The sequence below is a fragment of the Choloepus didactylus genome, chromosome 2 (genome assembly GCF_015220235.1).
Source record: "Choloepus didactylus isolate mChoDid1 chromosome 2, mChoDid1.pri, whole genome shotgun sequence".
Taxonomy (NCBI): domain Eukaryota; kingdom Metazoa; phylum Chordata; class Mammalia; order Pilosa; family Megalonychidae; genus Choloepus; species Choloepus didactylus.
In genome coordinates, this window is record NC_051308.1 from 75,273,525 (window position 1) to 75,345,613 (window position 72,089).

The window sequence follows — 72,089 nt, forward strand, 5'->3', positions numbered from 1 at the left end:
CTGGGCCAAAAGATCCAGCTTAGGAAGCCACATATAGAGGAGCTTAAGAGAGATTTACCAGAAATTTGGCTTTTAAAGCTCTTTATAATGGGTAACACAAATGCCATTTTAGGATGGAGTATATAGACTTCTGACAGCAATAGCAGAAGTGCCCTCTGGCTAATTGGCTACTTAGAAAGCAGAGGTCACATATGTCGATCAGGATAGCAGACATTTTGGAAATATACCAGGGAGCAACATAAGTTTAAAAGTAAGACTGAAAGAATCATTAAATACTTTCCATAGTTTTCTTTCTTAAAAATAATAGTAGAAATCTAATCTGAGGGTTATCATCTACTAGTTATTTTTTTCTGATTAATTCTAAAGATTTAACTTCTTTCCTATAAATTCTCACCAATTCAAGAAAAGTAATCAAGTGTTGTATGTCTCTGCTTTATTCCTAAAGGTTTTATAATAAAATAAATTTAGAATATCCCATCCAATGTAAATGTCTGAGAATGCCTGCTTTTTTGGGTAGTAATATACACTGCAGCTTGAAAGCCAATGAAATTTTGGGTGTCTCATATATGAATACTACATAGATGACTGAAATTAAAAAGATAAAGTTCATTTAAGGATATATTTTTAAGACTTGCCTTCTTATTATTATTATTTCTCCTCCTCCTCCTCCACCTCCTTCTCTCTCTCTCTCCCTCCCCTCCTCCCTCCCTCTCACTTGGCTTATCTTGGATTATTTTGGATTGCTTTTAAGTGAGACTGACCTGCACACACACACACACACACACACACAAATATCAACATAACCAGAAGAAAGTACTCTGAATGTAAACAAAAGCATCAGCTGTCAGCAAAAGCCTAAAGTTGCTGTGACGAGGTATGCAGTAAAGTTCCAGACTTTATAAGGTGAGTATAGACAATCCCTATGTTAACTGTGTCATGTGAATGAAGATTTCTAAATTAACCCCAATAACACATTTTGAGGAATAAGGGAATTAGCTTTAAAAGGCATACTATAAAAATTGGGAATAAAGGAGTAACCAACAATTTAAAGAAGACCTTTGGGCACCTCCCATTGTATTATGTCATATAGAAAACTAAGTACAAATCTTTTTAAATGGGGTTTGGGTTTTTTCCCTCCTTCAAGAAGTTTTTTAGGCAATAAAGAGAACAGGGTGGCCTAGTTTAGTAGGAATCACATGAAAAAGCTAAAATTATTTTTTAAATTTCTTTGCCAGAATGCCATATCATGTTCTGGGAGCCATTATTACTTTTTTTCTAAACTTGCAGGTATTGGTTCATATAAAACATAAAATAAATGCAGATTTTTTGAAAAAATTTATGTCCCATCCCCTTTCCCCCTCATTAATTAGAAGAGATGGAAGGGAGATGACAACAGACAAGCAAATTTCACAATGATGAGCAGTAAAAGGGGAGGAAAAGTACATAAAAAGGAGGAGAGAGACCCTTTGATGAAAAGAGCAGATTATTTAACCCATAAATCTTTTATGGAATTTTCATAAATACTTGTTATTGAAAATTAATAGCATGAACCTAGACTGACCCAAAAGATAAAGATGTGAAACCAAAGAGAGAATTTGCAAGTATGTCTTTCCTAAAGATTATCTTCTTTTTGTAGAAATGGTATGTGAAAACCTACTGCTGTCTAGACATAAAGATTCAAATTGTTATTTTGTGAGATCTCCTTAACCTCCCCAGCAATTATGTTCAAGATAGAATAAAAAGAAAGGAATGATGTGTCTGAATTTCTCTCCTTTCTTCTATAAAAGGGAAAGTGAGGCTTTCATTATTTTGGTACAGAAGAGTAATTTTTGCTTATGACATTAGAGGAAACTGCCTAACAGTATGAGTCGCTCATTTAATCTCTCTCTCTCTCTCTCTCTCAACACAGATGCTCCATCCCCCACACACATACAAAGGCACAAAATGCACAGTAATAAAGCATGAATAGCTTGAATAGAATTAATTCATTACTTCAATAATCACTTTCTTCCATTCTTTTCTTCAATCATAAACAATATGCCTGTGCCTATTAAATAGTAGGAGAAGCTGAACTAAGAACTGGAATATAGCAGTGAGCCAAGTATTGCTATTACATCTCAAGATTTCCTAGTCTCTTTGTTAGAAAGATGTAGTGTGTCTGGACATATATATTTATGCTCTCCTTGGGTATGTAGGTTAATTTCTTGCTCTTCAATAACTACTAGTGAATGAACAATTAAGTCTTAAGGTTATATTTATAGATAGTTCAATGTATAGATTAATGACTATAAAATAAAATACATAGAAGACATTCTTATCATTAGTAAAATTCCTTGAAATTAAAGTTTACACTTTAGATTATTTCTTATTCATTTAGTAAATATGAATTGAGACTCTGTTTTGTGCTAAGCTCTTAGACTTGAAGACTATGATGAAGACAAATGCAAGCATACACACAAATACAGACACAGCACATAGTTCCTGTCTTCATGGACATGGTAATGTGCTTGATGATTTTCTTCCCTGAATACAGACAAAAAATAATATAATATAAAGCAGTGATGGGTAATCCAGTCAGAAGTTCCAAAGAAAAATGATGGAACATACTTAGGTATTTTAAGCAGTTGCCAAATACTAGAAAATTTACACAGCAATTGATGGATGGCATTATGAAAACAAAAACAAATGAACAAAACCTAAAGTTATAGTAACTAAAAAAGGTTATTGCACCCTTGATATTACTCATCCACAGTCAACCTCCTAACTTGTAATTATTGTGTGGTTGCATTTAGTATTAGTCATTATTTTTTTACTTATTTTCCAACTGAGAAGTTAATATTGAATTAGGACATATACTGATCTCAACACATACATTTAATATCCTTTTTCTCTTGTTTTTAAACAAAACTTAACACCAGAAACAAACTACCAAACCCCAGACTCTTTGCAGAAATGGAAAAACCAATCTCAAACTCATATGGAACTGCAAGGGGCCCCAAAATGCCAAAACAATTTTAAAAAAGAACAAAGTTAGAGAACTCATACAACCTGATTTTAAATTATACCACAAAGGTACAGTAATCAAAACAGTGTGGTACTGGCATAAAGATACAGAAATTGACAAATGGAATGGACTGAAAGCCCAGAAATGGACCCATACACCTATGACCAATAGATTTTCAACAAGGATGCTAAGTGCATAAAATGGGGAAAGAATAGTTTCTTTAACAAGTGGTATTGGGAAAATTAGATATCCACATGCCAAAGAATGAACTTAGACTGCTACCTCACACCATATACAAAAATCAACTTAAGATGTATCAAAGAACTAAATATAAGAGATAAAACTACAAAGTTCTCACAAGATAACATAGCTGCAGATCTTCGTGACCTGGAATTCAGCAATGGATTCTTAGATGTGACACCAAAAGCATGAGCATCAAAAGAAAGAACGGATAAATTTGACTTCATCAGAATTAAAACTTTTTTTGCATCAAAGGACATTATGAAGAAAGTAAAAAGATAATCAATCTACAGAATGGGAGAAAATGCTACAAACCATATATTTGATAAGGATTTAATATACAGCATATATGAAGAATTTTACAATGCAACAACAAAAAGACAACCCAATTAAAAAATGTCTTACATAGACAATTATCCGAAGAAGATATATTAATGGTTGATAAGCATATTGTTGGAGATTCAATCGTGTCTCTCACAAAAGGAATGCTTGGGTCCCAACCCCTGATCCAGTGTGCATGAACCCATTTGTAAATAGGAAATTTGAAGACGTTATTAGTTAAGGTGTGCTCAAACTGAATGAGGGTGGGCCTTAATCCAATGTGGCTGAAGTTCTATAAGCAAAGGAAATTGGACACAGGGAGGAAGCTACAGGGAGCAGCCAGAAGGTGGCAGTCAACAGAACCCAGAGGAGAAAGGAGAAGATAACACCATGTTGGCCATCCATCCAGAAGATACTGACCCCTTGAGGAAGCTAGCCTTCTAGCTTCTGAAACTGTGAGCCAATAAATTCCAGTTGTTAAGCCAACCCATTGTACGTATTTGTTTTGCAGCTGGGAAGCTAAAACACATATGAAAAAGTATTCAACATCATTAGCCATTAGGAAAATGCAAATCAAAACCACAATGAGATACGATGCCCCCCAAGAATGACTATTATTTAAAAAACAGAAAATAACAAGTGTTGGTGTAGATGTAGATAAATTCGATCTTCATTGCATTGTTGGTGGGAATATAAAATGGTGCCGCTACTGTGGAAAGCAATATGGCAGATCCTCAAAAAGTTAAATATTGAATTGCCATGTGACCTGGTGGCTATTCTACTTCTAGGTATATACCCAGTGAGAGTAAAAACAAGATCTCAAACATACTTTTTTACCAACCTTTTTAAAAGCATTATTCACAATAGTCAAAAGGTGGAAACAACCCAAGTATCCATCAACAAATGAGTGGATAAAACAAATGCGGTACAATCACATGATGGGGTATTATTACACTATAGGAAAAACATGCTGCAATATTGAAGAACCTTGAAAATATTATACTCAGTGAAATAAGCAAAGCACATAAGGACAAATACTGTATGATATCATTTGTAAGAAGTAACTAGTAGACTAGAGGTTACCAGGGAAGAGGGGAGGGGAAGGGGGTAGTGTTTTGGAAAAATAACTTAAAAATAAAATAATTTTTTTTAAAAAAGAAGAAAAAAAATATTCAAGACCATTATCTTTCCTCCCTCAAAATCTGGGATTCTAGAGTGCATGGTCGAAGGGGAGTTATCCCCTACAAAAGTAATATAAACATATATATAGTTTGTGTTCACAATGCACAGCCACATAAAAAACTGTATTTATCCAAGCTGCTAATGGAGGCAGGTTTATCTCAAGAGCAACTGCATTTAAAGGTGAAAGATTTATGCAATCTGAAGAGAAGCCAGAGTATGAAGAGCAATTGCATTTAGAAATAGATTTCTTGGCTTTTTCCAGTGACAGAGAGAATCCTTTGAGGCCTGAGTTCATGCTGAGTGGTTTCCAATTAACCCATTTCAGTAAATGAATGTTTTTCCCTTGTTCATGCTAGAGCTGAGCCCTTCATGTCACATTTGCTTTTCACAAGCTTCCTGTTATTTTAGTCCCTTTGTAGTCATCTTCCTAACTTTCAATATCTCTACATGCATTATATATATTGCCATAGATGTTGAAAAGCCAATTGGCATTTGTTAATAAATAAGTTCAGAAGTTATAAAATGCAAATTATAAAATTAGGTCAATTAAACAAAATTAACAGAAAGCTACTAAAGTTGAAAAAATATTTTTAACATATGTTACAAATTGTTGAAATCTTTTTGGCCGGTAAATTGTTCTTATATAAATAATATAAGCACCAAGGTCCATTAGAAAAATAATAAGGAAAGGATGAGAGTAGACAATTCATAGAAGAGGAAACAAATGTTGCTAATCAATTGAAAATCTGTTCATTTTCAATAATAATCAGTGCATGCATTTTTAAAATAAGGCAGCAACATATTTTACACTGCCTATGTGTTAAAAACAAACTCAAATTCTAGTAGCTTAAACCACAATGATTAATTTCTTGTTCATGCTGCACGTCATTCACGGTCAAGTGAAGGCTCCACTCAGCACTGTCAGTTCCTTCAGACCAGATCTATGGTGGCACAGAAATTATAAACTTTACTAGTCACAGCAAAAAGAGAAACAGAGATGTCTACTAGGGCCTTCCCTGGCTTTGAAATGCGCTAGCTCAGAGAAGACACAGTCACTTTGACTAAAAGCTTATTGGATGTAACTAACTGGTCAAAAGGCCTCAGCTAAGCACAGGCTACCATGATTAGTTAGAAGTCTAAGAGCAGCTAGTATTTGATGAACACCAGTAATGATTAGTGCACTTCCTTCCCCATCCCTTCACCTTTTCAGATTTATTTTTCTCCAGAGTGTGGTACTACTTCTAAGTTATGATATTATTAATTTACTTATTCTATACATGGTTTATTACTGTCCCCCCAACTCTCTTCCTCACTCAAAAGGTAAAGTTCATGAAGGCTTGAGGATGAAGACTTCATCCATCTTATTCACCACTGTATCCTCAACACCTAGAACAATTTCTGGTGCATAGTAGTTTCTCATTAAGCAGTTGTAAGAAGAATAAATAATGCATTTTGTTTATCTGTTAAGTTCATTTTTTTAAAAAGTCTAATCATAATCCCAAATTCTAGTAAGGGTAACAGGTGTTTGTATATACTACTAGGGAATCAGTAATTCACATTTTCTGGAAATCAATTTGGCAATACACAACAGGAGTCTTAATAAAGAGTTCTGACACTTTATTAAAGTGATTTATCTTGTGGGAATCTATCCTAAAGGAATACTCATAAATGTGAGCAATCGTTTCGGGAAAAAAAGTAAATTTTAGAACTATTTAAATAGTAAAAATTTTAAAATAATCTAATTTTCCAATGACAGCATTATATTAAATATATTTGGCATGTCTATTCAAATATTTGTGATTCTATCATTGAAAATTAACATTATGATGAAAATACACACAATTTAATATACAGACAGCATAAGTTACCATGTCAAACATATACACTAGCTGAAGATAAAAATTTAGGGAGAAATTCCCTAACCAGATGGCAGAAAAAACTTATGTACCCACCTTGCCTTTCTATTGCTTAGAACAGACAGATAAATTAATAAATCTACAATAGCAATGGAAAAATAAGGAAACATAACATTATTAAGGTATAAATTTTGAGTAAACTTAAAGAGGGAAAGCAGACCTATCTTAATGGCAAAAAGAAGCATAGCCCAAAATATGCACAGAGACGAGCTGTTACAAGAGATGGGTATCCTCAAAGTGCAGATGTAGCCTTATAAAGAGCAATCATGGTCTGGGACCCAGTCTGGGTTATTAGGGAAGAAGTGAAGAATGGCTTCTCCCTCTCTTCCTTCTGGTTATCAAACAATAAACAACAGAATTGTTTGATCACAGACTATAGCAGTGTGTGCTGAAAAAGTCAAGTTCATTAAGATAGGGCGGGAGTCAACACCCTTCCCCTTTTAGCTCTTTGGCAGGGGCACTAATCTTTACCGTTCCCCTAGGCATGTGGTTTTGCTTTGGCAGTACCGTTTTGGTCAGGGCATAGTGGGGAGGGAGTTCCAGAGGCTTCCTTTTCTAAGTATTATGCCCTTTCATATCATACTAACTCTCATCCAATAAATATACTAAGTATATTTATTCTCACCATAAATTCTTGGACTTGAGAAATAACCAAATAACCATATAGTGTGTCCTACTGACCCATTATGACATCCCTCTATCACCTGACTTTCATAAGCCCTGCTTTTAAGTGTGTGCCAGAGTGGCATTTTTGTCAGTTCAGTGTTGGTATCTAGTAACTCCCCCAAAGTCTGGACGTTTTCATATCCCTTGCTCACAGTTACTCTGCTAAATTGTTGCATGTCCCTTTGGTAAAGTATTGGAGGAAGATTTACTTGTGGTGATGTTTCAGGGACTTTCCTGAAAAGGTTCTGGTCTCTCTGTCAATCAAGAGGCTTTGAGAACTAGGTAAAAGGCAGTAAATCCCTACTGCAGTTACTTAAATCAACTTTCTGCCCAGCATACCTAGAATTTTACAATTTCTATTGGATCAGGCAGCATCTTAGTGTGCTGTCTGTTTCATTCCTGAGGACCCTATGGTGAATTTACCACCACATCAGATGCTGGCGGCCAGAACGCTTTGCTAACCACTTATCCCTGTGGCTCATTATGGTAGTTGAACCACTTTTATCTCTGATGGGTCTAAACTGCCACCTGGCCTTCACCACTTTGTGTCTCATTATTCTTGCAAAACATGGGAACCTAATTCCACTGTGGTGTTTTCCATTGTTATCAAATGACAACTGTGAACAACCAGCAGAGAGTTTTTAAGGATGCCGTGCCCCCTAATCTATGTGTTTCTTATGCTGTGGTGAAGAGATGGCCTCTGGCAGTGCCTGAGCAGTTTGAAAAGACTAGATCCATTGCAAGAGAGCTTTCAGCATCTTTCCCAGATTGCTAAAACTGAATCCAACTATTAATGCCATGCCCAGGATCTGGAGACAACATGTATAATCCCTATTTCTATGTGAATGTACTTATGTTGATAAATTCAGCCTGATCCAACCTTATCTTTCACCTACTTCTGCCTAACAACATTAGAATCTATTTGCATATATGTATCTCAGACTTCTGCCAATAAAAATTGCAATTTCTTTGAGATATAGATCTCTTCTCTCCAGGAAGGCCCATCTAGGCAATTTTGTGATCCAACTCACTCTATGGAGCTGGAGATAGTAAGTTATCCTCTTAGAGGTAAAGCCCCAGGTGAGTCATCAAAGGTTTAATCAAACAAAGACTGATTCTTTGAGAAGGATGTGAGGAGGAGCTTTCCCCACTTGCAAGATCATTGCAGAGATATTTGGGAGTTCAAAATCTCTTACTGCATTTGCTCAAATGTCTCCATTCCACATCTCTGAGTCATAAATCTTCTCCTACCTTAGAAGGTGGGACTTGGCATAGATGAGATTTTATTGGTATTACAATCAGGTCTTGGGATCATTGTCAGCCATGGCTACAGAAGATACGAAATCATCTAACAATTCCCTTGGGGCCTTTAATTCTCCACCAATGCATTATGAATATTTAAAACTGTTGTTTTGGCTTTTACTTAGTGTAAAGTCATACAGAGAAGTCAGAAGAAGCTAGCTCAGCCCACCGGAATCACCATGGTCACCATAAACATCAAGAGCCACAGTCATTTGCTCTCCCAACTAGTTTCCTTCCTTCTTGAATTCATTCAGTGATAGTGATAATAGGAATAAAAGGGATGTCGCTGCATATAGGACATTGATTTCTCATTTTCCCCAGCAAATAGTTTATCCATGTCCCCATCAATATGTGAAAAACCTTTTTCCAGAATCCCATGGTGAGGGTCAGTCTCCACAGATATTATTACTTTCCTTATTTTATGGTTGTAAACACTGAGGCCCACAGAATTTGAGTGGTTTTTCCCTAGACCACACACTTCCTAACTGGCAGATTGGATTTAGGGGCCCGGGGAATCTGGATCTACACATTAACAAGTCATGTTTATCGTATTTAAAAAATCACAAAATACAGCTTCATTCTCAGCTTGGCAGCTATGAATTTAAAATAGAATATTATGAAGGTATCTCTTTTCTAAGGCAAAATAGACACACATTTTGTCTCATACTTTAGATAATATCTTCCAGATTAAAAAATGCATTTACATTTTTCTTTACATTTCAAAATGTTGCATATCTGGTTTGAGGGCCTATGTAATCTGTGTATTCCATGTACACTTTTCTTTTTGTCAATATTTTTAAGTTATTTTCCTGTAGTTGTTTTTCCTCAAATCATGTTGTCCTCATATTTCATTTTTAATATAGTATTTCCTGATTTTACTTTACCCTGAGTCTTTCACATTTTAGTGCCTAATTTAAAATATTTTGGAAATTTATGAATGAATCTGACTCTTTATTATTTTAAAATATCTTTGCATTGTCAAATTTGAAATCTGTTTGTATACAGTAACTCATCACGCTGCAGTTTTAATTTATTTGGTCAGGAATCATCTATTAAGATCATCCAGGGATCCTTTAATGTCAGGCGACAACAGCAGTAGCGGTTCCCTGAAAGATCTGGAAGTTAATCCACACAAATACTTAGAACTGGTTTAACAGAACTTATTCCCACCCCCAAAATAAAAACAAGGCAACGTACAAGGGGTGATATGCGTCATCCAAATGCTTGATGTGGGTGAGCAAGTGCATTGTATGAACCAAATAGTGACAGAAAAAGTGTACACCCACAGGGCTTATAACAAAACAAAGATAAAAGTTCCAGGTCTTTCTACCTAGCCAACAATGAGATTTTCTTCTTTTTCTTTTCTGTAAAGCTACTTCAAAACTTTTAACAGAGGAATATAAAGGACATTCCCTCCTTAACCTTTTCTTTGGATACATATGAGATATAATGTCTTCTTTTCAGATTAAAGACACACATATGGATTTCGGCAGCCAGATATGTTCTCTTTGTTGTTCTGATTCAAATCTTCAGCAAAAATGTGTCATTCGGCAGAGACCAGACTTCCAGCAAGGAGGTCCATGGGGTGTGGGACATCTGAAGTGTAAAGGACAATCATGGCCTTTTCTGTGGATACTTTCCTTGAGTTTCTCCCTTCCAGCTTATATTTGATTTCTTCTGTCAATTTATAACTTACTAACTTGTATTTCCAGCATTTTGATTACTTTGCTTGCAACCCAAAACTTCATTGAAACTTTCTCTTGTAATTCTTTACTGTAAAATCACATACAACCTCTCACATTAGGCCACTTCACAGTGTAGAAAGGACCCAAGCTGGTGCCCCACCTATCATCTCTGCACTGATTTTTCTGCATAGTAACATAGTTATCCTTACTTCAAAATGCTCATGCAATGTTTTACTTAATATTCATTGATATTTTCATGAGTTATTTAGAACAGATATTTTTACTGTACTCTTAAATTCCAACCTGAAATCCTTTGTAAAGTCCTTTCAGGAGATGCAGTCCAAAGGACTCACCAAATGCCTACCTGGGCTATAAAGGTAGAGAATCATTCCTCAGTATATTTGTAACATTTTGTATTTGCCTCTGTTGATCTACTTAGAGCAGTAGTCAGACAGTAGACAAGTGCTATTTTGGTCTATAGATGGATGAACAAAGCAGACAAGATCCCTAGTCCAGGAAGCTTTCAGACAAAAGGGAAAAACAGATAGTAACCATATAATTTCATTTTAAATTAAAGTTTATAAAGTGTGCTGCATGTTAGAAGCAGAAGACACTATGAATGTATAAGGGGGTATATTCTTAATCTATTTTTGAAGCTAAGGGAAACTTTCCTAAGAAATGTTAAGCTGAAATAGTCAGCAGACAGGAAAGATTAATAAAAATTTGCAAAGCCCTAGCAAGACTGATGAAGAAATAAAGAGAACATAAATTACCAAATCAAAAGTGAAAAAGAAGACATCAGAATAAAAAGTCATTAAAAAGAGGAAAATATGAACAAATTTACCAATTTAGACAAACTGAACAAATTCTTGGACACAAACAACTTAACAAAATGGACACAAGAAGAGCTAAAAAATTTGAATAGTCATATTAATTACACAAATTGAATCCATAAGAAAAGAAAATTTGAGGCTCAGCTGGCTTCACTGGTGATTTTGTCCAAAGAAAGGAAAATTACAGACTGATCCTTCTTGTAAACATGAATGAAAAGACACTTAAAAAATAAATCAAATAGTATCTTATACTGTATGAAAAAATAAATTACCAACAATTAAAGTTAATTCCAATGGTACAGGAATGACATTACACTACACATTAATCAATTTAATTCACCACAAGTATAGAATAAAGGATAAAAATCATAAAAGATATTTGATAAAGGAAACATTGATTCACAAAAGTTCTTGACAAACTTGAAAATAAAGTGAATGTCCTTAATCTGTTAAAAAGTATATTCAAATGACCTACAGCAAATATTGTACTTAATGATGAATTCTTAAACACTTTATCCCTGAAATTGGGACAAGACAAAATGTCTTCTCTCATCACTTCTATTTAACGTTGTACTGAAAATACTCATCAGTACAATAAGAAAAGAAGAAAAAATAAAAGACATAAGGATTAGAAAGGATGAAATAAAACTTTCATAATTTATGGATGCCATATTTTTGAAAGTAGGAAATTCACATGATTCTATAAATTGTTAGAATTGATTAGTGATTTTTATATTGACAAAAGTTCAGTATATAAAAATGATTTTATTTATACATGTCAGAAAAAGAAAATTAAAAATTATAAAGATTATTTACTGTAGCCTTCAAAAGCAATAAATACTTAGGTTATATAAATGAATAAATATACAATGCTTATTGTATATTGTATATTGAAGATGCAATAGTATAAAGGTACTATTTTTATATATCAGCAGAAAAAATCAGGAAAATTAAACATTAAATACACACACACACACAGCCATGGACGTGGCTTGGTTTATAGCCCTGAGCTCCCCACAGTCAAGCCTGGTCCCAGATCCCACCCAGCAAGGAGGCCATGTGCCCTGGTCCCTTTCTAGCAGCTCCCAGGGCTGCAGGGAGCTCTGTTCTGAAAAATATAGTAGCATATGTTGAAGTGTGGTCATCCAATGGAACAGAAATTTATTCAAAGATATTTACAAACCAACTTACAGATATGGGGGCATATTTTCAAAAACTTGTAACAAGAGAGTAACATGCTGTATTCAAGGATGGATAGCAGAGCACTTAGGACAAAGCACAGAAGAAGAAATGGGTAAAGCTTGTTACAGTGCTCTGGATTGAAAAATGCAGGACAGCTGAAGTACATGATGAATCATAAAGCCCTGCAGCAAATACTAATGAACAATAAACATGACTAATTTTAAGTGTATGCAACCCAAAGATTGTATTCCCCAAAGACCAGAGAATGATAAAAGACTTCAAAAGAAATTTGAGAAAATGGCTAAAGAGCTACAAAGACCAAAAAAAAAAAAAAAAAAAATTTAGATAATGATATACCTGCTCTCTTATTTGAATCTAATGGTTCATTAAACTTATAGTCCTACAAGTGAAACAAATAGTGCTCATCACAGGGCAATGGAGAAGAGATTACAGGAGATGAAGGAGAAGAGGGAAAATCTTTCTCCTACATATTTCCAAATGATTAAAAGGATTCATGATAATCCAGCTAACTCTCCATATGAAGCACCTTTGAACATTTGACATTTCTTGTTCAGATGAATCCTTTGCTGGTTTTTTTTTTACACCCATTTTTGATGATCTTTGTGAAAACACAGGATGTAGAAATCAGGGAATGAAACTGGGAGGATTCATTAAAGAAATTAAAAATTGTATGTGAGGGGGTGGGGCAAGATGGCAGAATGGTGAGGTGTATGTTTTAGTTACTCCTTCAGGGAAGAAGGTAGAAAGCCAGAAACTGTGTAGACTGGACACTGCAGAGCAATTGGACTTTGGGCATACTTCATACAACACCCATGAATGCGTGGAACAGCTGAGATCAGCGAAATCTGTAAGTTTTTGAGGCCAGGGGACCCATGGCCTTCCCTCCCAGGCTCAGTCCCATGAGAGGAGGGGCCATCAGTGCTGGGAAAGAGGAGGTAGAACTGCAGTTGTGGCTCTTATCAGAAACTCATTCCATTGATCCAAACTCCAATCATAGATAGACTGAGACCAGACACCAGAGAATCCGGAAGCAGCCGGCCCGGTGGAGAGGAGCTAGGGATAGCAAAAACAGCAAGGAAAATCCAAAAATAAAAGCAGACACTTTTTGGAGTTCTGGTGAACATAGAATGGGAACAGGCAGAGGTCAGGCAGAGTCAGGCTCATATGCAAATCCAGAAGACGAGTTTCTTTTTCTGAAAAAATGGTTTCTCTGCTCCCTGGATCATTCCTTAATGGCCCTAATCTCCTTGTCTCTTAGAATTTCAATAGCCCATTAGATCTGCAAGGAGTGCCCTCCCTTTTTTTTTTTTTTTAATCTTTTTCTCTTTCTCTAAAACAATTAGTCTAAGAAGCCCATTACAGAAAGCCTCAGACTTGCTATTTGGACCCAGACAAGAGCAGAGCTCTGAGAGCTCTGAGACACAAGGCAATAAGTCCAGTGGCTGAGAAAATTCACTAAACACCACAACTTCCCAAGAAAAGGGGTGCATTGTCTCACAGCAATCTTCCCATTGGCAGGGAACACTCCTGCCAGGTGCCAGCTCCACAGCCCAGAGCTGCCCCAGGCAACCCAGTGTGATGGGAAGTGTTTCCAACAACACACGCACACAGCACAAAATCAGGCATGGACATTAGGCTTTCCTGCACCCTCAGCTGGTTGTCGCAGAGTTGTGAATGCAGAGCTGTGTGAATTAGCATGCCCCGTTCAGCCATCCTTTCAGCAGATTGGGAATGCCCCTACACAGCCCTGTAGCCCAGAACCACCCTGGGGGGATGGCACTAACCTGTGACATAGCACAGTCATCCCTCAACAGAGGACCTGGGGGTACACGGCTTGGAAGAGGGACCCACTCGCAAGACCCAGGGACCATATGTCAATACCAAGGACTTGTGGGTCAGCAGCAGAGACAAACTGGTGGGACTGAATTGAAGGATTAGACTATTGCAGCAGCTTTAAATCTCCAGGAACACTAGGGAGATTTGATTGTTAGAGCCACCGCCCCCAACCCCTCAGACACAGGTCCCATATACAGGGTGGGCAACACCAACTGCACACACAAGCTTGGTGCCCAATTGGACCCCATAAAACTCACACCCCCACTCACCACAAAGACAAAGTGGGGGAGAACTGGCTTGAGGGGGATAGGTGGCTCACGGATGCCACCTGCTGGTTAAAGTGTTCTCCACAAAGCTGTAGATATGACAAATTAGAGATAAGGTTTAATTGGTTTACAAATCCTAAGGAAACCTATCAAGTTAAGCAATGCCAAGAGGCCAAAAACAACAGAAAATTTTAAAGCATATGAAAAAAACAGATGATATGGATAACCCAAGCCCAAGCACCCAAATCAGAAAATCAGAGGAGACACTGTACTTGGAGCAATTAATCAAAGAACTAAAGACAAACAATGACAGTATGGCACAGGATATAAAGGACATGAAGACCCTAGAAGAGCATAAAGAAGAAATTGCAAGAGTAAATAAAAAAATAGATGATCTTATGGAAATTAAAGAAACTGTTGACCAAATTAAAAAGATTCTGGACATTCATAGTACAAGACTAGAGGAAGCTGAACAGTGAATCAGTGACCTGAAGGATGACAGAAGGGAAAATGAAAGAACAAAAGAAAGAATGGGGAAAAAATCAAAAAAAAAATCGAAACAGACCTCAGGGATATGACAGGTAATATAAAACTTCCAAATATAAGACTCATTGGTGTTACAGAAGAGGAAGAGAAGCGTAAAGGTCTAGAAAGAGTATTCAAAGAAATTGTTGGGGAAAACTTCCCAAATCTTCTAAACACCATAAATACACAAATCATAAATACTCAGCGAACTACAAATAGAATAAATCCAAATGAACCCACTCAAAGACATATTCTGATCAGACTGTCAAATACTTAAGAGAAGGAGCAAGTTCTGAAAGCAGCAAGAGAAAAGCAATTCACCACATACAAATGAAACAGCATAAGACAAAAGTGGTAACTACTCAGCAGCCACCATGGAGGTGAGAAGGCAGTGGCATAACATATTTAAAATTCTGAGAGAGAAAAATTTCCAACCAAGAATTCTTTATCCAGCAAAGCTCTTCTTCAAATTTGAGGGAGAGCTTAAATTTTTCACAGACAAACAAATGCTGAGAGAATTTGCTAACAAGAGACCTGCCCTACTTGAAGTACTAAAGGGAACCCTACTGACAGAGAAACAAAGAAAGGAGAGAGAGAGATGGATAAAGGTTCAGTACTAAAGAGATTCAGTATGGGTACATTAAGGGACATTAAGAGAGAGGGAAAAAATATATATGACAAACATAAACCAAAGGATAAGATGGCTGATTCAAGAAATGCCTTCAGAGTATTAACGTTGAATGTAAATGGATTAAACTCACCAATTAAAAGATATAGATTCGCAGAATGGATCAAAAGAAAAAAAGAACCATCAATATGTTGCATACAAGAGACTATCTTAGACACAGGGACACAAAGAAATTGAAAGTGAAAGGATGGAAAAAATATTTCATGCAAGCTATAGCCAAAAGAAAGCAGGAGTAGCAATATTAATCTCAGATAAAATAGACTTTAAATGCAAGGATGTATGAGAGACAAAGAAGGCCACTACATACTTATAAAAGGGGCAATTCAACAAGAAGAAATAACAATCATAAATGTTTATGCACCTAAACAAGATGGCACAAAATACATGAGACAAACACTGGCAAAACTAAAGGAAGCAATAGATGTTTCCACAATAATTGTGGGAGACTTCAACACATCACTCTTTCCTATAGGTAGATCAACCAGACAGAAGACTAATAAGGAAATTGAAAACCTAAACAATCTGATAAATGAATTAGATTTAACAGACATATACAGAACATTACATCCCAAATCACTAGGATACACATACTTTTCTAGTGCTCATGGAACTTTTTCCAGAATAGATCATATGCTGGGACATAAAACAAGCCTCAATAAATTTAAAAAGCTTGAAATTATTCAAAGCACATTCTCTGACCACAATGGAATACAATTAGAAGTCAATAACCATCAGAGACTTAGAAAATTCACAAATACCTGGAGGTTAAACAACACACTCCTAAACAATCAGTGGATAAAAGAAGAAATAGCAAGAGAAATTGTTAAATATATAAAGACGAATGAAAATGAGAACACAACATACCAAAACCTATGGAATGCAGCAAAAGCAGTACTGAGGGGGAAATTTATACCACTAAATGCATACATTAAAAAGGAAGAAAGAGCCAAAATCAAAGAACTAATGGATCAACTGAAGAAGCTAGAAAATGAACAGCAAACAAATCCTAAACCAAGTAGAAGAGAAGAAATAACAAGGATTAAAGCAGTAATAAATGACATAGAGAACAAAAAAAAAAAAAAAAATAGAGAGGATAAATAATACCAAAAGTTGGTTCTTTGAGAAGATCAACAAGATTGACAAGCCCCTAGCTAGACTGACAAAATCAAAAAGAGAGAAGACCCATATAAACAAAATAATGAATGAGAAAGGAGACATTACTGTGAATCCTGAAGAAATTTAAAAAACCATAAAAGGATACTATGAACAACTGTATGGCAACAAACTGGATAATGCAGAGGAAATGGACAATTTCCTGGAAACATATGCACAACCTAGACTGACCAGAGAAGAAGCAGAAGACCTCAACCAACCAATCACAAGCAAAGAGATCCAATCAGTCATCAAAAAGCTTCCCACAAATTAATGCCCAGGGCCAGATGGCTTCACAGGGGAATTCTACCAAACTTTCCAAAAAGAACTGACACCAATCTTACTTAAAGTCTTTCAAAACATTGAAAAAAAATGGAACACTACCTAACTCATTTTATGAAGCTAACATCAATCTAATACCAAAACCAGGCAAAGATACTACGAAAAAGGAAAAGTATAGACCTATCTCCCTAATGAATATACATGCAAAAATTCTCAACAAAATACTTGCAAATCAAATCCAAAGACACATTAAAAAAATCATACACCATGACCAAGTGGGGTTCATTCCAGGCATGCAAGGATATAAGGAAATCAATGTATTACAACACATTAACAAATCGAAAGAAAAAATCAAATGATCATCTCAATAGATGCTGAAAAAGCATTTGGCAAAATCCAACATCCCTTTTTGATAAAAACACTTCAAAAGGTAGGAATTGAAGGAAACTTCCTCAATATGATAAAGAGCATATATGAAAAACCCACAGCCAACATAGTACTCAATGGTGAAAGACTGAAAGCCTTCCCTCTAAGATCAGGAACAAGACAAGGATGCCCACTGTCACGACTGTTATTCAACATTGTGCTGGAAGTGCTAGCCAGGGCAATCCAGCAAGACAAAGAAATAAAAGACATCCAAATTGGAAAGGAAGAAGTAAAACTGTCATTGTTTGTAGATGATATGACCTTATATCTGGAAAACCCTGAGAAATCGATTATACGGCTACTAGAGCTAATAAAGAAATTTAGCAAAGTAGCGGGATACAAGATAAATGCACATAAGTCAGTAATGTTTCTATATGCTAGAAATGAACAAGTTGAAGAAACACTCAAGAAAAAGATACCATTTTCAATAGCAACTAAAAAAATCAAGTACCTAGGAATAAACTTAACCAAAGACGTAAAAGACCTATACAAAGAAAACTACATAACTCTACCAAAAGAAATAGAAGGGTACCTTAAGAAATGGAAAAATATTCCATGTACATTGATAGGAAGGCTAAATGTCATTAAGATATCAATTCTACCCAAACTCATCTACAGATTCAATGCAATCCCAATCAAAATTCCAACAACCTACTTTGCAGACTTGGAAAAGCTAGTGATCAAATTTATTTGGAAAGAGAAGATGCTTTGAATTGCTAAAGACACTTTAACAGAAGAAAAATGAAGTGGGATGACTGACACTTCCCAACTTTGAAGCTTATTATAAAGCCACGGTTGTCAAAACAGCATGGTACTGGCACAAAGACAGACATATTGATCAATGGAATTGAATTTAGAATTCAGAGATAAACCCCCAGATCTATGGCCAACTGATCTTTGCTAAGACCCCCAAAGCCAGTGAACTGGGACATAACAGTCTGTTCAACAAATGGGACTGGGAGAGCTGGATACCCATAACCAAGAGCATGAAAGAGGACCCCTACCTCACACCCTACACAAAAATTAACTCAAAGTGGATCAAAGATCTCAGTATAATACACAGTACCATAAAACTCCTAGAAGATAACATAGGGAAACATCTTCAAGACCTTGTATTAGGCGGCCACTTCCTAAACCTTACACCGAAAGCACAAGCAACAAAAGAAAAAATAGATAAATGGGAACTCCTCAGGCTTAGAAGTTTCTGTACCTCAAAGGAATTTGCCAAAAAGATGAAGAAGCAGCCAACTCAATGGGAAAAAATTTTTGGAAACCATGTATCTGACAAAAGACTGATATCTTGCATATATAAAGAAATCCTACAACTCAATGAGAAGAGTACAGACAGCCCAATTATAAAATGGGCAAAAGATACAAAAAGACAGTTCTTTGAAGAGGAAATACAAATGGCTAAGAAACACATGAAAAAATGTTCAGCTTCACTAGCTATTAGAGAGATGCAATTTAAGACCACAATGAGATATCATCTCACACCAATTAGAATGGCTGCCATTAAACAAACAGGAAACTACAAATGCTGGAGAGGATGTGAAGAAATTGGAGCTCTTGTTCATTGTTGGTGGGACTGTATAATGGTTCAGCCACTCTGGAAGTCAGTCTGGCAGTTCCTTAGAAAACTAGATATATAGTTACCCTTTGATCCAGCGATTGCACTTCTTGTTATATACCTGGAAGATCTGAAAGCAGTGATACAAACAGATACCTGCATGCCAATGTTCATAGCAGCATTATTCACAATTGCCAAGAGATGGAAACAACCCAAATGTCCTTCAACAGATAAGTGGATAAATAGAATGTGGTATATACACATGATAGAATACTACGCAGCTGTAAGAAGGAATGATTTCATGAAACATATGACAACATGGATGAACTTTGAAGATACAATGCTGAGCAAAATAAGCCAGGCACAAAAAGAGAAATATTATATGCCACCACTAATGTGAACATTGAAAAATGTAAAACAAATTGTTTATAATGTAGAATGTAGGGGAGCTAGTGATAGAGAGCAACTAAAGAAGGGAGATTGATAACCCAATAAGAACAGATAAGCTGTCAAGAGTAAATTTAACGTTCTGGCAATGCCCAGGAATGACTATGGTCTGTTAATTTCTGATGGGTATGGTAGGAACAAGTTCACAGAAATATTGCTGTATTAGGTTATTTTCTTGGGGTAGAGTAGGAACATGTTGGAAGTAAAGTAGTTATCTTAGGTTAGTTGCCTTTTTCTTACTCCCTTGTTAGGGTTTGTTTGAAATGTTTTTTTATTCTATTTTTTTTTTTAATTTTTTTTATATAGTTGATTTAAAAAAAAAGAGTTAATTAAAAAAAAAAAAAGAAAAGAAAAAAACAATGAATCAAATATGCAGAGCCCCCTTGAGGAGCTGGTAGAGAATGCAGGGGTATTGGGCTTCCCCACCTCAATGGTTGCTGATGTGCTCACAGACATAGGGGACTGGTGGTTTGATGGGCTAAGCCCTCTACCACAGGACTTACCCTTGGGAAGACTGTTGCTGCAAAGGAGAGTCTAGGCCTTCCTATAATTGTGCCTAAGAGCCTCCTCCTAAATACCTCTTTGTTGCTCAGATGTGGCCCTCTCTCTCTAGCTAAGCCAACTTGGCAGGTGAAATCACTGCCCTCCCCGCTACGTGGGATCAGACACCCAGGGGAGTGAATCTCCCTGGCAACATGGAAAATGGCTCCCAGGGAGGAATGTAGACCCGGCATCGTAGGATGGAGAACGTCTTCTTGCCCAAAAGGGGGGCGTGAAACGAAATGAAATAAGGTACAGTGGCAGAGAGATTCCAAAAGGAGCTGAGAGGTCACTCTGGTGGGCACTCGTACGCACAATATAGACAACCCTTTTTAAGTTCTAGTGAATTGGAATAGTTAGCAGTAAATACCTGAAACTATCAAACTACAACCCATAACCCCTGAATCTTGAAGGTGATTGTATAAAAATGTAGCTTTTGTGATAATGTAATTGGGAAAGCCATATGGACCACACTCCCCTTTGTCTAGTTTACGGATGGATCAGTAGAAAAAAAGGGGGAAGGAAAACAAACAAACAAACAAAGGCACCCAGTGTTCTTTTTTACTTAATTGCTCTTTTTCACTTTAATTTTTATTCTTGTTATTTCTGTGTGTGTGGTAATGAAGGTGTCAGGGATTGATTTTGGTGATGAATGTACAACTATGTAATTGTACTGTGAATAATTGAATGTATGCTTTGTTTTGTATGGTACATGAATATATCTCAATAAAATGAATTTTAAAAAATTGATCTAAAATTAAAAAAAATTGTATGTGTATCCTTTCACCTGTATTGAAAACAAGTGGTATTCATTTATTAGCATCTTGCAATTACCTCAATGAGCCAACTCCTCAGAAATCCATGCATAATCTTTCAGAAAACAAAGTGGCAAAGAGACATTATAGGTGAAACAGTCATCCCTGACAAAACAAAACAGAAACAGAAACAAAACAATATGAAGGGACGTCTAAGGAGACATTTGATACAGTTTGTCTCCTACTTTATCTAAAGACCACTGTTTCCCAAATTCAATTCCCAAAATTTCCTCAGCAGAGAGAAAAAGAATGTCAGAGTGCTTATATTCATATTCAAAAGAAAAACTACAAAAAAAAAAAAATGTGTACCATGAAATCTACCATGCCAAAATTGCAACTTTTTAAGTTGGTAAACAGCCCACAGTTTATGACTGAGTCTTACAGAGACTCCTGGCTGTGGGGAGTCCTTATATGATGATTATTTTTCTCTCGATAATTAAGAAGAGGAATCTTCTTTCTGTATTTCAATCATCCTCAAGCCCTGATCAGTGCAACTGAAGAAGAAGTCTTTCTAAAAGTGAGAGAATGAGTGCATTGGAAATGTCTGATTTTTCCAGTATTGGTTAAAAAAAAGAAATGCAGAACAGTTAACCTAATCAATTTAATAGCAAAAACTAGTTCCAGTCTTGAGAAACCTACCAATCATGAAGGGAATGCAACTTTGAGTTGCATGACTTCTACAGAAATATCTGAAACTTAAAAAACTCCAGTTTCCTCTTTTCAGCTAATCCTCAGAAAAGGCACATACCCAAATGGAAGTAACTTTTGTTGTATCATTTATGAACTGTTCATCAGACAGAATGCCTAGGGAAAGAACATCATGATACTTTAACTCCTTTAAGAGGAAGTGCTAGAGAAAATAAAGAATTGGTTGATGTTAAAGGCACGCAGAAAGAAGAGAGCACTTCTGAAGGTGGAATGCAAAATGATTATAAGCTAAATTTTGTAGATGATTATAATGAGGGAAAACCTATAGAAGAAAGGGAAAACTTACACAGAAGAAACAGTGCAAGTATGTGACTCTCCTCCAAATGCCTTTGTTAAAGGAATGTGTGATGATACATCCATATTTTAGATATATCACAACTTTTCATTAATTTGAAATTATTTCTCTCTTCTTTTTAAGAATGTGTGCTTGATGCTTTTTGAGAATGTGTGCTTGATGTTGTCCAACGATAAATTAAGAGTAAGTAATATCAAGTGTGAATAACTGAGGAGAGTGAATGCCTTTTCCTTATTCTATAAATCTCTCACTATAATGTGATTGTTGTATAAGAAGGCATACTTAATAGAAGAGCTTGTTTGTTTTCTTGTTTTAATCTCCGTTCTTAACAATGAGACAGTTTATTTTAGAAAGAAAATTAAGGTCACATGAGCCATTGATTCTATCAAGAAAAGAGGAGGTATGAAAGATAAAGTTAGAAATATTTTATGAATGTTTTTGAAGAAACTAGGTGATACTAGCTATAAAAGATACTGGGCACTTATGTTTTTCTCAGGTAAGTTCATTGTCAAATGCCTTGTTTTACTTCTATTCATTTTGTTTTAACCATATAATTTAAAACAGTATTATTCTTATCTGTAATTTATTTGTAATCAGAGTAATGAACTACTTCACGAACAACATAGGAATGAACTTTGTAATCGCAGCAAAAGTAGCAACAATAAAATACTTTGTGGGCTTTCTGATTATAGGCACAAAAGGTTTCAACAATCAAAATTGAAACTATCTTATGAATTTTAACCATCTTTACTCTTCCAGTGGTTTTAGCCACCTCTTTCAAGATACAGAATTTATAGAAGTTGAAATAATCACTGATGTATTGCATATCTTTTCTACAAGTATAAACTCCCTCAAATCTCACAAAAACAATTAAGATATTTTTATACATTTTTAACCAACTCTTTATAGCTTAATTTTCTGAACATATATTAACAATGGTAAGAAACTATATTATGTTCCATTGAGCTTAGTATGTGTTTTCAATGTATTTATTTTAAAATCATGCCAAATGTAAAGTTAATATAAGACAATAGAAGCATAGAATTGTTTTGATAGATAAGCATATCATGTTCTTAAAAATTACATTCTCATTATGCTTTTGGCTTTTATCTTGTGTATTTTTTGAACATTCAAAGAAAATATTTAATGGCATGCAGATTTAAATTAAGTGGAAAAAACTGATTTTCAACCAGTATGGTGAATTTATAATCTCAATGTCGTAACAAAAATGTGTAATCTTCCTTGGAAGCAGAAATATTACTTGTTCTAGGACTTATCCTCAAATTCCATAGCCCCTTAGGGTCTTGGGATAAATTAGAAGAGGAAAACAGACAGTCTGGTTGACTCACTGAAATAGGGATTTTAAGATTTTATGTGTGCATTCAGATGCTGGTGTACAGATTTTATATGCCTTGGTATCACCTGTCTTGTTTCATGTCATTCTGAAAAGACAAAAAAAAAAAAATTGAATTTTAGGACAGGAGAAGATTTTACATATTGTCTAGCCTAAATATAATCCCTATGTTTTATAGTGATGTAATTAAAACCCATTGATGTTTTAAATTGTCCATGGTAAGCTAAACTGGGACTCAGGCATCCCAACTCTCTTTCAAATTCTACCATAGTTAAAATCATATAGCCTTCAGTTTAATTTGGACATTCCATACATGCAGAAATTGTGGAACAGTGAAAACTATTCTGTATATCAAACTATACCTCTCCAAATATTTTATGCTGAAAGTAAAAAGTCTAGTTTCAAAAAATAAAAAACCCACACACATTGATACCTTGGACAAAGGCATCAAAAATGCCAAATATTAAAGATTAAGTCCAGCAAAATGAATTCTTAGCACAGCAAATTATGAAATTTTGCTGATAAAAATTAAGATACAAATAAATGAAGCACTATAATATGTCCATGCATAGAAATTCTCAAAATTGAAAATATGTTAATTCTGCACAAATTGAACTATAGATTTAATGCAGTTTCAATCAATATTCCAACAGATTGTGCATGTGCATGTTTGTGTGAAGCAACAAGCTGATTCTAAAAATCTATATAGAAATTTAAGGAAAATAGTGGCCAAGGAAATCTCAAAGAACAGCAAACTCAAAAGAGTTACACAACCAGATATTAAGATTAAGATTTATTACAAAATAATTGTAATTAAGTTAGAGTGATGCTAGTACAAGGGTGTAGACGTAGACAAATTAAATGCATTGGTGAGTCCAGAAAAGAACCGCACCTCTAAGGTTATATGATTTATTATAAAGATGCACTGAAATGAAATGGGAAAAGGTTTTTCTCTAAGTAAAAAGTGCCATGACAACTGAATATCCATATGAATATATATACATATTTATATATTTGTTTGTAGGTATACATATATACATATACATATATACCTACATACATAGAAATACCTTTTTAATTTGTATCCAGAATATATAAAGAATTGCCCTAAATTAATTACAAGGCAGGCAACTAAGCACAAAATGGACAAACACTTGGGCATTTAATAAAAAAATAATATTCAAATAATCAATACATATGTAAAGGTATTCAACTTTATTGTCCCCATCAATTCACATCTATTGTGATATCACTATCATTAAGTAGAGTAACTAAAATGAATTTGTTTATAAATCATTTTTCATATATCAATCTATAAAGACAAAAGAAAGACACTCTTGGTAGGGATGTGGAGCAATTAGAACTCTCACATCCATCTGGTGGGAGTGTTAATTGTTCTAAACACTTTAGAAACTGTATCTACTGCAGTTCAATATATGCTTATATTGTCAGGCATTTTCACTGCTGAGTATACATTCAACAGAATACACACATTTGTTCACCAATAGAAATCTAAAAGAATGTCCATATCAGAATCATTTTTAAGTCCCAAACTCGAAAATACAAATGTTCCTCAACAGTAGAATGGATTTTGAAAATATATTGCTTATTTATAAAATAGAATGCAATACAGCAATGAGAATGGATGAACTACAACTATGCATAACAAAATACAGCTCACAGCAAAATGCTGTTGGGAAGACAAAATGGAATGTGATGTTAGATGTTAGGATAGTGGTTGCTACTGGGGGAATGTCAGTCACTGCATGAAGGGCAAAAGAGGGGCATCGGGGTGTCAGCAATGTTTGTTTCACTTCTTGAGCTGATTTTTTTAGTTGTATGCTTCATGATTTGCAGCATGTTTCCATTTATATGTTATGCTCCAATAAAACTTTTACGTAAATAAAGCAATGGAAGCTTGGCCTCTGAGGGTAACAATGAAAATTAAAATAAAAGGATAAAGACATAATCAGAATGGAAACAGAACACTTGGCAACTGATTTAATACATGAGGTGAAAAAGATAATCTACATAAAAATTTTATGGTTTAGATTAGTTCAAATATATAACCTCAAAGACATATATATTTAAACTGCATATTCTCTTTGCAGTCAATTTCAATTGAAGATTCTATAATCCTGATGTAGTCGTGTGTGCTCCTGTGAAGACTTTTTTATTCTAATTAATCATGGCACACTTACCTGCTACTGTAGTATTTATTAAATCTGTTGAGTTTTTTAAAGGTATTTGTCAATATTTATTGTTTTTTCTCCTCATATCTCTTTCCTTTTTCTATAAAACAAGAGATTTTATTTCCAAAGCAGGTACGAAGTTTTATCCCATAGCTTTATTTATCTGCATTGCCTAAGAATAGGTCTTAAAACATAATTAAAGAGGGTTTACCTCCAAAGCAATTTTAAATCAATCTCAGGAAAGGCAGTAAGTATATACATATGTAGTAATTATATATGGTAATTATAATCTATTAAGATGTAGAGACATCTTATTCAAAGATCACTAATCACACAAATGTAATTCTTCAGCTTTCTTTTGTTTTCTCTAGATTTTGATCCTTGCTACAGTATATAGAAAATATTTTTCATAGATTTTAAACAAATGCATATAGATACATATACCTATATATATGCCTATACATAGGCACATGTATATTACCACTTAAATATTACAATAGACAAAATTGCTACCTTTGAACAATTTAGATTTCATAATTAAATTCTTGTTTATAATGCAAGGCAAAAATCTTATACTACTGGAGTATTTTAAGAACAATGATAATTATGCAGTTTATTAAGTTTTTGGACTGTGTGCTTTATAGATAAAGCAGAGGAAAGTATTAGGATGTCATTCTGAAAGTAGTACTTGCTTCAAATGTTTCATTACTATCTCAAATGTCTTTCAAGTAAATATTTCAATGTTGTTTTTCAATAAAATCATTTTATGGAAAACAATTAGATAATGAAGCATCACTTTATTGTGGGCAGTGAAAATAGACAATTTGCATGGTGTTTTAAGCTTTAATTTGAAAATATTCTTACACAGAGATTACAATTTTATTTTCTCAAAAATGATCTTCAATTCATTAATTGAGGTAGCATGAGATACATTATTATTAATCATTATTTTCTTCTCTTTGTTCTTAACAGGTCTATATTAGAAAAATAGTAATTGTTCTTTGCTTATTTTCTTATTGTTATTAACAGTATTGTTAGCTGAAAATCTCTTGTCCTATGGACATCTGATTAGATTAAATTTGACTCAAACCCTAACAGCCCAAGCCCACTCCACATTTGGAAGTGTTTACTCTGTAATTTCCCATTTTACCCGTGCCTTCATGCTCCTTCAGACTCACCCATCTCTTTTATTTACACGTATACATGTACACACACGCACACACATACACACAATAAGCCAAGGTTTTGTCTGTTTTATTACTTTAGCTGAGATTTAGGGAAACATGACAGGGTGACTTGATAGAGCAAGTGGTTTCCAGACTTTTTTTTCCTCTCCCACTACCCACTTGCTTCTTCTGGCAAAACTACTTCTTTTTCTTATGTGTTTTGGCACCAGCCAACTGTCATGCTCCGCAGGTCTCAATTCCCTATCCAAGCTCATTAAGACACTTTCTTGGGAAAGTTGGCTCTTCTCCTAAGGAAAACCCTCATGCCAGCTGTAAATGGAAAAAACTCTTCTTAATCTTGGTATAGGTGGAATTTAAGGAATGAGTGAGAAGTGTCACCTTCAATGAGGAAACCTATTACAATAAGAATAAATGGCTGTTGTTTGATTAAAAATGGTACTAACCATGGAAAACATCATACATGGATATAACAATATCCTGTTTTATAGAATTATCTATAATAATTCTGGGTTTTCAAGCTCTTTTTTTCCACCGTCTCTTTTTGCCTTGTCTTCTCCACCTCAGTCAGTGTCAACAGTGCACATAGCTGCTCAGCCAAGCAGGCATCTTTGATATCCTCTCCTCCCTCATATTCCACATTCAATAAATCAGCAAGTCCTATTAGCTTTACCATCAAAGTACATTCTTCATAACAATTCCTATAGATCATCATTGTGACCTCTCTGTAACAAAGTACGTTCATCTCTCACTTGGGTTGTGGCAAATGCATTCAAGTGGATAGCAAGAGAGATAACTTTCAAATTATATTGCATCATCCCAAACTTACAAACTTCTAATGCTTTCTCATGTAATTAGAATAATATCTAACTCCTTACCATGGCTAACAAAGTCCAAAATGCATCCTGCCTATCTCAGCTCATGTCTTACAACTCTCTCACCCTTGTCTATACTATTTCTGTCTCTCATTAAACCTATGGGCTTGGTTTCAGGCCTCTGCCTGAAATATCATTCCTAAATATCTTCAAACAATGGATTCAGCACAGATGTTATCTCTCAGAAATTTTTGACCATTGAGATTAACATGCCCCTGCCCTGCTTTCCTTATTATGTTTTATAGTCTTTAGAGTAATTTCCATTAAGCACAATTATAATTTTCTTTGTTTATTTGTTTAATACTCACCTTCCATGGCTAGAATAAAAGATTTGTGAAATCAGAGACTTAGCTAAAGGGTACTCCACATATTATAGGCACACAGTAAATATTTATTCCTTTAGAATAATATCTAACTCCTTATCATGGCCAACAAAGTCCAAAATGCATCCTGCCTATAAAATAAAGAAATACATGAATAAATAAACATCGTAAAAAGTTACAAGATGTTAATCATTCAAGAGGAAAATTGGTCAAATGTAAAGAAGCACTGGTACATTTTAAATAAGAAAAGAAATGTTATGGAATGCAAATAGCAGTCATATTGATTCAGCTTTCCAACTCTGCTTAAAATTCAGTCACTTCTCTCTGTTCTTGTTATGTATGCATAACATTGCTATATGGACTCTTTTAAGTATTTATCTGGGGATAGGGGTTCCTACAGTTTTGGAAAAATCATGCATTTTTGGTAGCTGATCTTAGGAAAAATTTATTCAACTCTACTATTCTATATTCTCTATGCAAATAAAGTCTGGAAAGACAAGAGAAACCAGTAATTTCAATAAAATATCTAAAACAGACATTTGGGATGTTTCTCTGGTGAACAGCTGAGAATCAGTGAAACTTAGCAGAATCATGGAGACACATCAAAGAATAGTTTATTTATACCAAGCTAACACAGGTAGATATTTATAGCTCTTTTTTATACAAAAGAGAATGTTGCACATCTATTAATGTTAGTTGAACAAAAGAGCAGGGTATATTTTGCATTAACTTGACCAGTTAGAAGAGCTCAACAATATATGATCATCAGTTTTCTAAAATAGAGTTTACTTAGGGATGATAAAGCAAACTTTTTTCTTGATTTATGAGGAGGCTTTGGAAAAGGAAATTCTCTGTAAACATGTGTACCCAATGGACCATCAATAACTGTGGCCTTCTTGCTACATTTATCTTGATCTTATCCTAAGTCAAGAGTCTAAAAATAAATATCAGATGCCTCAAGAAGTGTAAACAACATGTCATTCCAATAAACCTCTTTACAGATATCATTTTTAAAACTTAAAATACCTACCTGACATTTAGTTTTGCCTCAAGTATATTTATATGCAGGATGCATCTCTAAGCAATTTTTCTCAGCGATATATTTTTAGATTGCTGACAAAATCTCTATTTCCTACACTGAGTACAAGCCAATATTCAAGTGACAAAAAATTCTACTTGAACTTTGAAACCAAAGAAAATTTTATTTTAGATTAATGCATTCAGGCGCACATACTGCCTTGAGCAAAACAAAGTGCCTGCCATAGTGGAGTTAATGTTCTAAAGGGAAGACGCTGAAATTTAGCAAAAATATGTCAGTAATATTTTGAGGAGTGGTAAGTGCAATGAAGAAAAGTAAAGCAGGGTAGAGAAAAGGGGTGCATCTTAGAGAGGAAGGCATTTATGGAGAGTCTTAAAGGAAATAAGGGAGCCAGCCTTCTGAGTATCTGCCGAAAGAACATTCCAAGCAAAAGTTAAAAGATTGTAGCAAACTTACTGTGTTTGTACAACTGGCCATCGAAGAATGAGGAGGACAGAACAAGTGAGGAAGAGTTATGAGACGTCAGAGAGAAGCACCAGAGTTCAAGGTTGTGAAGAACCTCGTAGACCACAGGAAAAGAATGTGAGAAATTACTCGGGGTAAAATGGCATTTTAGTTTGAAGGGGTTGTGCACCCCAGAAAAGGCCACGTTCTTTTAATCCATTCCTGTGAGTACAGACCTGTTGTATGTGGGACATTCTGATTAAGTTATTTCAGCTAAGATGTGGCCCACTTTATTCAAAGTGGTTCTTAATCCTCTTACTGGAGTCCTTTATGAGAGGATAAAACAAATACAGAAACTAAGAGATGAAATAAGAGAGATGAAATTTAGAGAAACACCCAGAGAAGTTGAGAGAAAAAGCCACAGATGGAGAAGCCAGAAGCTGAAGCAATGAAACCCAGGAGAGAAGGCCCAGCAGACATCGGTCACCATGTGCCTTGCTATCTGACAGGGAACCCAAGCTCGGGTCACAGGTCTTCCGAGAAGGTGATGCCTTAATTGGGACAAGGCCTTAGAACTAACTTAGAAGGGGAACTGCATATATTCACACATGAAAGGCTTACTTGGGCTGCTACATGCAGAAGAGAATGGGGAACGGGGCAAGGAAAAAGCAGGGAGACCATTTATAAAGTATTTACATTAATCCAGATGAGATAGGTTAGTAAAGAAGTGATTGGAATCTGGATATGTTTTGAACAGATCTGATCATCAATTGGGTGAAAGAGAGAGATCAAGGGTAGGCAATTGGATTAATGGTTCTATTGAATTAAATAGGGAAATTTGGGAAACGAGAATTGTTGGGAAACAACTGCTAATACTTTTGTGTTCCTGCATGGTTATGTTTACTTAGCAGTGATCACTGGCAACCTGGACTAAAGGGTAATTGAAGAGTGATTATGCCATAGAAATTATAGATAGTGAATTACTCCAGGGTAATTTACAATTTTACCTTCTTGGGGACCATTCATTTACATGTAAAATGGTAATAAAGCCAGAGCCAATCATTTACATTCCAAAGTGTTGGAAAAAAGCTATGAACCTTCTCAGAGAGGATCTGCTTACATCAGAAAGATCTTTCACCTGTCTCCAGAGGGTAGGGAGGCAGCTGTGCTGCAGTTCCTAAAGGGTTCTGTGCCGGTTTGGATGTATTATGTCCTCCAAAACGCCATGTTCTTTGATGCAATCTTGTGGGGGCAGATGTATTAGTGTTGATTAGGTTGGAACCTTTGAATTAGGTTGTTTCCATGGGGATGTGACCCACCCAACTGTAGCTGATAACTCAGATGAGATAATTTCCATGGAGTTGTGGTCCAGCCCATTCATCATGGGCGCTGACCAGTTTACTAGAGCACTATGTAAGATCTCAGACAGAAGGAGCTTGCTGCTGCAGCTGAGAGACACTTTTTGAAGATGGTCATTGAAAGCTGACACTGACATTTTGGAGAAAGCTATTTTGAAACGCAACCTGGGAGCAAGCAGATGCCAGCCACATGCCTTCCAAGCTAACAGGTTTTCGGACTACATCAGCCATCCTTCATTGAAGGTATCCTATTGTTGATGCCTTACCTTGGACACTTAATGGCCTTAAGACTATAACTTTGTAACCAAATAAACCCCTTTTATAAAAGCCAATCCATTTCCGGTATTTTACTTTAACAGCAGCATTACCAAACCGGGACAGGTTCCCAGTTACATGATTTCAGGGTCCCTCCCCTGTAGCATGAACCCCCTCTGTACATGCAGGGTGGCATCTGCCTTCATTGCATGACCCCAAGGGAGAAATCGGGAGTGGGGACTGGCAAGGCTGTTGCCGTAAGCAAATAGCATGGTTTCTAATTCAGAAGACTGGGTGCTCTCAGGGTAAAATAAATAAATACAGATATGAAACTTCTCAAGAAGAATGTCAGGTGACTGGGTGGCAATTAGGAGTATATTCACCAATTTCCTGTGAATATTATAATTGATGATTGTTCTTTCTGAAATCTTTTGGCTGTTTTTCTCTTTTCTTTTCATGAGTCCATGGTACATTTCTTTTCATTTGCTTGTTTAGGTTTGTTTAAATAGTGCAGTGTCTTTATTCATGTTCTCTATAGGTTTTTAAACATTAATTACTCTAAGATAAATTTTACTTTATCAAAATAGTACATTCATAGAATTTTAAATTCAAGTAGTACTAAGAGCTCATAACAAAACCAACAAAAAAAAATGTTCCCTGATCTCTTTCTCTACTTCTCCACAATCTTCGTCCTCAGAGGCAAGTATACCAAATTATTTTAACTGTTTCTTATGACATTTTCACACTCCATATTTCTAAATATATGCATATTGCCATTACATGTTTCAGCTCTTTTAGATTGTATCTATGGAGTTCCTATTAAAGATTTCTTACTTTTTTTTAAATTTTATTTTATTATTTTTTTTATTTCTTGATTTTTTTGTTGAAATTGTTCACATACCATACAACTATCCAACGATCCTAAGTGTACAATCAATTGCCCATGGTACCATCATACAACTGTGCATCCATCAACACAATTAATATTTCTTTTAATTTTTAGAACATTTTCATTACTCCAGGAAAGAAAGAAAGACAATAAAAGGCAACTCCAATCCTCCCATACCCCTAACCACCACCCCCCTCCATTATTGATTCATAGTTTTGGTATAGTACACTTGCTACTGTTGATGAAAGAATGTTAAAATACTACTAAATGTAGTATATACTTTGCAATAGGTATATATTTTTTTCCAATATGCCTCTCTATTATTAACTTCTAGTTATGCTGTCATACATTTGTTCTAGTTCACGAGAGGGATTTCTAATATTTGTACAGTTATTCACGGGCAGTGTCCACCACAGGATTCAGTTTTATACATTCCCATCTTTTGATCTCCAACTTTCTTTCTGGTGACTTACATGACTCTGCGCTTACCCTTTCCACCACATTCACACACCATTCAGCACTGTTAGTTATTCTCATTACCTGCTACCATCACCTCTGTCCATTTCCAAATGTTTAAGTTCACCCTAGTTGAACATTCTGCTCATAATAAGCAACAGCTTACCCTTCTTTAAACTCATTCTATATCCTGGTAACGTATATTTCATGTCTATGAGTTTCCATATTATAATTAGTTCATATCAGTGAGACCCTGCAATATTTGTCCTTATGTGTCTGTCTTATTTCACTCAATATAGTGCCCTCAAGCTTTCTTCATCAACCCATTTTTAACAAGATGCTTTTGTTCACATGCCATACATTCTGTCCTAAGCAAACAATCGTTGGTTCCCTGTATAGTCATGTATTTATATATTCAGAACCATCACCACTATCTATATAAGGACATCTCCATTTCTTCCACAAAGAAGGATGAAGAGTCAAAGAAGGTAGAGAGACAAAGTAAAAATAAAAAAGAAAGTGAACAAAAAAAACATGACAGCTAGAAAGCAACAAAAGGAAAGATAGCATTAAACTAAAGTAGAATAAAGAGTCAGCCAACATCACCAATGCCAGGAGTCCCATTCCCTTCCACTATATCCCACCTCCCCATAGGCATTTAGCTTTGGTATATTGCCTTTGTTATATTAAAGGAAGCATAATACAATGTTTCTGTTAATTATAGTCTCTAGTTTGCATTGATTGTATTTTCCCCCCAGTCCCACCCTATTTTTAACACCTCACAATGTTGACATTCGTTTGTTCTACCTTATGTAAAAACATATTTGTACCTTTTATTACAATCATTGAGCACCCTAGGTTTCACTGAGTTAAGGAGTGCCAGTCTTTATCTTTCATCTTTGGTTCTGGTGCCCCACATTGTCCTAACCTTCCTCTTTCAACCGTATTCACAGTCATCTTTGTTCAGTGTACTTACATTGCTGTGCTACTATCTCCCCAAATTGTTTTCCAAACCTCTCATTGCTGTCTTTTCCTTTCTGTCTGCAGTGCTTCCTTTAGTGTTTCCTGTGTATCTTGTTCACAAACTCTGTCATTGTCAGAGAATATTTTAAGCTCTCCCTCATATTTGAAGGACAGTTTTGCTGGATATAGAATTCTTGGTTGGTGGTTTTTCTCTTTCAGTACCTTAAATATATCACCCCACTCTCTTCCTGCCTCCATGGTTTCTATTGAGAAATCTGCACATAGTCTTATCAAGCTTCCTTTGTATGTGATGGATTGCTTTTCTCTTGCTGCTTTCAGGGTTCTCTCTTATTTTGATGTTTGATTATCTGATTATTAAGTGGCATAGACCTATTCAGATCTATTCTATTTGGGGTACACTGCACTTGGATCTGTAATTTTATGTCTTTCATAAGAGATGGGGAATTTTCATTGATTGTTTCCTCTATTATTGCTTCTGCCCCTTTTCCCTTCTCTTCTCCTTCTGGGACACCAATGACACATACCTTCCTATATTTCATTTTGTCCTTAAGTTCCCAGAGACATTGTTCATATTTTTCCATTCTTTTCTCTATTTGTTCTTTTGTGTGTAGGCTTTCAGGTGTTTTGTTCTCCAGTTCCTGAGTGTTTTCTTTTGCCTCTTAAGATCTGCTGTTGCATGTTTCCATTGTGTCCTTCATCTCTTGTGTTGTGCCTTTCATTTCCATAGATTCTACCAGTCATCTTTTCAGACTTCCAATTTCTACTTTATGTATGTCCAATGTTTTCATTATATGCTTCATCTCTTTTACCATATCTTCCCTAAACTTTTTGAATTGATTTAGTATTAGTTGTTTAAATTCCTATTCTCAGTTGAAGTATGTTTGTTCCTTTGACTGGGCCATAACTTCATTTTTCTTAGTGTAGGTTGTAGTTTTCTGTTGTCTAGGCATCTGGTTTCCTTGGTTACCCCAATCAGGTTTTCCCAGACAAGAACGGGGTCAGGTCTCAGAAGGAGGCAATAGTATCACATCTCCCTGATGGTGTGTCTTAGAAGATTGGTACACCCTGTGAGGCGTCAAGTCACTGTGCTTTTCTGCCCAACAGGTGGCACCTGTCAGCCTGTAGCTCCAGACTGGTGTAAGGAGGTGTGGCCCATGGCTGTTTTCCCCTAAGCTCTAGGGTCTGGTTCTGAATGGAAGGCGGGTAATAGAGCTTGGCACTACCTTCTTCCTCTTAGGGAAAATACACCCCCAAGGGAGAGGTCATTTGCATTTGAATAGTCTTTCTGCCTGTACTATCTCCACCCTTGTCTGGGTCAGAGTGCTAGGAACTGAAAATGGCTGAGGCTTTCTCCACTGAGCCAAAAAAGGGACAGAAAACCCCCTTTAGGGCCAGTCTGTGGCGATCCTCTAACTCTCCAAGGTCAGTTGTCACCAAAAGCCTCTGTCTGCTTGTTGGGGATTCATGGCTTGTATTGAGCAGTCCATGTCTGTTAACTAAAACCCCAGTTGGAGCCCAGCTAAGCTATATTCGCTTGCTGGGAGAGTGCTGCTCTTTAGCACCACAAGGATTTGCAGTTCAGGCCATAGGGGGAAGGGGGAGAGGCCTCCCAGTTTGGATCTGTAGTTTTTATTTACTGATTTTATGCTGTTATCTCAGGCATTCCTCCCAGTTCAGGTTAGTGTATGATGAGTGACAGTCATGTTTTTCCCCCACAGTTATTCCAGATTATTTACTGGTTATTCCTGGTTGTTTATCAGTTATTCCAGGGGGACAAACTAGCTTCCACTCCTCTCTATGCTGCCATCTTCTTCCATCCCCTAAGATTTCTTACTTTTATCTTACCATCCCCTCTGCTTTGTCTTCCCTTTTTTCACAACATAATTACATTATAGTTTAAATTAAATAAACAATCCAGGTTTACACTGCTATTCCATGAAAATCTTATTCACAGCTGAGCATTGTAGCATACTTCCACCTCAAGAGTCTCACTGCTCAAGTTTGGACTAATTGATTGCCAGGCAGGCCTGGTGCCCAGTAGTCAACCTGGGATCTTCCTTTCCCAACATGCTGGATGTTCCCTAAGCCTCTCTCTGATGACAGTTCTTTCATCATTCCCTGAAAAATTATGTACTAGAGGGAAATTGATTGACTGTTGTAGCATCTGAATATGTCTTTTTCACATGAGGTATGGATTGTTAAATTGAGAATCATTTGCTTTCAGAATTTTCTTTCTTCCCTTGTAGTTGCTGAAAAAGCTATTGCATTGACTTTGAACTTTGGACTTTGTTTTCCTACCTCAAAGCATGTTGAGTCTTCTTCTCTTTGTCCACATTATTCTAATATTTCATGAAGATTTGCATCAGTGGCTTTAATTTTTATCTATCTGTGCTAGGTACTTATCTCTCCTTAGTCTGGCAATTTGTATATTCTGTTATGGGTACTTTTCTTAAAAAATTTCATTGACCATTTTCTCAACCCTGTTTTCTCTATAAAGCCTTAATTAAAATCCTGTTTTTTGGTTATTGGACCTTCTGGACCAATTTTCTAATTTTATTTTCTCTCCTTTTTTGCATCTCTTTATTGCTTTGCATTGCTTTCTGGGAGATTTCCTCAAATTTACTTTCCAAACATTCTAATGAGTTTTTCTTCTCTGCTTTCCTGTTGCAATCTCCACATTTCTTTTGGTTCTCTGAATATTTCTTCTCGTTATACTCTGACCTTGTTTAAATAATGCAGTATCTTTACTTATTTCCCTGAAACTATTATTCTAACACTCTTTGAAGTTTTCTTCAACTTACAGAACCTCTGTTTTCTCAAAGTTGCTATTATATATTTGTTTATTTTGGTCTCTCTTCCATTCCTGGCCTTAGGGATACAGCTGCTGCTTGTCCTGTTCAACTTGCTATAGTGGGGGGTCATGTGAGGTCAGGCCTGTAAGCCCTAACAGGGGCCTATTTCTACATTTATTTTGCATTTCAGATCTGTGAAAACAATTGACATATTAGAAATTTTCCTCAAATGGCTAGTAATTCTCAGTTGTATGCTAATGTTTAATTAAAAAAAACAAAAAAAGGTCATTGGAAGCTCTAAGCAAGTTGTCAAATTGTTGAAATTAACTGCAGAGTGACTCAGTTGGGCCTTTTGTTAGAGAAACCCTAATTTGTTGGGCAACCAGGAATCAAACTAGTACCCAAAAAGATTTAAAGCAAACCTCTTTATGTTAACGATGCCTACTTCATCCCCATGTCTAGAGGATGGCAGACACTGTTGCTGCCAGATCTTGGGTGTCTTGAGAACTGTGTAGTGTGGATCAAGCTGGTTCTCTGCTTTCCCTACTGTTGCTTATGGTTCAGCTTCTGCTCAGTTTAGCCAAAGCAATTACCACTTATCTACCTGCTTTGTGGTGGCAAAATTTTTTTCAAAATTTTATTTCCCTTCTTTCCTTTCTTGTCTTTGAATATTTTTAGTTCTATGTTTTGTTTTGTCCTATTTTAACTGCCCTGTTAGTGGTTTTAGAAATATTAGTAATAGAAAAAGTAGTAAAAGATTGTCATATTTAACTGGAACTCTTCTACAAATTTAATTTCTACAGTCTGTTAAATTTCTGCATTTCAAAAGCATTATTTGTCTTCAAAAATATCATCTTGAAATGATGAAGTCAAAAATAAAGTTGAAACTTTTTCCCACTTATATTTTACTTCCTATACTTCCCATTGCCTAATCACTATTTTGGTAAATATTGTTGGCAAATAAAATATGATGTTTAAGATGAGAATTATTACATTCATATTTTTATTTAGTTTAATAAACAATTGTACACAAAATATTTGGATATTTTATTTCAACTGAAAATTTACTTCATTTTAAGTTTTCTAACAGTGGAGATTTCCTCATTTTTAAGCTCAATTTCACCTGTCAGATGGTGGAAGCATAATTTCTAATTTTTTATAGAAATTCATGGGTAGTATATTTGTTACTTGAATATTCACATATAAAAGACAGCTTGGCTGAATATAAAATTATCAAGTCACTACATTTTTCTCATAAAAACTTATCAGACTGTCTCCATAATCTTTCACATTTACTTTTATAACAGAACAAGCTGAGGGGATCCAGATTTTCTGATTCTTTTCTTTCTAGGTGTGTTGCTTTGTCTGTTGGTTATAGCTTTAGACATTGTTGTATGTTTTTATTCTTTCTGTCTTCACGGACAATATTAACCTAAGACCAGGGCAAAAGGAGTCTCTTCCATAGATCTCTTTTCAGTGTACAAATAATGATTTTTGAATATTTGGAAGGGATTGAGTTCATGGAAATTATGAAAGAGACACAGTATTCTCCATTTGAACTGGTCTCTTCTCTGCATCCCCACCCCACCACCAGACCAGAATAAGTGGGTTAATGGTAGGTAAGCATATGTAGAAGGAAACAAGAAGGAAAAATGGCTCTTTTCTCTTTTAAAATCTACTGCCCCAAGTTACCCAATGTAGATGTCCAGGCAGGATGGGTTCTGGGATAACAGTGCTCCTTCTGTCCTCCCCTATGTACTGTGTATTTTAAAAAGCTACTCAAATGTTCTAGATAATCTAGAGTCAGACAATTGATGTTGGGGAGGGGAATCTATCTGGCTTGGTTCTCTGGGGAGCTTGACTGGATTTGTCGCTGCCTGTCACAGCAGATCTGTGCCCAAATCAGGTTACCAGAGGCAGGGTTTTCCTGGAGAAGAGCACATCTCCTTTAACCTCCAGATACCAAAAGTATGCCTAAGGGAACATGCTACAGAACCTGCATGGCAACAGACCAGAGGCTGGGCAATAAGCAGAGCTTGACTTACAACTTTTACATTTTCAACGTATGATATGTAGTCCTCAATTTGCACTCCTGCACTTGATGCCATAAATGTTAAGAGCAAGATGGGTCATGGCTATTTTAGTTGACAGAATTGGCAATGGGGACTGCTAGCCAGACACTATTTTGAATGAAATATCTCCTTGGCAATTTTTTTTTTTTTTGCAAATGTATGCAAACATGTATACAATGATAACACAGAATAAGACATTCCTTTCTTGAATGCTAAACTTGCTGGATATATCATCTTCTTTCCCTCTCACAGTTATTATATACTAACTACTTGGCAAATTTCTCTCATTCTTTGAGGAATTTAGCATATGTTCCCCTTAAGTTCTTCAAAATCCAAATGCTAGCCAATATTAATCATTAAATCAGTGTTTATTTCTAGGATGTCCATAATTTAGCCTCTAAATTTTAACCCCAATTCATCTCCTGACTCCCAAAGCTTTGCACTAGATTATATTATCACCCAGAATTATTCTTGTTCTAGAATCTCAAATTGCACATTTCCAAATATGAAAATCTGCTAATGCTTTCCCCTATAATTCCAGTGTGTTCACCCCAGTTCTAAAAAAAAAAAAAAAAAAAAAAAAATTCATTCCAATATGTACTCTTTTTTTTTTTCTTTTCTAATTTTGGCTTTTGTTCATTCTTTAATGAACCATATGCAGACACTAGGGAGGCAGTTCATGAAGCTGACAACCAGCAGGAGAAGTTTAAGGAGAAATTAAAGCAAACAACAGTCAGACCACCTAACAAAAACATCAAGCAGAAAGGGCTGAGTTGAGAGGAAGTAACCAGGTAGAAAGCAATAGGACAGAAGGCACCAATAAAACAAATGAGGCTAGAAGTTCAAAGTCATGGGAAGGGATGTGAGTCTGGAATAATCCTTTTTTAAAAGGCTTTTGTAGTTATGAGTATAGGGATCAGAGGGAAAGGGTAGGGAGAAAACAGGATCCCAAATTTTGCTTCTATGGGGTTCTTAGTTTCCTAGCCAAAGGGGTCATCATTCTTGAGGTACATATTAATAAGTCATCCAGGGCAAATTATTCAACTACTGTGTCTCATTCTCCTTGTCTATTAAATGAGGATACTAATAGTGCCTATATCACCAGCTCAATGGTAATTAACTCAATATCTGTCAAGTTCCTAGAAAAGTGCTAGAGCTAAGAAAGAGCCTAAGAAAATCTAGCTTTGTGATTATCATCCAAATCATGGTGAGAGCTAATGAACTATCTCTGACCCACAGCATAGTGATCTCGCTGGTTCTTGAAATATTCTCTACATTCTATTTAATATCTATCCTCTTGAAAGTGAAGAAAAATACAGAGAAATCCATTCCTGATATAGAAAATACCATTGATCAGGCATTAGGTTTTATTCATAGTAAGTTAAGAGGTCATAAAAAATTTTGAGGCTCTGCTCTCCCTGACCGTGACCTGGCAGAGACTCTGACTTAGACTGACAGTGCAAGAAGTTGTGTGGATTTCATGCAATGCCATACTTATCACAATCATAGTGTATTAGCCATATGGAAATAACACAACTGAATATAAATTAAATCATACTTCAGTGAAGTTAATGTCAACTTATTCAACATGAACTCAATTGTGTCCTAAGTCTCCATTAAAGAAAAAAAAAAAAACAAAACACTGTTGCAGAGGAAACAAAACAAAACAAAACAAAAACAAATAAAAGACTGGATACTGGATGGATCCTTCTACCCTCTGATAGTGACTGGAATAGAAATGTATTTAACAAATGTAACAAGTATGGTTGAAGCACCACACTCTACACAAGGACTTCTACACACTATGTAAACATTAAGAAACGTTTGTTTCAGAAATATAGAACAAAAATTTTAATTACAATATACTTAAAGCCAAATGCAGCTTATGGAGGGATTAAATAGAATTTTGTGTCATTCATGTCCTTATATCCTTATATTTCTCTATGTGAATCTTGAAAATGACAATAAGATGCAAAGACTAGGTTTTCAAATGATTTTAAGTCTTCTACCAATCAAGACCTGTTAAAAGTCTTGCTTTAATGTGTTTTATTTCTCTTATATGTAGTAATTATCTGTGCATAAATTTTTGCTTTGTCAAAGAACATGACTTTTCACAATTCTAAATATATGTCACATTGTAAATATAATACACAGATCATATAAATAAGTAAAAACTTGTTTAACTGGAGATTACAAGGTCTAATATTTATATGCTGAATCATCTTCCTACACATTTCTGGTAAAGAAATGGAGAAGGATGAAGATATGACTTCAACTATCTGTACTGAAAAAAAAAGTTATTATAGTGCTTTAAAAACTTCACTGATCATGCACACTGTTCACATACAAAGCAATTGCTGATTACATTGAAAGAATTCTATGTACAAAGATGGTAAAATCAAATCGTGTTTTGTGAACAATACTTTTAGAGCCTTCATGTAAGTCTTTAAGTCATAGACTTGCACCTGCATCTGAAATGGATTTTTACCCATCATCCTGAATCCTTAGTTAAGTCCATGTATGCTTAATTGTATCAACAATGCAATACTGAAGCAAATAAGTGATTTTTTTAAAAAAATCTGTCAAAATAGTAATGGAAAAACAATTTGCTGAAGTATTCTGTTTTATCTTCAAGGCAGTACATTGTACTCGCATATTCCATTTTGTTTTCCACAAAAAATAAATCCATTATGAAAGTGTATGGCCTTTTCTCATATTGGCTATGTGTCCTCAGCATTGTAACAAACCTTATCATAAAATGCTAAGGTTTTACAGTTTTGTACTGTTATTTTGAACATGACAAAGATAAAGTACAAGTCAAAGTCAAACAAAAGTATTAACATAAATCCATGACCTTGTAACAATCTCATAAAAGTGCATATAATTAATTTAAAGTATTGAAAATCCACATATTTTAATTAGGATATCATTTATTTTGTTAGGAAATCTTACCACTACATGTTATTGCCTGTCTTAGGGATTAGTAAAGTGCAAAATAGGTCAATAGAAAATATAAAGATTGGAGCACTAGGAGAAAAAGATGCACAATTCAAAAGGGAGATTAATATATATACCCAAACTTAGTTGATTCATGTAAAGCATACTTAGACAGTAATTTATGTACCATTCAAACATTCATTAGAAAAGAAATAAATATTCAAAATCAGGAATCTAAGAATTCATCTCAAAACAGAAAAACAACAGAAAATTAAAACCAAATAAAGTGGAAAGAAAGAAATAATAAAGATAAGTAAATTAGTGAAAATGGAAATAGTCAGTAAAGAAAATGAATGAATTCAAAGTTGATGGTTTGAAAATTCCAATACTTTTTATAAATCACTGGCAATATTTATAAAGAAAATAAGAGCAAAAGCATAAATTTCTAAGATCAGAAATGAGAAAAAGAACATTGATTTAGAATATACATAAGATTATAAGAAGATATTGTGATATGAATATTGTTCCTAGATTTGAAATTTTAAATGAAATTGGCAAATCGCTACTAAGGCTAAACTTACTAAAACTGAAACAAGAATACAAAAAATCTGAATAATCCTATCCTATAAAAAAGTGAAGTCACTATTGAAGTCTTTCCATAAAGAAAGCTACCAGTCAATAAGATTTTACTGTTAAATTATTTCAGATATTTAAGGAAAAAACATGAATCTTGCAGTCTTCTAGAGAATAAAAAAGGAGGCTCTTTTGACAACTTCCTTATGAAACTGGCACAATCTTGGTACCAAAACCTGAGAAAGACACTCAACAAAGGAAAAGTACGGACTGATCTCTCTCATGAGCATATATATCAAAATCCTAAACAAAATATTAGTAAACTGAACCTAGTGATATATATTTTTAAAAATAGTATCTCAAAATAAAGTTGAATTTATTCAAAGAATTCAGTCTTAGTTGATCATTCAAAAATTCATCATATTAAAGGAATAAAGGGGAAAATAAAATAAACATCTCAACAGATGTGGAAAAACATTCAGTATAATTTAACACAAATTCATTATAATAAAAATTCTTAAGCAAAATAAAAATAGAAGGAAACTTCTGTTATCTGATTAAGAGTATATATCAAACATTGCCTTAATTTTGACATTTTCATGGCCTTAAAACTGTAAATTTGTAAACCAATAAATCCCCATTGTAAAAGACAACCCGTTTCTGGATAAATGCATTCTGGCAGTTTTAGGAACATAACACCTGTTATGTTCCCTTTTTTTTTTTTTTTTTTCCTACCCAAAGGTTTTCTTTCCATTTGGTGTATATAGCTCTGTACTTAAAAATATGGTGGCTGTAATTTATCTTGCAGCCCTAGAATTTTTAAGGGAAAGTTTTGCCACAACATTTGTAAACATCTTGCCAGTATTGTACTTTGGAATATCTTTTTATTTCCTTTTTAAAAAATCTTTTCTCCCCTTCAGATATATCATTTATGCTATGTACATTAGATTTCTCTTGTCTGTAATTAACTCTTTTACAGTCATAGAAAATTACTTTCACCCTATCAAGGGGAGGAAATAAGGACAAACGGCAGTTTAATCAATGGATCCTTATTCCCTATAATTCTAAATATGAACTTCCTGAGTCTCCCTGGAATCAACTTTAAGAAGTCTTAAATTCCTGTAGATAAAATGATGCCCAATTTATCACATTCCAGGACACTGTGGGAATAGAAATAAAATCAAAAATACTTGAATAGCAATTTTCCTCATCTAAGTATGATTGCCAGCATAGAAAATATATCCTGAATTAATTTGAAATTACTTTGAAAAAGCATTAATTAATGTATGTGTGTGTGCATGTGTGTGTGTGTGTGTGTGGGTGTGTGTGTGTGTACTAGAGAGAGATGGTAAATAACTGAGCTTCCAGACTTGGTAAACAAAAGGTAGAATGAATTAGTAGAAATGCAAAGGGTAGAAAATGAGCTAGGGCAAAATAGTGACAATACTCAAACATTGGTACAAGGATAAAATGAACAGGTGCATCCGGTATGTACGTTCACAGCTAATTTTATTGTCACATTCAATAATATAAAAGAACACCTTTTATAGCATCTCTTCCTCCTAGGAAGTCATAATATCTAAGAGTGATTGCCTCATTTATGGCGTAGTAAATTTCTCACCAAAGCCTCCTGTAACTTGAGAAACAAGTCAAAATTCCAGTTTCAGTTCTGTTTCACCAAACTCTAAATGCACTTCTCAGAAAAGTCATATTGCAGATCTGTCTCCTCTCTGATTCTTTATTTTTTTAATCTTCATTTTATTGAGATATATTCACATACCACGCAGTCATACAAAACAAATCATACATTCGATTGTTCTCAGTACCATTACATAGTTGTACATTCATCACCTAAATCAATCCCTGACACCTGCATTAGCACACACACAAAAATAACAAGAATAATAATTAAAGTGAAAAAGAGCAATTGAAGTAAAAAAGAACACTGGGTACCTTTGTTTGTTTGTTTGTTTCCTTCCCCTATTTTTCTACTCATCCATCCATAAACTAGACAAAGTGGAGTGTGGTCCTTATGGCTTTCCCAATCCCATTGTCACCCCTCATAAGCTACATTTTTATACAACTGTCTTTGAGATTCATGGGTTCTGGGTTGTAGTTTGACAGTTTCAGGCATCCACCACCAGCTACCCCAATTCTTTAGAACCTAAAAAGGGTTGTCTAAATTGTGCATAAGAGTGCCCACCAGAGTGACCTCTCGGCTCCTTTTGGAATCTCTCTGCCACTGAAACTTATTTCATTTCCTTTCACATCCCCTTTTTGGTCAAGAAGATGTTCTCCGTCCCACGATGCCAGGTCTACATTCCTCCCCGGGAGTCATATTCCACGTTCCCAGGGAGATTCACTCCCCTGGGTGTCAAATCCCACATAGTGGAGAGGGCAGTGATTTCATCTGCCAAGTTGGCTTAGCTAGAGAGAGAGGGCCACATCTGAGCAACAAAGAGGCATTCGGGAGGAGGCTTTTAGGCACAATTATAGGGAGGCCTAGCCTCTCCTTTGCAGCAACCGTCTTCCCAAGGGTAAAACCTATGGTAGAGAGCTCAACCCATCAAACCACCAGTCCCCTATGTCTGTGGTCATGTTAGCAACCATCGAGGTGGGGTAGGCCAATACCCCTGCATTCTCCACAGGCTCCTCAAGGGGGCGCTACATATTTTTTTCCTTTTTTTTTTTTAAATCAACTTTTAAAAAAAAAAATTAAAAAAAAACATACAATAAAAGAACATTTCAAAGAGACCATGACAAGGGAGTAAGAAAAAGACAACTAACCTAAGATAACTGCTTTACTTCCAACATGTTCCTACTTTACCCCAAGAAAGTTACCTAATATAGCAACATTTCTGTGAACTTTTTCCTACTATATCCATCAGAAACCAACAGACCATAGTCATTCCTGGGCATCCCCAGAACATCAAATAGCTTATCTGTTCTTCTTGGATTATTGTTCCCCCTTCCTTAATTGCTCTCTATTGCTAGTTCCCTGACATTCTACATCATAAACCATTTGTTTTACATTTTTCAAAGTTCACATTAGTGGTAGCATATAATATTTCTCTTTCTGTGCCTGGCTTATTTCGCTCATCATTATGTCTGCAAGGTTCATCCATATTGTCATATGTTTCACGAGATCGTTCATTCTTACTGCCGTGTAGTATTCCATCGTGTGTATATACCACATTTTATTTATCCACTCATCTGTTGAAGGACATTTGGGTTGTTTCCATCTCTTGGCAATTGTGAATAATGCTGCTATGAACATTGGTGTGCAGATATCTGCTCGTGTCACTGCTTTCCGATCTTCTGGGTATATACCGAGAAGTGCAATCGCTGGATCGAATGGTAACTCTATATCTAGTTTTCTAAGGAACTGCCAGACTGACTTCCAGAGTGGCTGAACCATTATACAGTCCCACCAACAATGAATAAGACTTCCAATTTCTCCACATCCCCTCCAGCATTTGTAGTTTCCTGTTTGTTTAATGGCAGCCATTCTAATCGGTGTTAGATGGTATCTCATTGTGGTCTTAATTTGCATCTGTCTAATAGCTAGTGAAGCTGAACATTTTTTCAGGTGTTTCTTGGCCATTTGTATTTCCTCTTCAGAGAACTGTCTTTTCATATCTTTTGCCCATTTTATAATTGGGCTGTCTGTACTATTGTCATTTGAGTTGTAGGATTTCTTTATATATGCAAGATATCAGTCTTTTGTCAGATACATGGTTCCCAAAAATTTTTTCCCATTGAGTTGGCTGCCTCTTTACCTTTTTGAGAAATTCCTTTGAGGTGCAGAAACTTCTAAGCTTGAGGAGTTCCCATTTATCTATTTTCTCTTTTGTTGCTTGTGCTTTGGGTGTAAAGTCTAGGAAGTGGCCGCCTAATACAAGGTCTTGAAGATGTTTTCCTACATTATCTTCTAGGAGTTTTATGGTACTTTCTTTTATATTGAGATCTTTGGTCCATTTTGAGTTAATTTTTGTGTAGGGTGTGAGGTAGGGGTCCTCTTTCATTCTTTTGGATATGGATATCCAACTCTCCCAGCCCCATTTGTTGAAAAGACCATTATGACTCAGTTCAGTGACTTTGGGGGCCTTATCAAAGATCAGTCGGCCATAGATCTGAGGTTCTGTCTCCGAATTCTCAATTCGATTCCATTGATCTATATGTCTATCTTTGTGCCACTACCATGCTGTTTTGACAACTGTGGCTTTATAATAAGCTTCAAAGTCAGGGAGTGTAAGTCCTCCCACTTCGTTTTTCCTTTTTAGAGTGTCTTTAGCAATTCGAGGCATCTTTCCTTTCCAAATAAATTTGATAACTAGCTTTTCCAAGTCTGCAAAGTAGGTTGTTGGAATATTGATTGGGATTGCATTGAATCTGTAGATGAGTTTGGGTAGAATTGACATCTTAATGACATTTAGCCTTCCTATCCATGAACATGGAATATTTTTCCATCTTTTAAGGTCCCCTTCTATTTCTTTTAGTAGAGTTATGTAGTTTTCTTTGTATAGGTCTTTTACATCTTTGGTTAAGTTTATTCCTAGGTACTTGATTTTTTTAGTTGCCATTGAAAATGGTATCTTTTTCTTGAGTGTCTCTTCAGTTTGTTCATTTCTAGCGTATAGAAACATTACTGACTTATGTACATTAATCTTGTATCCCACTACTTTGCTAAATTTGTTTATTAGCTCTAGTAGCTGTATCGTTGATTTCTCAGGGTTTTCCAGATATAAGATCATATCATCTGCAAACAATGACAGTTTCACTTCTTCTTTTCCAATTTGGATGCCTTTTATTTCTTTGTCTTGCTGGATTGCCCTGGCTAGCACTTCTAGCACAATGTTGAATAACAGTGGTGACAGTGGGCATCCTTGTCTTGTTCCTGATCTTAGAGGGAAGGTTTTCAGTCTCTCACCATTGAGTACTATACTGGCTGTGGGTTTTTCATATATGTTCTTTATCATATTGAGGAAGTTTCCTTCAATTCCTACCTTTTGAAGTGTTTTTATCAAAAAGGGATGTTGGATTTTGTCAAATGCTTTTTCAGCATCTATTGAGATGATCATTTGATTTTTCACTTTCGATTTTTTAATGTGTTGTAATACATTGATTGATTTTCTTATGTTGAACCATCCTTGCATGCCTGGAATGAACCCCACTTGGTCATGGTGTATGATTTTGTTAATGTGTCTTTGGATTCAATTTGCAAGTATTTTGTTGAGGATTTTTGCATCTATATTCATTAGGGAGATTGGCTGGTAGTTTTCCTTTTTGTAGCATCTTTGCCTGGTTTTGATATTAGATTGATGTTAGCTTCATAAAATGAGTTAGGTAGTGTTCCATTTTCTTCAATGTTTTGAAAGAGTTTGGGTAAGATTGGTGTCAGTTCTTTCTGGAAAGTTTGGTAGAATTCCCCTGTAAAGCCATCTGGCCCTGGGCATTTATTTGTGGGAAGATTTTTGATGACTGATTGGATCTCTTTGCTTGTGATGGGTTGATTGAGGTCTTCTATTTCTTCTCTGGTCAGTCTAGGTTGTTCATATGCTTCCAGGAAATTGTCCATTTCCTCTACATTATCCAGTTTGTTGCCATACAGTTGTTCATAGTATCCTCTTATAATTTTTTTTAATTTCTTCAGGATCTGCAGTTATGTCACCTTTTTCATTCATTATTTTTTTTATATGGGTCTTCTCTCTTTTTCATTTTGTCAGTCTAGCTGAGGGCTTGTCAATCTTGTTGATCTCAAAGAACCAACTTTTGGTGATATCTATCCTCTCTATTGTTTTTTGTTCTCTATTTCATTTATTTCTGCTTTAATCCTTGTTATTTCTTTTCTTCTACTTGGTTTAGGATTCGTTTGCTGTTCATTTTCTAGCTTCTTCAGTTGATCCATTAGTTCTTTGATTTTGGCTCTTTCTTCCTTCTTAATATATGCGTTTAGTGCTATAAATTTCCCCCTTAGTACTGCTTTTGCTGCATCCCATAGGTTTTGGTATGTTGTGTTCTCATTTTCATTCATCTCTATATATTTAGCAATTTCTCTTGCTATTTCTTCTTTAACCCACTGATTGTGTAGGAGTGTGTTGTTTAACCTCCAGGTGTTTGTGAATTTTCTAAGTCTCTGATGGTATTGACTTCTAATTGTATTCCATTATGGTCAGAGAATGTGCTTTGAATAATTTCAATCTTTTTAAATTTATTGAGGTTTGTTTTATGTCCCAGCATATGATCTAATCTGGAGAAAGTTCCGTGAGCACTAGAAAAGTATGTGTATCCTGGTGATTTGGGATGTAATGTTCTGTATATGTCTGTTAAATCTAATTCATTTATCAGATTGTTTAGGTTTTCAATTTCCTTATTAGTCTTCTGTCTGGTTGATCTATCCATAGGAGAGAGTGATGTGTTGAAGTCTCCCACAATTATTGTGGAAACATCAATTGCTTCCTTTAGTTTTGCCAGTGTTTCTCTCATGTATTTTGTGGCACCTTGATTGGTTGCATAAACATTTATGATTGTTAATTCTTCTTGTTGAATTGCCCCTTTTATTAGTATGTAGTGGCCTTCTTTGTCTCTCATAACATCCTTGCATTTAAAGTCTATTTTATCTGAGATTAATATTGCTACATATGGTTTCTTTTGGCTGTAGCTTGCATGAAATATTTTTTTCCATCCTTTCACTTTCAATTTCTTTGTGTCCCTGTGTCTAAGATGAGTCTCTTGTATGCAACATATTGATGGTTCATTTTTTTTGATCCATTCTGCGAATCTATATCTTTTAATTGGGGAGTTTAATCCATTTAAATTCAACATTATAACCGTGAAGGCATTTCTTGAATCAGCCATTTTATCCTTTGGTTTATGTTTGTCATATATATTTTTTCCCTCTCTCTATTAATATCCTTTATTGTACCCATACCGAATCTCTTTAGTACTGAACCTTTCTCCAAGTCTCTCTGTCCTTTCTTTGTTTCTCTGTCTGTAGGGCTCCCTTTAGTATCTCCAGTAGGGCAGGTCTCTTGTTAGCAAATTCTCTCAGCATTTGTATGTCTGTGAAAAATTTAAGCTCTCCCTCAAATTTGAAGGAGAGCTTTGCTGGATAAAGTATTCTTGGCTGGAAATATTTCTCTCTCAGAATTTTAAATGTATCGTGCCACTGCTTTCTCGCCTCCATGGTGGCTGCTGAGTAGTCACTACTTAGTCTTATGCTGTTTCCTTTCTACGTGTTGAATTGCTTTTCTCTTGCTGCTTTCAGAACTTGCTCCTTCTCTTCCGTGTTTGACAGTGTGATCAGAATATGTCTCGGAGTGGGTTTATTTGGATTTATTCTATTTGGAGTTCGCTGGGCATTTATGATTTGTGTATTTATGTTGTTTAGAAGATTTGGGAAGTTTTCCCCAACAATTTCTTTGAATACTCTTCCTAGACCTTTACCCTTTTCTTCCCCTTCTGGAATACCAATGAGTCTTATATTCAGACGTTTTATATTATCTATCATATCCCTGAGGTCTGTTTCAATTTTTTCATTTTTTTTCCCCATTCTTTCTTTTATGCTTTTATTTTCCATTCTGTCATCTTCCAGGTCACTGATTTGTTGTTCAACTTCCTCTAGTCTTGTACTATGAGTGTCCAGAATCTTTTTAATTTGGTCAACAGTTTCTTTAATTTCCATAAGATCAACTATTTTTTTTATTTAGTGTTGCAATGTCTTCTTTATGCTCCTCTAGGGTCTTCTTGATATCCTTTGTATCCAGTACTATGGTCTCATTGTTCATCCTTAGTTCTTTCGGTAGCTGCTCTAGGTGCTGTGTCTCTTCTGAGCTTTTGATTTTGGTGCTTGGGCTTGGGTTATCCATATCATCTGGTTTTTTCATATGCTTTATAATTTTCTGTTGTTTTTGGCCTCTTGGCATTTGCTGAACTTGATAGGGTTCTTTTAGGATTTGTAGACCAATTGAAGTCCTTATCTCTAATTTATCAGATCTACAGCTTTGTGGGGTACACTTTCTCTAACTAACCAGCAGGTGGCATCCACAAGCCACCTGTTCTCCACAAGCCAGTACTCCCCTGCTTTGCCTTTGTGGTGAGTGGGGGAGTGAGTCTTGTGGGGTTCAATTGGTGTACCAAGCTTGCATGTGTAGTTGGTGTTGCCTGCCCTATATATGGGGTGTGTTTCTGGGCAGTCAGGGAGGGGGGGTGGCCCTAACAATCAAATCTCCGTGGTGATCCTGGAGTTTTAAAGCTGCTGCAACAGTCTAATCCTTCAGTTCAGTCCTGCCACAGTTTCTCTGCCACTGACCCACAAGTCTTTGGTATTGGTGTATGGCTCCTGAGACTTGCGAGTGGGTCCCTCTTCCAGGCCGTGCACCCCCTGGTCCTCTGTTGAGGGATGACTGTGCTATGTCACAGGTGAGTGCCATCTCCCCAGGGCGGTTCTGGGCTGCTGGGCTCTGTAGGGAGGCTCCCAGTCTGCTGAAATGATGGCTGAATGGGGCTTTGTTAATTTACACTGCTCCACCTTCCCAACTCTGGGACAATCAGCTGAGGGTGCAGGGAAGGCCAATGTCCATGCCAAGTTTTGTGGTGTGTGCCTGTTATTTGAAGCACTTCCGTCACACTGGGTTGTCTGGGGCAGCTCTGGGCTATGGGGCTGGCAATGGGCAGGAGTGTTTCCTGTCCACCAGGATGATTGCTGTGAGTGGACACCCCCCTTTTCTTGGGAAGTTGTGGTGTTTAGTGAATTTTCTCAGCCACTGGAGTATTGCCTTTTGTCTCAGAGCTCTCTTAGTTCTGTTCTTGTCTTGACCTGCCCAAATTGCAAGTCTTTGAAACTTTCTGTATTGGGCTTCTTAGAGTAATTGTTTTAGAAAAAGAAAAAAGGATTAAAAAAAAACAAAAATGGGCTCTCCTCACAGATCTAATGAGTTATTGAAATGCTAAGAGACAAAGCAATTAGGGCCATTAAGGAAAGGTCCACAGGGCAGAGAGATCAGCTTTTCTTTGGGATTTGCATATGAGCCTCAGGGCCTGAGCTCTGCCCTTCCCCTTTCTATGTTCACCAGAACTCCAAAAATCCTCCGCTTTTATTTTGGAGTTTTTCGTGTTGTTTTTTTTTCTCTATGCCTGTCTCCTCTCTCCTGGGCTGGCTGCTCTCAGATTCTCTGGTGTCTGGTCTCAGTCTGTCTATGGTTGGAGTTTGGATTAGTAGAATGAGTTTCCGATAAGGGCTGCCACTGCAGTTCTCCCTTCTCCTTCCCGGAGCTGACAGCCCCTCCTCCCATGGGACTGAGCCTGGCAGGGAGGGGTGCGGGTCCCCTGGCCACAAAAACTTACAGATTTTGCTGATCTCAGCAGTTCCACATTTTCATGACTGCGTATGAAGTATGCCCAAAGTCAGATTGCTCTGTGGTGTCCAGTCCACGCAGTTCCTGGCTTTCTACCTACTTTCCTGGAGGAGTAACTAAAACATACAGCTCACCAGTCTGCATTCTTGCCCTGCCTCTCCCTCTGATTCTTTATTAAAGCTTGCTCTTGTACAGGTATAACTCTCTGAAATTTTTGAACATCTCCTGAAAAATTCAGTTTAAAATACCATCAGTTAATTACACCCTTACCAGAGTTTTTTTTTTTTCTTTTCTTTTTTTTTTTAGTTAAATTGATTGATTGTTAGCTGGATTGTTACTAAGTCCACTCACAGCATGATACTTCCAGGTAGTCTTCCTTTATATGTCACACATTCACTGTGAGTTCTTATTTAGTCTCACTCTTTTAGTCATGAGAGAGAAGGAGGAAAAATCAGGTTTATAATGAAGACTTCTTGCTTCTTGTTGCTTTTTTGCTTTCTTTCTCTGAATTACATACCACTTATAAGGACTCCAGCAATAGGATTAAAACTCATCTGAATCTGAATGAGGTGGGACACAGCTTAACGAAGCAGCCTCATCCATAGGTCCTGCTTACAATGGATTCACTTCTACAGGAACGGATTAAATTTAAGAATATGTTTTTCTGGGGTACATACAGCTTCAAACCACCACACTGCCTTTTCAACTTGTCTCATTTTTTTTTTTTTAGTGCTCTTATTTCTTCATTTATGTTTAAGTTGCTCTATCTTCTCCATCAGCTCTATTTGGTTGAATATTCTTAATACCCTACTTCTATTTCTGTCTCCTTTTAGGAGTGCTGTTATTTCTTTGTCTACTGTTTCAAATTTGGGTCTAGCTGTAAGTTTCAGTAGACCTGTGAGCAATGTTAGCAAAGCATTCTCTTCTGCTATGTACATGGTTCATGTTAGCAGACAGACTTTCAGATCCCATCACAGCATCAGCAGAGGGATGTCAGTCTCCCCACAGTCCCTAAACCCTAGAAGTAGGGAAAATAGCCCACATTTGTAGCTTCTCTTTGGGTGCTTGAGGTCCAGAGATAAGGCACACTGAACGGGCTTATGTCAGTCTTCCTAGAGAGAGGGAGATCTCTGAGATGAGCTACTCCCAGAGTGCCCTGTGTCCTGTTTCTTATGCTGGGTTAGTCTGGCCCAGTGTTCAGCCTCTCCACTGACACACTGAACTGAAATCCTATACCACTCCTTCAGTCTGGATGCACAAAGTATCACAGGCGTGAGTCTCACCAAACTGCTTGCTGACCTCAGCAGTGGCTGGCCCAGAGAGAAATCCATTGTAGTTAAGAGTTGTATTTAAGAAGCCATGCCATTTTTTATAGGGAGAAAATTCCCTAAAGTACAGCATTTTTTCCTAGTTCATTAGAAATAAAAGTTTCTTAAACAATCACAACTTAAATATCTTTAAAACAAGAAATGCATTAGCATCATTATTACAAATGTAATTGGTTTTCTTTTATTTTCCTTCATCAGGATAGGGTCACTAGTTAAAATGCACCACTGTAAAATCTGTAATTTAAATTTCATTTCATGCTGCATTATAGAAATAGTTTACATAAACAGCATCCATTGATCGTTAAAAAACAAAGGTTAAATGTAAATTAGGATCCTGCTATTTATTTCTATGATTATCTATGGTTTTGTGGTAAAGTTTGATTATTTTGAGGGAAAAGGGATTAATGTTTTGGAAGTAAAATACATTTAAAATAAAACTGATAACCCCTCAAAACAAATCAACCTGGAAAGAACACAATAACATCACAAACAGCATTTGAATCCAAAAAGCATGCTAGCTCTCAGTCACAATTTTAAATATCTTCAATTTAATCACGAAATCTTTCTTCAAGAGTCCTACATGTTGTTATTAAATAACTATATTGAATAAAATTTTGAGAAAAATATATCCAGTCTGGTGGTTGCAAATCTTTGAAGAGGGTTAGACTAATTGCTTTGATTACCTATCAGTTTAATCAGCAAAAAAAAAAAAAAAAAAAAAAAAAAAAAAAAAGGTAGCAAAAGGAATAAAACATCAGTAAAAATTAGGAAAGAAGAAATCAAGTTTTAAGCCTTATGACAAGAGGACCAAATATTTGGATGTCTTAGTTTGCCAGAAGATTGCTATGACAAATTCCACACAATGGGGTGACTTAAACAACAAGAATTTATTGACTCATAGTTTTAGAGGCCAGAAGTCTCAAAAGAAGTCACTAGCAAGGCCATGCTTTTTCTGTCTGTAGTGTTCTGATGAAAACTTGATGCAATTCTTGAGGTTCCTTTACTTACAATTCTGCCTTTGTCGTATGGGTATATTCTTGGTCTCCTTCTATGGCTTTCTATGATTTATATCTTCTACATCTACTGTCTTCTTCTGTTCTCTAGTTTCTACTCATTGACTGTGCCCAAATTACTTCCTTTCATAAGCCTTCTAGTAATATGGATTAAGACCCAACCTGATTCAATTTGGCCATACTTTAACTAATAATCATATCTTCAAATGATCCTATTTACAAATGGACTCACACCCATTTGTAATAGGGCATGGATTAAAATTAGGAACATGTGTTTTGTTGCAGAACATGAGTCAATCTTTACCGCACTACATAAACACTCTATTTCAGTAGTTTGCATAAGTTATTATTTATCTTTTTACTTGGCAATGCCTGAATAATTGACCAGATTCTTATCCATCATCCTAAACTATTATTCTTGGGTAATCACAGTTAATTTCCTTTAAGTATTTCTATTCTTAAATTTGTTTCTTACTATTTTTACTCTTTTATCAGAGCTTTGACATAATACTTAGGCCAAGAATGATAGTTAGACCTTTAAGAAATGTTTAAATAATTGGAAATTTTATCAATTTCTTAAGGTCTAAAATGAAAGTATAAAGGCATTATCTGAATTAAAGTGATCTAAAATAAATTTAGTGCTTTGATACATAAGAACTCAGAAATAGCGAAGATCACAGTCATAAAAAACAAAAGCAAAATGCGAAACAGCAAAACAAACACAATTGTGTTTATTTCAGCACTCAGCATTATGTTTTATTGTATGACTTCCTTTAGGCAGACTGTTAGGGGTATATTCAGCAGTGTTATTTATGTAATGGTGCCTTCTCTGAGTACCTTCAACAAAGAATTTGATATTCCAATGAGCGATAGCATTGTGGTTAGGTGTCATTATACTTCTCACTTAGTTCTCTGGATATTTTTGTGCAGCAAAGGTGTAAGAAAAATTGAAGTTACAATTGTTGAATGACTTTTTTTCAATATATTTATTATGATTTTAATGAGCCATTATCATAATATCCATTTAGAGAATTTAGTTAACTGCCTTATTAATCTTAAATATCTGAAATGAAGTTCAAATAATTGTTTCCTGTAAACTCTCTTAATGACTATGTGTTCATATTATTACAAGATCATGTTATCCAAGGTGGTTTATATGTAAATAACAACAGTTTATAGCTGATTTATCAAAACAAAAATTATACTTGAATTATGCTCTAAACATATTTTGTGTGGTTCTTTAGTAGTAAAAGAAAGCTAGTATAGGGTTCTCCCTCTGATGAAATAGCAATCAGAATGCATTAATACGTTAAAGAGGGTAGATTATTCAACCTAGTGTCACTTAGAAAATGGAGGAAAATGAGTCAGATTCAGTAAATTATTTTCAGAGCTTGGATGGTAGTAAAACTTCTTACAGAGAAGGCAACCTACTGAAGTGTCAGTTTGAAATTTAGGTCTCCACGATTCTGTATCTAAAGAACACATGGCTTGAATTTGTTCCTTCACAATTTAACTTTTAAAATGAGGAAAAACTATATTTTTATGTCTCTTGTGAACATGAAACAATATGTGTAGCAATACACTAGGTGAAACTTTATAAATTAATTTTTATTTGAGAACAAATGTTATACAAGGTACATTTTTGATATTTATACTGAAAGGACAAACATCAGCCCTTGAACACCATATGCGGTCTGCATTATGGCTTCTTGGCACCAATCCATAATCTATTTCCAGCAACCACCATTTCAAAAATTTATGAGGACCTGGAAAGCATGAAAGAAATAAAGAAGCCACTTGAATTTTGCTTATTAGCATACTCATTAAGCCTAATCAATAATTGATGAACCATTTGTGAAAAACGTATGGATTAAATTACATTTGAAGTAGACCAGAAAAGAGTCAGAAGTATTTTGCCCCATTGTTTGTTGTGTAAACATGATGTCAAAATGGATTCCATAATATCTTGGACTTTCTCTTTTCTCCAGGCAAAAATTATAATGCATTAGGCCATACTAAAATGTTTTAAAAGAATCTAATGAAGTGGCTACTGAAATGTAAAATTAATGTGACATGATAAGGATTATTTATTTAATAATCAAATAACCATAAAGAAATTCTTGAGAGAAAAATGGCATAAATGAGCAAAATATTGTGAATGTATAAAATAAAGATTAGCTATGTCTATCCATATAATTAAGTATATTATGCCACTCTTTTGGATTTTGGCATTCTGATAAGTGTGGGGTGGAATCTTGTCATTATAATTTGGATTTCCCTAAAGACAAATGATGATGAGCATCTTTTTATATGCTTATTTTCCATCTGAATACCTTTTTTGGTAATGTGTCTGTTCAGGTCTTTTGCCCAGGTTTTATTTGAGTAGTTTGTTTTCACATTGCAGAGTTTTAAAATTCCATTATATATTTGGGATACAAGTGCTTTGTCATATATGTTTTCCACAAACATTTATTCCCAGTCTGTGGCTTGCCTTTTCATCCTCTTAACAGTGCCTTATATGGAGCAGAATTTAAAATTTTGGTAAAGTTCAGCTTTTCATTTTTTTTCTTTAATGGATTGTACATTGTATGTCACATCTAAAAACTCACTACTAAACAAAAAAATCACATAGATTTTTTGTCTTATGTTTTCTTCCAGAATTTTCATATTTTTTTCATTTTCATTTAGGATTATGATTCATCTTAGTATTAACTTTGGGGGAAAGCTGTTAGGTCTTTGTCTAGATTCTTTTTTTTTTTTTTTTTTTTGCATATAGATGTTCAATTGTTACAGCACCATTTATTAGAAAATAATACTTTTTCCAATGAATTGCATTTTCTCCTTGGTCAAAGATCAATTGACTCTATCAGTTTGAATCTATATCTGGGTTCTATGTTCTACTCCACTGATGATGTGTCTATTGTTTTGTTAATACTCAACTGTCTTAATTACTGTAGCTTTATAGATTGTCTTAAAATTGGGTTTATTATATATATACTACATTTTTTTTTTAGATTTATACTTAGTATTTCATTTTTTGTGCTATTATAAATGGTACTTTTATACATTGAAAATTCCAATTGTACCTTGCTGGTACATAGAAAAACTAATGACTTTTGTTATTAATATTATAACCTTGCTCTATTCCCTTATCAATTCCAGGAGCTGTTGTTGATTTTGGGAATTTTCTAAACAGACAATTCTGTCACTTGTTAATAGTTTTCTTTCTTTCTTTTCAGACTATATACCTTTAATTTCCTTTTAATTATTTACATTTTTTTGTGCTAACTAGGAACTCTAGATGTATGGTGAACAGGAGTAGCGAAAGAGGACTTCTTGCTTCACTCCTTATCTTAGGTGTAAAGTACCTGTTCTATCACCATTAAGTATCATATTGACGGTAAGATTTTTGTAAATATTATGATATGCTTTCTTTATTCAATTTTACTGAGATATATTCACAGACCATACAATCATCCGAAGTTGTGATACATTTTTAAAAATAATACTCAACAAATCATAACAATTGAAATTTTGTTCAAGGATCCATCACAAATTCCTACTCATTTATCCATATTTCTTATGATGCCCATTTTCAAGTAGTACCTTTTTAATTCTAGTATGGAGAATGATAATTTAGCTTTGATTAATAGTTGATGGGAACACAGTTATCAAATTTAACCTCTATAGCATTTTAAAAATTCAAAACTTATCTTAAAAATGGGAATGTGCCAAGGAATTTTGTATATATAAAATGAATTGCCATAAACACTTAAGGAAAAAGTTCAGAAAAAGTCATATAATAAATAAATGAAATTATTTAATGAAGACAAAAAAATGAATCAGGGAAGTTCAGTGCACTAATATTCAGTTAGATGCTTGGATTGTATGAGACACTATTATACAGTCTGTTGTATAATTACAAATACTATTTTCTTCTGACTCTATCTGTAATAATAATTTAAAATGTTATCAGTCCTCAGATTATTTCAAATGCCTGTACTTAGAAGATGAAAGGCATAATCAGACTAATAAAAGAAATACGGATCGTTTTCCAAATATGAAGAGTGACATTATTATATACACTATAGTAAAAAATACTATTATAGAGCACCATTTCCTTCTCTGCTCACAGAGACTCCTTCCAACAGATTATAAAAATAGAATTCATCATTAAAAGTATAATTCTAGGGCTGATGCTTCTAATATTGGGTCCTGTACTACATAAGTCCAATAAACTTTGGCAAATTTTCTCTTTCAACCCAGTTTTTCGAATCTCCTGCATGCCTATGTTTTTGTCACATTCTGAACCCTGTCATTTGTGTAGGGAGTCCTGTTTGAACAAAACATGTGCTACAAACAACCTTCAACTCCTTTTATATCCACAATAAGCAGTCAGGCACTCAGTTATGTTTTCAGTCTAACTTCCATATTCTATTGTAAGTAAAACTATTAATATTAGATACTCTTATTCTTGGTTACTATCCTTTATTCACCCTTAACAAGGATTTCTATTTGGCTTGCTGGAGTAAATACATTTTTTTAAAATAACACATATGTCATTTGTTCTAAAATCAATTTTTATGAAGATCTCTGATGATTTCTCCCAAATTATAATATTCCACATACAGTCTCACACAAGGCTAGATAGTGTAGTATCTGCAAGAGATGATTTAGATGCAACTCCTGCCTTTAGAATCTTCTAGGAAAAGCAAAATGAAATTATATAGGACAAAATAAAGAGAAATTAATATACATTCTAAACTGATATGACTACATATGTCATATCAGTTTAGGAAAAGGATAGAGTACATTGGAGTGATCAAAGAAAGCTTACAAAAATCTAGTTGAAATGGGAACTATTAACTCTTTCAAACATGACATCATAAATTGTTGGGTGTTCTTTTTAGTATGAGTTCATTGCACACATAATCCCATAACTCTAGTTGTCTTGCGTACTCAGTGAAGATCATTCTAGATGTTTAAGATTCATTTGAATCTGAAATGTTTTATTTCACCTTGAAAGTTCCTTTTGAACTGGTATTTGTCCCAGTGGACCATAAAGAATTTGACATCCTTATGAATTTTGCTGAGTGATAACTGAGGAAGATTTCCAAAGTTAGTCAAAATTCTCAGAGGAGGGCAAAAGGCTTGAACAGTTAATTCACAGAAACATAAATCAAAATGACTAAGAATTATTTGAACAGCACATGAAATTGAAAATAACCCTTTCTTCTTGTAAGCTGTTGGAAATACAACTTTGAGTTTTATTCTTTCATTGGACAAATATTTGTGGAACATCAATTTTTTCTAGGTATTATCCAGGGTGCCTTGATACATTGGTGAGGAAATAGTCCATGACCTCATGGAGGTTATATTTTAATGGAGGCATATTAAATTACTAGTAACATTGCCTCTATACATACTATATGTATTATAGATTAAACATATGAAATTAAGAAGAGGATACAACTATTGAAATAATTAATCACTTTATTTGGAGACAATATATTTCTGAGACTATTACATAAGATAATATAGAAAACCTTTTCTGGGAAACAATAAATCACATGTCCTAAAACCTTTTTATGCTTTCACCAAGTAATTCAAATTCTATAGCTTAAACATAAAGAACTAATCACAAAAGCAATAAAAAATTTATGCTTAAGAATGTTCATTTGTAGCTGTATTTATAAAACAGAAAAACACTGTAAACAGCTTAAATGTCAAGAAATAGTACAGTGGCTTAATAAATTATATGATATTTATTTGATGATATATTTGCAACAATTAATATTATATATTGCAAAATTTGAATGTTATGAAGAAATGTTCATTGCATATTAAGTGGGAAAAGTGGAAAATAAAAGTGTATATATACAAAGCTCCTTTTGTTTTGTTATTCCTTATTTTTGATGTATAGTATTTTCTAAACTGAAGCTACTAAAGACATTTTAAAATACAAAATATTTTCTGTCTTTTTTGTGCTGAAGTCTTGAATTATTCTTGCAGAAGTCTTCCTCTACATGGGAAAACTTTAATGACACCTTTAAATACTCACATATAAAGCAAGTATATATTCCTCATTTGATAGGAAAAACTGAGAAGAAATCATTAACTTGAAAGCAAATCTTTTATGCAGGAGAAAATTTTCTGTCTGCAATGCATTTCATTGGGGATGTCTGTTTTTAATGAGAGATTTGTCTCTGCAGAAATTGTGACTTTTAGGATATATGCTTTGTGTTCTAATTATGGAGCATGATGGCTATGTGCTGCTCACTTTTCATTTTTGTGGATCTGTCATTTGTGGAGCTTTCCTTTTTTGGCAGTTACTTATAAAGAAATGGAGAGCAGAGACAGAGGAGACTGAGGATGGATGCATGGACTTGACCTTTATCTGACACTAAAGGGAGGGGACATAAAAGATTCGAATTGACATGGTCAAGATACAGCTCAGTCTGAACTGGATTGTTACTGATGGCTGTATTCATTAAGCTGGGGTCTGGCCAATGCAAAAGAGGCTCTGCTGGAAGGTTCTGCTTTTCACTGCAGGTCTGGGGGTCATCTTGGGCAATTTGACCCCTGTGTCTCTAACCTTCCATGGACTTGTGAGCTAGTTAGTTCACAGTATTCTCCTGACAATGGGTGAGGTGCAAGAGTTGCAAGTGGAGCACACAGGACACTTAAGGTTAGGCACTAAACTAGCATACTCTCACTTCTGCCCATACGTCATTGGCCAAACAAGTCACATGGCCAAGTAGAAAGTCTAAGGATGAGGACATACACTGGACCTACAATAAGGCCAACGATGCAATCTGTTACAGTGATGAATCCAAGCATAAATTACTCTGACTATGGGAAATGCACTGATATTGGGATATTCTGTTTTGATGTGGTCTGTTGAAGTCAGTGTTAGAAGTCACAGCCCTGGGTAGGAGAGTTGGTTCTTCTCTTAAGGACATGAAAATTAGACACTTTTATCCAAAGAAATAGCGAATTCAGTGATTCACTGAGTATAAATAAGTTGGAGCATTCTTCCCCATGGGCCTCATTCATGTTGAGTCTTTTTGATCAATTAAGCACTACGACTTTGGAGTCCCTTCTCAAAAAAATGATATCGAATTACACAAAAGAGTAAGTCTTTATGCACAACATCCACCTGTGGTCTAAGCTTTATGTACTAATTTTGATTTCTTTGGATAGTGTGTCCCTCCCCTATGGTTTAACATTGAGTAGAATTTCCATTGATCTTTCTCATCTAGGGTAGTTAACTCCAGGTTTAATCTTCATTTAAAAAGGTAATCAGGCAGAATTTATTACAGTCTACATAATCTACCATTTAGATCATTTAAATTAAGTTTTTGTAACAGTTAGTGTCTTAAAATAAAAGCCAATTTTCACTGGTAAATGAAACAATATGGTGGAACTTTTCCTTGAAGGTCTCTCAGTCCAAGCGTAAGATAATTCTCACCTGATGCTAAATGGGGCTTGTGAGTCTTTTAACATAAAATACAGTGGAGGCAAATAAGTGGGCACTCTTATCCACACAGATCCCACATGCCTGGTTATTGCCTGGTCCCCAATCTCCATCTCGAGAAAGCATCCATACCAAGGTTACTTTTCATTTGGTGTATCTCAGTTATGGAGTAATAACTTTCACAATTGCTAAGACCACTTACTTGGAAGGAATCCATGCCTTTGAAGCAATATGGCTGTCTTTCACCTGGGACACTTAACCCCAGCTTTGATACTGGTTGTCAGAGGACACAAGGCCAAATATACTTATGGAATTTATAAAGTATTTATGGCAGAGACTGATGGTAATAGTTAATAACCAAAACCTCTATCATTATCCACTTGATGAAGTTCTACCTCTATTATGGCTTCATTCTTATCCAGAGAGGAAATTTGGCACATGGAGCTTTAATCTACATAATTAGGCCACTGTAAACTTTTTTAAAATGGATATTTCCCCCTTCTTCTTTATCCCTTTTAACATAAAACTTTAGAATATTTCTGTAATTTTTACAAAAAAGAATGTTTGGTTTTCATATACAGCCTGATATACAACATTTTGGATCACTGAAATTTTAGTGGCTGGTTAATGTTCCACCAACACCTCTTAGAACATACTAACATGCAGACAATTTCTAAAGGTCCAGTGAATAAAAAGAAATCATTATATGACACAGAACATAGAAAAAGGGAGACATATCCACAGAGAGATTATTTTATTTTATGGTATGTCAGTAAGAAAGACAGAAGAGAATTTCCAAGAAAAGTAGAGTTGGAGGAATCTGAGGTCCTGATTTCAAGTATTAATATTTAGTTAGTGTTGTTAATGTTACCTTTTTTATACAAATATGCTGGTTAATAATTTATTTATAATCCAACTGAAGCACTCAAAAATGTCACCAATGATTGTAAAAATAATAGCAACAGCATCAAAAGTTATTGTCTGTTGAAAATATAAACAAAAACAGGTTCCCTTGGATTGCTGCAGGATAAGGTAGCATCTTAGAGCAGTCTTGTCAGGCTTCCTAAGCCACCCCATGGTTCAGCAATAGAAACCAGATCCTGGAGCAAGACAATGGTTGTTGGGTACCAAGGTGAAAGAAAATCATGGGACCCATGGCTAAATTGTCTTGATGCCTCAAGCTTCACTGTGACATAGCAGGTCACTAAATGAACATAGAAAGTCTCTCCTACCTATACTAACTCATTTTAGTCAAAAAAGAGATCATGAATCTAAAAAATAATACAAATAAATGGGCCTTGAAAGACTTTTTTCTTTCCATTTTTCTGTTTATGTACTGCGATGAGTACAGGTGAACTGCAAATTATCCTAGCAAATTGGGTCATTGATATGAAATGATATAATGAAAAGATAGAGGTTAAAATGATATTAAATACTTCTAAAAGGTTAAGAATATCCTGCATTTTCTGTCCTGTTCCTGGTGACCCAACCATGCAGTCTTGCCTTTAAAAATGATGTGCTTTAACAATTTCTAACTTCAGTCAAACATCATATTATGAATTTGTGAATGGCATTTTGCTACTTATCACAAGGCAGCAACAACTTTGAGGAAAAAGAAATATTTACAATGCTGTATGAAATTTTCATTTGTAAGTTTGAGAATCTCAAAGAAAATTATATAATATGATCTGACTGTTATTCTGAAAATTCATTTGCACTGAATTATTAGTCCCAAGGAAAGAAATGCTTCTGAAAGATGATTTAATTTTCCCAAGAGTTATTGTGCCATATCTGAAAGGGACTATTTGGTTTCTTCCTAGATGATTAATTAGAATGTGATGAATAGTGTCAGATAAAGGAGTAGTACGTGGCATATATTAATGATACTAGAATTTAGGTATCTGTTCCACTTTACAAACACGGGTGGCATTTTAACAAAAAGAAAAGATGTAAAATGCACAATATAAATCCTGTTTATGATGGAAACAGTTAACTATAATGTTTCACACTGGGTATAGTTATTAAAATATTTTGAAAAATTTTAGGGTGCCCTTATTTGTCATTTTTTTCCCCCAGTTTTTCTCTATCATTATCTATGGTCTTTTGCCTTAATGCCTTAAGTTCTAAATAGAAACTGAGTACATGCAGCAGAACTTTCCATGCTAAACTGAAATAACTCCTATATATGAAATATTGAGGAAAAGACACATTTAAACAGTCTTAAAATCACCAAAACCTGTGGAAGGACATGCAAAATGTTCTTAGAAATATTTTCACATAAAGGATCATATTTATATTTACAAATTGGATGTTCATCAGCCATATATTAGACTACATTTTTCCCACATTGATAAATAGTATCTTATTAGAGGTCAGTTCAGGTATCTTTCACATACAATACTAAATATGTTATTATAATATTAATTCTAGTTAGGAAATGTCTATAAAATATGAAAACCAATGTTCCTAAAATGTGTTCAAATATATTATGAAACTTGTCAGAAAGTATTTTAGAATTATGTTCAAAAATATCATTAGAGGATAAGTAGGGTTTAGTATATTCATAGTTTACATGATGAAAATTTAGTTGTTTCTCAAAAGTTAAATTTACAATTATTTCATTCAGCAGGTATTTACTGGTTGCATGGTATGTCCAAACTCTGTACTGAGGCTGGGATAAATCATTGAACAGACCAGAAATTGCCTTTAACCTCATGGTGCTTCTAGTGGAAGGACATATATAATGAAATGTAACATAATTTGAAGTGAAGATCATGGCAGAGGAAAGTACATAGTACTCTAGAAATGGGGATAGGTGAACAAACTTGTTCTTAAAAGTTAACACACACACACACAGACACACACACACAAATAAGGTGCTTAAGCTAAGACCTGAAAAATGAATACAATTGAGCTCACAGAGGTTGTGAGAAGGGTGAGTGATGGATGGGAAGAGCAGATGGAGTAAGGGGAGTGAGGAGTTGTTCTGGGAACTTGAAAAAGGCACTGAACCAGGAAAGTTAATTGTGCATTCCAGGAAAGAGAAGTGCAATAAGGCTGAAGGACAAAACCTGATGTAGAATATGGTGTAGGATGATGAGTTGTGAGGATGGGTCAGGCAGGGCTTCATAGGCCATATTGAGAAGTTTTGCCTTAATCTGAAGAGCAAAGAACAGCTACCAAAATGATTTAAACAACGAAATGAGACGCTAGATTTGGATTTCTAAGTGACTTCTCATACTGTAGAGTGGAGATTGACTTAGAGTACAGCATGGGTAGCTATTTTGCAGGCTTTTGCAGACTTCTAAATAAGAGTTGGTGGTCTCAGCTGTAGTGGCAATAGTAGAAAATAATAAAGTGAATTTGAAGGATGTTCAGGATGCAGAAGTTATGCCATTTGGTGAATAGAGAGTAAAGGAGAAAAATGACTCAAAGATGATTCCCAGGTTTCTGGTTTGAAGAGCCAGATGGATAATGGCTCTAGAGAAACAATGTAAGAAAAGCAAATTTGAAATTGGGAGAAACTTGTTCAGTTATAGACATTCTGAATGTGAGGTGTTTGTAAATTATCCTGGTCGAGTTCAAGCAATGGTTGTATATATGGAAGATAAGATAATATTTCAAATAGTGTTGTTCACAGTTCATTCGGTTTTTCAACACCAAGAAACAAAACAAGAGCCTATTTTTCTAGGCATTATTTTGTCACTCAGGATTCAGATGTGAACAAGATGGTAACGTGCCTGCTTTTTGGAGTTTTATTGGGGTATAGGAAAGACAGGCTGTCCGAAAAACAAAATTATATTTGTGCATTCAACCTGAATTGATTTTGATTCTGAAACATCTGTGACTAGTTATTAAGATAGAAAATATTATTATTAAACACTTAAAAGTGCACAAACAGAAACATATACATGCTATTGTTTAGTACTAATTTAACAACCAAAGGTGCTATAACTTTTTGTCTGTCCCTGAAACAAGAATAATGAGACCAGCTTTCTGCTAATTTTACCATCATGCAAACAAACTATGCAAATCATTTTAATGGAAAATTTGAGTTATAATACATGGATATACCCTGAGTCTTCTTGGAGGGCTGGTAATGAGGAGATGAGTGTATAATTTTTAGCCTACAAAGTCATATTAGTTACTTTTTTCTTAAAACTACATAATATTAACCTTAAGTATTTTCCTGTTTGAACAAGTGATAGATGTAGAAAATATAAGTTACAGAAGTTTAAAAAGAATGAAAAATATTTTCAAGTTGCATATATTGCTTTCAGCAGATTCTACACATAAGTTGATTATATGAAATGCATCAAAATAATTTTCACATTTTACCTGTTTATAGTCTAAGCCATTACGATTTGCAGTTTAGCATGTTAAGTCTCATTAATTGTAGAATACAGTCATGCTTCATTTTTGACAATTAAATACAATTTTGCTTTAGGGGAGAAAGAACTCTGAATTGGACTCAGAGGAGAAATCTTCTTTAAAGGTCACCCTTCTTAAATGGCATGACAATTTGATTATGCCATTCAAGCTCCATACCCTGAACTATTCCCAGCATGTGCTGGAGTGATGCTTTGAAAGATCAAAGTCAGATCCCGTTACTCCTCTACTCAACACCTTGCATTGCCTCCATATTTCTCTCTGAGAAAAAGCCAAAGTCATTACAGTAGTCTGCCAGACTTGATGTGATCTGTTCCCCCATCACCCACCTCTCTGACATCACATTATTTTACTCTTCCCCTTGCCCACTCTATTGCAGTGACACTGGCTTCCTTGCCAGGTCTGCCCCTGCCTTGTGGCCTTCTGCCCTGGATATGTCATCTCCTGGAAATGCTGTTCTGCCATCCCAGATATTCACATGATGAGCTCATTCTCTCCCTTCAAGTCCCTACTCAAATTTTACCTTCTCAATGAGACTTTTTCCAGCCACCTTATTTAAAATCAAAGGCACCCCCTACTGACAGTACTGATATCCCTTACTTTCTCTACATTGTTTTTCCCCCTAGCATTATCAACATTTCAAATACTAGACAATTTATGTACATGTTATTTTTATAATTTATTTTGTTACCCCCCCAACAATAAGAAAGTGGAAATGGGATTTTAGTGGTCTTTGTCTGTTTATTCACTTGTGCTTCCTAGAAAAGTATTTCACATGTAGAAAGTGCCAAATAAGCATTTGTAGAATGAATGAATGAATGAATGAATGAATGCCTACTAAGTCTCATTCTTATGGAAGAATTTTAAAATCTTCTTTGTGTGTAGATATTCATAAGGAAATTGTTGGACTACCAGCTTCTCTGTGGGATATGGAAAACTGGAAAAACCATCGCTCTTACACAACAAGAAAGTGCCTGTTGATTTGTAAATTCTCAACCTCTTTTGAACATCTAAGATAGCAACAAAACAACCCCAAATCTAAGGAAACACAGGCCTGTGCAAGAAGAGAGAAACTGGGCACTTTCTTAATGGAAACTGATGGTGCTGAACAAACCCAAAAGAAAAATTTAGCTAAAACTCTTAAAAATTGGTAAATGCTGAGTGTGGACCAGCAAGAGGCTGTAGAAACATGGAGAAAAAAACACCCACTTGTAGGATCTTCTCCAAGACTTCAAAGAAACACATGAATAAGAATGGTGAAGGCCCTGAGGATGTGAACCTCCTGAAAAAGGCCTATGGAAAGCAAAGAGTCACCAGATGATTGTTCTGCCTGGTTATAGAAGGTCTGAGAACCAAGGCTGGATCCTGTTTCTAAGCGTAGAAAAAGTGCAGCACAAAATCCAGACTGGGAATCAGCCCATTTTCTATGTCTGATGCTATTGTTTCTGTCTCAACAAGAGTTCCACTTTTCACAGCCACTCAGGATCACTAGAAATTTCTCTAATGGAGGATGATGAGGAAGAATAAGACCTAGAGAGGGTAGTGAGAAGCTTTGCCCATATACATTTCACCAAGCCACACTAGCTAGTAGTATGCATAGCAAAGCATATGCTGGCCAGCATAGTTGGGTCAGAAGTCAAAGGATGCATGTAAATAGTAACTTTTGCCTTCTTCTTGATCTCCTTAGGGAAATAACTTGTGTGAGAAAAATGTAAGGAAATAAATTTTTTCCCTCAGTGAACATGCAACATGATTCGGAAATATATAAGGAAAAACACTTTTTGTCTAGAGGGCCTGCTGCCCATTGGAAAGAGAGAAGCCCCACATAGTAAAGAAGAGTCAGGAAGTGGGGTTTGGTAGAACTCTAAAAAGCATCTGAGTTTCAGAAATCTAAATGTAATTATGAGATAATGGGTAATGTACTCATCCAGAAAGAATTTGTGGAGACTAACTTTGAGTTGAAAGGAAGATAGACATTGGGCATTAAGAGAATCTAAATTCCAGGTTGTGAAATCACTTATAAAAATTTGGAGATTCAAAAGCAGACCATGTCCTTTAAAAAGTCAGATCATTTAATTTAGCTGCACAATTTACCAGTTTATGTATACATATACATTCACACACACACACATATAACATATACATATATACATGCACACACATTTGTGTGTTTCATATATGAGAGTTGGGTGAATGAAACATTTGGAGATAGCTCTGCAACAAGGTCTGTTTTTCCAATGGAACTGAGCTGCTTCATTCAATGGTACATACAAGTAAAAAAATCAAGTCTTTGGGCATCCTTTTCCTAAGTATATGGAGAACTCTAAGGATAGGTAATTTGATAGATATATTAGCCCAAGTACCAGGTAAAGAAGATGAGGAGAGGGGAGGAAAAATGTTTATAAGAATTCATATCATATCCCAGTAAGGACACAGCTGAAAGTATTGGAGCAAGCAGAGTTTACTTGTCATACAGTACCATTTCAATTGCTTTGACTTTGAGATTCTGATATGAAAATTATGATTCCTAGAAATATATAGAAAATGTATATCCACAATGTTCTCCCAAAGAAGTTTTTGATTCAGTGGAAAATATACTTTAATTTTTCCCCATAATTTATCATTTTCATATAAACTGAGATAACAAATTCAGTACATGAACAATAGCTTAATGCTTTAAGTTTGTGTCTAAGTGAGTCACTAAGTTGACTTAGCCCATGATTAATATATACTAATACCCTCCATAATATTTCAATAGTTCCTACTACCATTATCTTTTTTAACAGACATTCCTTGGAATAGAACATTGTTTAATTTGATTGAATTTCTTGCAGTCCTATATACAGAGGTTTAAATTTTATACAAACTATTGATGTTTTAAAAATTTAAGTGATGAAAAACTAACCATGAAAAATGTAAATGATATATTTTTGAACCAGCACTGTATTCATATCACTAATTTGGGCATTTTTAGAAATTTAAAATGAATAATATCAAGGTTTTCACAAATAACACCAAGTTGAAATTAAGCAGAAGTAAATATCACAAAACAAAAACATCTGACAAAGTACCTAATTTGGGTCACTAATATCAAATGTCCATTGATAAGCAGATTATCTACCAATTATGTAAACATATCCAGTCATTTTGTCATGTAATGATTATTTCTTACTGGACTGCTTCAACCTAGTTCCACCAACAAACGTCTACTTCAATTTAGTGCTTGTTACCTTGGGCTGTCTGTATGACACTTTCTAAGTGACTCAGTCCTTTCTCCTTTTTAACCATGTTTCTCAATATATCACATTCCTTGACAATCCTGCTAATGTTAAATGATTTTTCTTTCAAAGAAAAAATGCCACTATAGAGTATTATTAAAAAAAGAAAGAGGAGCAAATTTCAAAGAGCCAAACAATATGGATTTTAGTACACTATCAACCACTACATAAATGAGAAATTGGTGTCCAATTTTTTCCATTTTCCATTAACAGGGGCATATTTAAGGACTTGTGTGATCGGAGTGATTTCCAAAGTATGTTTCTAAATTTTGTAGTTTGTGACATGTGTAAAAAAAGTGACAGATTTTATATTTTACTACTCCAGCATTAGGAAAATTATTAGAAATCTTCAATTTTTAAAATTGTAATGAATTTGGAATAGGGCTTTGCATTAGGGTTTTATTAATTCCTAGTAAAGAAAATTTAGAAGACCATTGCACACTATGTATAATTGTTGCATGGAATTATGTTTTAGTTAGCTGTCTTATAACCATATATAATTCTTATCCTTTAATATAGGGTTAGTATTTTTCATTAATGCTTTTTGTTTTGGTTTTAATAAACTTTATTTTTAGAGCAATTTTAGGTTTACAGAAAAGCTGTGCAGGAAGTACAAAGAGTTCCCATTTGCCCCTCTTATTAACATCTTCCATTAGTGTGTTACATTTGTTACAATTGTAACAATTGTTTTAATTGATGAACCAATATTGATACATTGTTACTAACTGAAGCCCACAGTTTACATTAAGGTTCACTCTTTGTACTGTTCTATGGTTTTTGAAAAATGCATAATGTCATGTTTCTATCATTATCCCTTCAACAACTTAAATGATTTTTTAATTTGCATATATTAAGCTCCACTCTTTGTGCTATAGCATTCCATGGATTTTGACAAATGCATAGTGACATGTATCCACAGTTCCAGTATCATGCAAAATCCCGTTTTTCACCTGTTCATCTCTCTTCCTCTCTTCCCTCTCTCAGAATCCCCTGACAACCACTGACCTTTTTACTGTCTCTATAGTTTTCCCTTTTCCAGAATGTTATGTAGTTGGAATGTAGCTTTTTCAGACTAGCTTCTTTCATTTAGCTTTATGCATTTAAAGTTGTTCCATATCTTTTTGTGGCTTGATAGCTCACTAGTTCTTATCACTGAATAATGTTCCATTGTATGGTTGGACCATAGTTTGCTTATCCACTCACCTGTTCAAGGACATTTTGGTTGCTTCTATATTTTGACAGTAATGAATACAACTGCTATAAATATTCATGTGCAGGTTTTTGTCGGCACATTTTCAACTCATTTGTGTAAATACCTAGGAGTGTGACTACTGAATCACAGGAGAAGCCTATAGTTTGTTTTGTAATAAACTGCCAAACTGTCCTCCAAAATGGTGTAACATTTTGCATTCCCGCTAGCAATGAATGAGAGTTCTTGTTGTTCCATATCCTAGCCAGCATTTGGAGTTATCAGTTTTTGAGATTTGCAATGGTATCTCATTGTATTTTTTCAGTTTACAATTCTCTAATAACATATAATGTTGAACATCTTTGCATATGTTTATTTATCATCTGTATATCTTCTTGGTTGATGTGTCTGTTCAGATCTAATGTCCATTTTTAAAATCAGGTTGTTTGTTCCCTTATTGTTGAGTTTCAAGAATTGTTTGTTTATTTTAGATACTACTGTTTTTGTCAGCTATGTGTTTTCTAAATATTTTCTTACAGGCCATTGCTTGTTTTTTTTTCCTTCTCTTAACAGTGTCTCTCAAAGAGATATTTTTAATGTTAATAAAATCCACTTACGTTTTTCTTTCATGTTTGTGTTTTTGGTGCTACATCTAAAAACTATGATAAATCCAATGATACCTAGGTTTTCTCTTATGTTATTTTCTAGAAGTTTTATAGTTTTGTATTTTACATTTAGAGCTGTGATCCATTTTGAGTTAATATTTATGAAAAGTATAGGGTCTGTGTCTATATTTTTTTTTTTTTTTTTTTTTTTTTTTTGCTTGTGGATGTCTAGCTGTTCTGGCACCATTTGTTGAAATGTCTATCCTTTCTTCACTGGATTGCCTTTGTCCCTTTGTCAAAAAATCAGTTAACTATATTTATTTAGGTCTATTTCTGGGCTCTCTACTCGATTCCATTGATCTATTTGTCTATTCTTTCTCTAATCCCACACTGTCTTGATCACTGTAGCTTTATAGTAAGTCTTGTAATCAGGTAGTGTCAGTTCCCCCAATTAATTCTTCTTCGGTATTGCATTGCTTTTTAACCCATTTAGACTCATTTTCCCAAATTTCCAAAAAATTACTTGCTGGGATTTTTTTTAATGCAATTTTATTGAAATATATTCACATCCCACACAGTTATTCAAAGTGTATACTCAGTAGTTCACAGTATCATCATATAGTTGTGCATTCATCATCAAAATCAATTTTTGAACATTTTCATTACTCCAAAAGATAAAAAGAAAAAGAAAAAGAAAAGAACAAAAAACAATACCCAAAACATTCCACACCCCTCTTCCCCCTCCCATTATTCATTTACCTTTTGTCCCCATTTTTCTACTCATCTGTCCATACACTGGATGAAAGGAGTGTGAGCCATAAGATTTCACAATCACACATTCACACCATGTAAACTATATAGTTATACTACTGTCTTCAAGAATCAAGGCTACTGGATTGCAGTTCAACAGTTTCAGGTATTTCCTTCTAGTTATTCTAATACACTCAAAATGAAAAAGGAATATCTGATAATGCATAAGAATAACCTCCAGAATGACCTCTTGACTCCCTTTGAGATCTCTCAGCCACTGAAACTTTTTTTTTTTGTTTCACTTCTCTTCCCCCTTTTGGTCAAGAAGGCTTTCTCAACTTGCTAGCATTTTGATTGGGATTATATTGAATCTATGGATCAAGTTGGAAATAATTGACATCTTAATAATATCTGTTCTTCCCTGTCCATGAACATGGAACATCTCTCCATTTATTTTGATCCACTTTGACTTCTTTCATAAACATTTTGTAGTTTTGCTCATATAAATCTTGTATATATTTTGTTAAATTTATACCTAAGTACTTCATTTTTGGGGTGCTAAAGCAGATTGTGTTGTGCTTTTAATTTCAAACTCCAATTATTTGTTACTGGTATATACAAAAGCAAATGATTTTTGTATATTAACTTTGCATCCTGAAACCTTGTGATAACTGTCTACTAATTCCAGTGTTTTTTGTTGATTGTTTGGGAGTTTCTACTGAGACGATCATGGCATCTGCAAGCAAAGACAGCTTAATTTCTTCTTTCCCAGTTGGTATACATTTTATTTCCTTGTCTTGTTTTACTTCATTGGGGAAGATTTCCAGGATGATGAGTATGAGTGCTGAGAGGGAATATTTTGTAGTTGATGGTATGTGTGAAATAAACTAGAGTTTTTATGTTTAATGTTTCTAACATTAGGAAAAAAGATTAGAAGTCATTAGCATTTTAATGGTGATGATTTTAGCACATTATATTCAGATATAGATTTTTTTCCATTTTAAATCTGGTTTTGACTACCGAATTGTACCTCATTATTTACTGATTTTGAGAAATGCTAATAAAAAGTAAATTCAAG

The 72,089-nt window shown here is 35.0% G+C and overlaps 1 pseudogene; it reads left to right on the forward strand.

Moving 5' to 3' along the window:
- The first annotated feature begins 12,206 nt into the window (after positions 1 to 12,206).
- LOC119511989 lies at positions 12,207 to 21,463 on the forward strand (annotated as a pseudogene).
- Positions 21,464 to 72,089: the final 50,626 nt, after the last annotated feature.